The sequence below is a fragment of the Onychostruthus taczanowskii genome, unplaced genomic scaffold, assembly GCF_017590055.1.
Source record: "Onychostruthus taczanowskii isolate IOZ18803 unplaced genomic scaffold, ASM1759005v1 scaffold29, whole genome shotgun sequence".
In the NCBI taxonomy this organism is placed as follows: Eukaryota; Metazoa; Chordata; class Aves; order Passeriformes; family Passeridae; genus Onychostruthus; species Onychostruthus taczanowskii.
The window spans coordinates 1,022,756-1,094,844 of NW_024500239.1; the positions used below are offsets into that span (position 1 = coordinate 1,022,756).

At 41.2% G+C, this 72,089-nt stretch overlaps 1 protein-coding gene across 1 annotated transcript; it reads left to right on the top strand.

Moving 5' to 3' along the window:
* Window positions 1-4,068: 4,068 nt before the first annotated feature.
* Window positions 4,069-34,243, top strand: INO80C (INO80 complex subunit C). Its single transcript, XM_041408169.1, has 5 exons — window positions 4,069-4,268; window positions 24,233-24,343; window positions 27,259-27,370; window positions 29,068-29,135; window positions 33,531-34,243. Exons 1-5 carry the CDS (start codon window positions 4,134-4,136, stop codon window positions 33,660-33,662), a joined length of 558 nt encoding a protein of 185 aa, XP_041264103.1. The 5' UTR covers window positions 4,069-4,133; the 3' UTR covers window positions 33,663-34,243.
* Window positions 34,244-72,089: the final 37,846 nt, after the last annotated feature.

Sequence of the window (72,089 nt, forward strand, 5' to 3'; positions counted from 1 at the left end):
ACAGAGGGGTTATACATAGTCTCTTGCATCATTTTAGGTACCTGATAAACTTACAACCTGCAATACAGCCAATGAGTAAAGACACAATTTCGTTTTTAATCCACACATTTTTCTGTAGTACAGAAGTAAGAATAATAGCAATACTGACAGGTAAACAGCCAAGAAGGATATAAGCTGGGTACTGAGAGAGATTTAAGTTCAAAGCTTGAAATAAAATAAATACACAGGTACACATACTAGCCTTTTCCTTTTGAAGGAGCCAAAGAATTGCCATGCACTTGAACTGAAAGCATCCAGCACGTTTCCTCCCAGGCAGTCTGAATGTGTCAGTCAGAAGGCCTCCCACCACAAGCAGCCGCTCCACTGGGCCAGCTCACCGGTAGGAAGAGAGCTGGCACAGAGCTCCACTGGCTGGGAAGCTGCGCTTGGGGCTGGGGCAGGGAGCAGCTCTGACTCACATGGCTCCTGGGGACCTTGCTCTCTCCACTCTGCTTATCCTAACTCACACAAAAGAGATTTCTGCTGGCTTTCCAAACTTTTTTTTTTTTCTTTCTCCCAGCACCTTCTTCCTCCATGAAAAAAAATTGAAACTTGTGAGGCACCCACTACCCTTCACACCCCTCAAAAAGCTTCACACTGTACTAATCCCCTGTGCATGATGAGAAAATTATCATGGCCAATTTTCATCCAACCAACGGGTAAAAAAAGCTGAAAACCCAAACCAAACAAAAAAACCAAAACCCCACATCACAAATCTCGGAAGATAGGAGCCTGAGATCTTCCCTAATTCAGGAGATGCCTGCATGTTGCCCCAAATATTACTAAAAAAAGTATCAGGGGCTTTTCCAGCTCTCTAAGACTATTACAAATGGGCAGGTTGGAGACTATTCACATCAGAAGGCATGCAGAGTTGTTGCTGAGCTGTATTTAATCTTCATATTAGCAAGGTAGCATATAAAAATATACCTTGCAGCACCAGTAAGGGAAAGGTATTCAACTCAAGCCAGGTTCACAATTAACAGCAGGAAGAGCCTTGTTGTACCAAGCCAGCTTAGGAATTGCAATTTGCACTTGTTCAAATGAGGCCTCATCTGTATCACAAAGCGACTGCTTATTTAAGTGTGTAACAGGAACCCAGCAAGATACATATGACACTTACTCAGCAGAAAAACACCTCTTCATTTTCAGCAGAGCTGGTTATAGACAACCACTCAAAGGAGGGAGAATGCACCATGCAACTCCACAGCCCTTCTCTCATCCCTAATTCTATTACTCATCCCCCACAGACACCGTCACTGTTTACATTGCCATTGTTCCTATTTCTCTACGAGTTATGGGTGTTCCAGGATTGTGATGTGGATTGAGAACCGGATGAACAGCAGATCCCACAGGGTCATAATCAGTGGCACAGGGTCCTGTTGAAGGCCTGTCATTTGTGGTGTCCCCCAAGGTTCAATACGGGACCCAGGGATGTTTAACCTGTTCATCAATGACTCAGATGAAGGGGCAGATGACACAAATCTGGGAGGAGTGGGTGACACCCCAGAGGGCTCTGCAGCCCTTCAGAGGGACCTCGACAGGGTGGAGAGATGGGCAGAGAGGAACTGTCTGAAATTCAACAAAGGCTAGTCCAGGGTCCTCCACCTGGGGAAGAGTAACCCCCGGCACCAGGACAGGCTGGGGGCTGAGCTGCTGGAAAGCAGCTCTGTGGAGAAGGACATGGGGGCTCTGGCAGACAACAAGCTGTCCATGAGTGAGCTCTCCATGAGCCATGGCCAAGAAGGCAAATAAGATCCTGAGGTGCACAGGTGGAGGGAGGTGATCCTGCCTCCCTACTCAGATCTACTGAGGCTGTCTCTGGAGTGCAGTGTCCAGTTCTTGGCTCCTCAGTACAACAGAAACAGAAGCTCCTGGAGCAGGTCAACATCTCTCTTATGAGGAAAGGCTGAGGGAACTTGGCCTGTCTAGCCTTGAGAAGAGACAACTGAGAGGGGCCTCATGAATGTCTGTCAGTATCTGAAGGGAGGGTGCCAAGAAGATGGATCCAGGCTCTGCTCAGTGGTGCTGAGCAATAGGACAAGAGGTAACAGAGAGAAACTGATGCGAAGGAAATTCCACTTGAATATGAGGAAGAACTTCTTTATCGGTGACTGAGCACTGAAACAGGGTGCCCCAGAGGGTGGGGGGTCTCCCTCACCAGACATGCTCAAGAAGTGTCCAGACACAATCCTGTGTCATGTTTCTGGGATGACGTTGCTTGAGCAGAGAGGTTGGACCAGACGACACACTGTGGGTCCTTCAGCCTGGCCCATTCTGTGATTCTGCAAAGCATTTGGTACTGTGTAAAATTCTGTTTACTTAACAATGCTGCAATACACATGGGCCTTGTGATTTTTTTAGTAAACCAATTGAGAAAAATGGGTACAGGTAAGAAAATGCCTGCCTAAGCGCTATTTAAAAACTTTCACTGATGCAGCACGTTAAGTCTCTGCATGATTCACTTGCATTAAAGATGCTCCTCTCAGTAAAAACATCCCTGTGATAAGGTATGCTTCCTATTTAATTTGGCATGCCTGGGAGCTGAGCACACAGCATGTGCGTGGGAAAGGGATGGGACCCAGCCCTGGGAACAAGAAAAGGCTGACTAAGACAAGACCAACGTTTTGAGTGCACAGCAAAGCAGATCTGGCTTTACCAAGGGACACAACTCCCCTGCGAATCCCAGTGCCCCTGCTAATTCCACACACAAGTCACCCTTCTGAGCATGCTGTCAACTGAAGCAAGAAGATACATGAACTGCAAAGCACACACAAGCCTGAAATGCTCACTAAGGGCAAAGGCAATCCAGTTTACCAGTTGGCTTTGTGGTGCTGCTAGCAGCCTGTGTGCTCAGACAGAAAGACAGCAACTACAGTTAGAAAGGAGAATATGGGACTTGGATGTTTGTAAAGGCCCTCCTTATGCCCCTGAAAATCAAATCTTGTCCTGCTTTTCTGCTACATACACAGGTGCCTGGAACACAGCCTGGAAGTCCAAGCTTTTGTCTTCAACTCTCTTTCAGGCCACCTTCAAAGTTTTTGTTTTACACAGCACTGCCTGGCACCCCTACTGTGCCCAAGCTCAGTCCTCATTACAGCACCGTCTATAAACGTGACCTAATTTTTATGCCTGAATATCAACTTCTTGGACCTCTGCCCCTCCACAAAGCATGTGCTGGGACAGGATCGCATGCAGCTGCAGCTGGAAACCGAGCAGACTGGCACTGTGCAGAAGTAGCTCAAACATGGCAGTAAATTGACCAGCATGTGGAATGTAGGTGCATGCAAGCACAAAGCTCAGAAGTTTTCTCAGTCACTAAGCAGTTTCAGAACTGTGCAACATCACCTCACCACCAACCAGTCCTCTGGGGCATGGTGTGAAACAGCACAGACAGTAGGAGGACAGCGAAAACTCTTCAGAGCACAGTCCAAACTCCCTCAAATCTATTCTGCTATGCTTCTCCAGTGCAAAGCTATTCCAAATTCCAAGAAGAGGAAAAATCACTAGACCAGGCCACCAACCACACCAAAACATTGTAGAAGCAACCAAATCTTTAACAGTACCAATTACCCAGACAGGCAATCAGTATCAGCCAGCTGCAGAAATTTTTAATGTTAGCTGTAATAACTTGCATTTTCAAAGGTTACACAGTTAGAATCGTCAAGGTTGGAAGAGATCTTTAGAATCATTAAGTCCAAATGCAAAGGCCTCTGTGCTATAACTGACTCAGTCCCAGTACCTTTTCCAGTCCCGCTCACCCTCTACGGGGAGAAGCCCCTCACCTCGACCCCCTTTGCTACCTCCCACGCACAGGGGCTACCCCGGGGCAGAGGCTGCCACCGCAGCCAGGTCTCTCAGTAGGGGCCCGCGACACTGCAGGGCAGCGAGGAGGCGGCAGAGCTGTTTCCTTCCGAGCTCGAAGCCTCACAAGCATCAAACCCCACTCGTTCTCGGCCTCCCCACCAGGCCAGGCCAGGCCAGGCCCGGCCCGGAGCGGCGGAGCGCGCCGCCACCACTGCGCATGCGCTGCCGCAGCACCGCCACAGCTGCCGGGGACTGGGAGAGCTCCCGGCCCGGGCGCGGAGCGGAGCGGCATGGCGAGCCTGGTCCCCGCGGCCGCCTCGTCTCCCGCCGGCGCCGCGTCCCGCAGCAAGAAACGCCCGGTGAGCCCGGGCACCGGCGGCGGCCCCGCCAAGAAAAAGAAGGCGACGGCGCCCGGCGGCTCACAGGTAATGGTGAGAGGGGGGCGGCCGGCGCGCATGCGCGGTAGCGACCTGCCTTTCCCCGCCCTGCTGGGAGCGTGTCCCGGAGCCCCTTCCTGCCGGGGCTGTCCCCGCTCCCGGTACCCGCGGCTATCGCTGGACACGCCCGCCTTCCCCGCCTCCCCTGCCTCATTCTGTCCCGTCCTGCCTATGACCGCGCTGGAAGCTGCCGAGCCCTCTGCGGTGTCCCTCGGGCCGGCGGGGCCAGTCAGAGCTCGGGACGCCGACTGTCGGGCCGGCCTTCACGCCGCTGTGGCGCGGAGGTTGTGTCCCCTCCCCGCCATGTGCACAGCTGGACCGGTAGCGTCGTTTTCCCCCCTTCCGGCCGGGTGTGCGGCCGGATGAGGCAAAGCTTAAGCGGGATGCCGTGGAAGGAAGCTGCGCTTGTGACCACCGAGATGCCGTGTGTGGTGACACGCGTGTGGTGGCACGTCCTGGCCAAGCCGCCGTTCCCTGCGCTCGCCTCCAGCAGCAGCTCTGTGGGCGGGCTGTGCCGCGCCTGAGCTCCGTGCGTACCCCCAGAGTCACAAATCCGTGACCCTGCGGGATGCTGGGTTCAGTGTGAGGCAGCTGAGCTGTCGCGGAGCAGGGACTGGTGCTGGACAGAGCACGGTTCAGCCGCCGCTGGATCTGCTGTGTGCAGCGCACATGGCCTTCTCTCAGTTGGACTAAGTGGATAGAAGATTTACGTGTGAAATGAAGATGTAACCTCAGAGCCCGAGTTTTGGGGGACAAGGTCAGTCAGGGAGGGAGAAGGGATATTAATGTCAGTTTGTCCTAAACTCCAAACCTCAATCCCAGCGGGTGGTGCAGCATCATTTTCTGCATTGTGTCACACCAGCACTCATCCCCAGTTGATGTAATCTGCCTCTTGGGGATGAGGTGTAGATCACACCATTAGAGAAATAAGCAATCACTCAAAAAAGTTCTGTTCTTCAAGTGCCTCTTGATGATGAGGTGGCATCTCATGCTCCAAAATTAAGTCGTAGAAGGTATTTGGAGTCAGCATGTACATGACATCTGTATAGACTTGAGAAGCTGTTATATCTTGGATTACTTCTAGAAAGATTTGGGTAGCTACAGTGGTCAAAAGAGGGTTGGAAAAAATGGAGGACTCCTTTCTTCCCCCTAGGAATTATTCTTCTCAGTAATATTTCATGAGCTATAACAATAGCATAGCTACAAAGTCTGCCCTACTGCCAGTTGTGTTGCTTGTTTTCACATCAGGAAAAATGCTTATGCATTTTTCAGCAATCTTCTCTCCTGGCAAATAGAAGCCATTGTGCACGCACAAGGGCACAGACACAAACTCTTCCTCCTTTGAATAATGCTCATGTTTTCACCCTCTGGCAGTTCCATGGTTTCTTTTCTGGTGGGCTTATCCTAGGACAGGGAGTACACGCCATAGTGCTTAATGTCACTAACAAACTGCACCACAACTGTGAAAAATTACTGCCTGACATGATCATGTTTGACAACTTTTTCAAGGTGTGATAGAGATGATGATCTGAGTTTTCCAGTGTGGAGCAGTCTGTTCTGCGCATATGTGTGTGCGTGTATGCAGATATAAAGCATTACATATTGATGTGCAACTTCAATGTGTATAAAATAATTTATGCTTAAGACTTCCCCACACCCTTCAGCTTCTAAAACTGTTTTCCAAAGTTCACACCAAACTTAATCTTGTGGACAGCTTCCAGTGTTATGAGACAATCCATGATTTCTTACTCAAGCTGGGTGTCAATACTGTGTGATAAACAGTTTTTGTAATTCTTCTCACAAGTCATTTCAGTGGAGAAAGAAGTAATTTCTCAACACAACATCCAAGTCATTGTACGCATTCATTGACTTCAGCAGTGCAGATCATTCCCACAAGGAAAATAAAAAAATGCCTCAGAAAATGTGTAACTTCGGGAATGGGACAAGAAACAGCTCATTCTAGCAATCTCATTCAATGTTGCTGGCTAGCTCTGCAGCAAGCCAGTTCAAACAGAAATGAAATGGGGGCTCTGTATGTTTTGAGTTAAAAATGTTGATTATGCCATAGCTCATCAAAACATATCATGCTGTAGCTCAGCATTAAATGGTTTGTGTTTTAAGTAAACTGACATTATTTCTTTGGTTAACTAGGAAACTGCAGGTCAGATAATCCATACTGGAAGGTTTAAAACCACCTGCAGGGGTCAACTTAGATCTGGGGACTCCCTGTTGTATTAAGTAGTAACTTCTGCTGAGAACCTTGTGCTGGCCTGTGTGAAAATACCCTTCACATTGTGCCAGCTGTGAACATCCCCATGTCTCTGATTCCATCTTTGTGAAATTAAACAAAAAGGGATTTTTGTTAGTTCTGCAAATTTTATACTTAATTTTTCTCTCATGTGCTCTATGTCACAAGCAGCTGTCACAATGCCCACCCTGAAAGACACGCTGGTCTGGTAAAACTAAATTTCAATAATGTGTTCATTTTTTGATATACAAAATTTGCTTAACAATAGCACTGTAATCAACTATGTTGAGTAACTGTGTATATCCTACAAGAAGGCAAAATTATCACACAGCATACAGATTTTTATAAACCACATTTTGATTTTGGTTCTCCAACATGTGAATTGCTACTTTCTCTAAGATACACCTTAGGAGCATTACCAAAAAGCATTCTTCATCTTTTTTTTTAGAGCGTTGTGCTAATAACACCAAGGTTGTGGGTTCAATTCCCTTATGGGCCATTCATTTGAGAGCTGGAATTGATGATCCTTGTTGGTCCCTTCCAACTCAGAACATTCTGTGTGATTTGTGTGAGTTACCGACCCAAAGGTATTGAGTCATATTTGTTTTGGAAGCACATTGCTCATAGGGCTTGTCAGTCATGTCTGCAGAAGGAGACACATGCTTTTTGGACATAATGCCTGCATTTACCAAACGTAACATTAAAAGTGAGTTTACAGGAAAGCATGATTGCAAATTGATTACTTCACTTTCATCAGCATTACACAATTATTCCTCCCATGTTGTTGTGCCACTGCAAAATACCTCAGTCTCTGCTGCAGCCATGTTGAGGATTATTATGCATATTAAATGGTAACATTAATGTGTCAAAACCAGTGCTTTGTAGTGATCTATACAGCACCATTCCCTTAGATATCCCTGCCCAGTGGTTCCCAGGAGCTGCTGCTTCAGCTCCATCCCTGGCTCTTGTTCAGACGTGTTTCCAGGTCTCCTGTCTCATTAATTACTATCACTTAACCTGGGATAGAATCTTTGATACTGATCTTAAATTGCCACCAGTTTCTCTACCTTAATGTTTACACCATTATTTTTATAAATTATACTGCAACAGGAAGCTTTTAAGAGTATATTCTAGATCAAGATGTAAGTAATAAAGTAAAATGTTTTTCCGTGACATCTAACAATCTTTAAAGATAGAATTTGCAGTAAGATAGGAGAGTGATTTGGAAAAAAGTTTCTGATTTTGTCATAGGATAAATTAAAGAGAGAAATTATGCGAAATACTATGGTAAATTAAATTTGCTTACATTATTTGTGAAAAAACTTCAGACTTAAACTGGTGAAGTATTTATATTGATTTTATCTATAATTATTATTGTTGCAGCAGTACTACTGGTATGTCTGCTTAATGCTTTCTGTATTTCTCATTCTATGCTTAACAGCAAAAGCTGTACAACAATGTTAGAAAATAAAATCAAAATGGTTTTGTTACTATCCTGTTAAATAAGCTCGTCTAGTGCACCACAAAAAAAATAAATGGAGTGATTCTGATACAATTAGAACTCCATTTTTATTTTAGATGTCTCTGTATTATGATGTTTTTGTTTCATAAACTGAAGATCATCAGATTTCACAGTTCTGATAGCTGTAAGTTCCATGAGTGGACTTAAATATGTACATATTAACTTGGTTACTGTTATGTACTCAAAAGCTGCCCACTGAAGGCAGGGAGCTTATCCTAGTACATAAACAGCACAGAATTTGACCCTAAATTTCAGTAAATTTCATCAATTCTCCTGTCATGCCATTTTACCAAGCCTAGCACTCTTAGTAGGAAACCATCAAATCAATTTTAAAATAACTTTTTTTTTTTTTTTAAAGCCCATTTGGTATGGCTGTTAGTTCCTGAAAATAAAGGTTAGGGTGAATAAGTTTAACTGCAGGATTGGCAAGTACCACTGGAGCCACTGAGCTGAGCTGCTGCTGTCACCACGTTCTGGGACAACCTCTTAGAGGACCTCCTTCAGTGTGCACAGTATGACAACTTTCTGAGTGAAAATTAAAATTACCTGCTTACCACTTCAGACCTTGTTTACTGCAGTCAGTATGATACCAAACTTATTCTAATTATTTTAGTATTAGGCTTATTAGGCTTATTAGACATAGACTTTCTGCTAGACCATATTAGACTTTCTGCTGCAGAAAAGCATGATTCTCCTTTGTAGCTGGAGATGTAATAAACAAGTAGCATTTCTCAGCAATCCACCTGTCCTGAAAGACAGAAGGAACCTGACACAGCATACTAGTAGTGAGATATAAGTACATATCTATTTGCCAGTTTATTAAAAATCTATCATGTCATTATGCTCTAGACTACACTTTTTGTTTTAAAACCTCTCTCATTCTGTAAGATTGTAACAGGAACCAAAAATACATGAATTTAAGCAGTGAAGCAGTTTCAGTTTGAGGCTACTGCTTGCCTGGAATGATATCTTTAAAACGTACAGTGTGTTCCCATGGGATGTTAATTCAAACCTAATTAAATTGATTTAAATGACACTTCAGTTGGATAAAATATAGATACCATGATAGATTGCAGGTGATTGCTAGTTACTGATAAAAACTGCTAAGGTGAGCTCTTCGAGTTCAGCCACTTGCACAATTGTACCAAACCCTACCCAAGAGTTTTGGCTCTTACAAAACTAGCAGCCAGTTCAAAACAAATTGCAATGTCTTAACAAGAGTTTTAGCAGGTAGCATTTCAATTGGCAGAGTTAGCCCACACGTATTAATGTACTCTGGCCTCAAAGTGCATGTCACCAGACCACAGAGAAAATCCCCCAGACTTGCAGCTCTCGGATGGAAGCTCTCAGAGTGTCACTGCTTATATCTAATCCTTTCAGACTCTGTACCACAAAGATACTTTCTGCAACAAAGCTGATAGTGAATAGCTGCAATACTCTTCCCAAAATACATCTTATTTTCAGGCAGTCCACTAAGGAGAAATGGGATTATCCCAAAGCACCATTTTTTGTCACTTGCACATTTGAAGTTAAATCTTAAAGAACAAGAATCCCTCAAGTCCCTAATGGGGGAAAATGGTAATTAAAAGACAAAAAGCAGATTTTCTAGAGAAAACTGGCAAAATTTATGTGTGTTTTAAGCTTAGCTTTATTTTAAAAAGGAGAATTGGTTTTATGGAGCAATCTAGGTTAAAATGGAAACCGTCAAAACAGAGCTAAGAATTAACTTTTGCTTGACATTTATAACATTTTGAAGGCTTCAGATGATCTATAATCATAAAAGCATGTGAATTTCTAAACCAGACAATGCCAGTCTCAAAATTACCTACCTCCCCCAACCAAATGTGAATATATTTTAGTTTTAGAGTAAACACAGATGTGTTATGTTGTAGAAAGGCAAAAGCATATGTGTGTTGCCATTTACTATGATAATCATTATGCTGGTGTCATGGGTTTTTTATCCTTCTTCATTTGTCCTAGCAGACAATTTTAATCTTTCCTTTAGCTAACATAAAATGGAGTCTTACTATGATCACACCTAGTGATCAGGATTCATAATAAACATGCAGGAAATCTAGGAGACTTAATAAAGATGGGCCACCACTTCTATCATAGGAGATAAAATAGGATAGGTTATTTTTTTGAAGGAGAAAGAGCAATCTAAAACACCTCATACATGTACTTTAGCATGAAATTTTCTGTCGAGAGGTAGTACCCCTAAAAAGTGATCTCAGAATCCAGTTAGTGCTGTAAAATATTCAGATTAACAAAAGAAAATTTGCAGTAACTTAACTGTCTAGATATTGCAGATTTGAAGTGGTGTTAGACTGTTTTTCATATTTTTCCAAAGTGCAATAATTGTGTTTGGTAGTAACTCTAATTCTTGCTTTAGCAAGGCATTTGTAGTCATATAATTTATATATTATATCCACTTATTCAATGTGTTAATTTTGGATTAGAAAGGCTAATATTAATTCATTAGCCAGGGAGGGTTGTGAACACATTTTTCAAACATTCCAAGAAAATGGAATGGAGAGATTGGCTGTTTATTTAAACCTGCAGAAAGCCATAAAAGTTGTGACACACTGTGTTGTGAAGTATGCCTGGCCCTGACACAAGAATTCCTATCCATAAACAGCGTGTCTTGCCTCACTGCAAAGCACACCTGCAACTTTAAGAGGTTCAATTAGGCAAATGGATACATTCCTCATTATGGGAGTCCCAGTCTCCTCCTATCTTCCCTCTTACCCACCTCCACAAGTCTCAGCTGCATGCTCCAGCTGCATGCATCATGCCAGCTTTGGCTCTCCCCAGACCTGTTCCCACTGACAGAGGTCTGCTGTCAGGACTTGCCAAACATTCCCCCTCTCCTGGAAGCTGCATTGTTGGCTGCTGCACTGGTGAACTGGACTGATTCACGGGGAAGTCTAACAGCTGTAGGGTGTAGCACACGGAAGAGGCACGACCAAGTGGCAAGGAAAACCACTTGTCCACTACAAGCAACCTACTTCATGAGCTTGCATACTCTTAATTGCAGATTGCATTAGTTAGCTGTAACAGACTAAATGAAATGCTTGATCCTGTGTCCCTGCCTGCAGAAAGGCCTGGAAAGTAACAGCTTCAGCTGTCATATTGCTTGTCTGTCAGCCTCTAAGTCCCTCAGCTGATTCTGCTAACTGTGAGATGCCACCAAAATAAGTTATCAAGAAATATGGTCCTAATTATTACTTCTCCCTGAAGATTTAGGAAACTTGTTCTAGTTGGGATTCAGAACCATGAACATCTGCCTTTTTGAAAGCAGGCGTTAAATCCTTTCTTTCAAAAGTAGAAGCACACTTATGCACTTGGTTTTTATATCATCTGCCCTTACAACTCCTTAATCTGTCCTCCACGTGAAGTTACCTGTTCCTGCCACTGCCTGAAGACTTCAAACCCTCTTTTTCCCAAGCACACCCTAACCACTGGGCTAAAAGCAGGTCTGGGGTGGGAGTGTGGAAAGGTGTTCTCCTCTGCAGCCGAAGATGGAGGTTTTCTCTCTGTTCCAAAGAGAACAAATCTATAGTTTGGTAATGACCATGGTCATTACACCATATCAGAATGGTCTGCTTATGTATTTTAGGACTTTATTTCTGTTACATATTTTGTTTTATGATAATTTTAATACAAAAACCACAATTCTGCAAACAGGGATCAGAACTAATTTTCTTTCTAAACACTAGACAAAAAGTGAAATAGTCATGCCATCTAGTAAGATGTGTTTATGTTGTAGTAAAAATGCAATACTGTTAATTCAAGAAACAAATTTGAAATGGATAGAAGGAAACTATTTTGTGAGTAATACATACTTACACTGTGGTGGAGCCATCATTTTGTAAGGGGCGAATGTCTGTGGCTACATGCCTTGTAATTGTCCTGCCCCAAGATGTTAGTACTGGCTGACTCAGGAAGAAAAATTGTCCTTACTGATTAAAAGACCCTGCTGTGGATAAGAAGTGTTTTTGAGAATTAAAAGATAAAATTCCTTTTATAAAGCATTGTAGGCTATTGCTGGGATTTGCCACATGAAAATAGACTCTTAGTATCCTATTTGTCTTTTTATCACTTATTAAACAGAGAAATATAATTTGTTGTGTATCATATGTCCTTAATTTTCAATAAACACACAAAATTCCATGCTTCTGTGTACAATCTACCTAATATATGTACTACATAAAATCTGATGTAATTAATAAAGATAGCTGGTTTTGCAAACATCCACAGGCCTAGAGGTAAAACCTTCTACACAGTTTTAAGTAACTTACGTTTTCGAGTTTTTGCCCTTAGAGTGTTGACATGCTAGTAGCTTTACTTACCCTGATGTTCATAAGGATGCAGTGTGCGTGTATGACAGCCTTATTTATTGGTTCCTCAGATTTTTACTTTTCTGAGTTGTTGAGAGAATAAGAAGAAAGGCAGGAAAGGCTGAGACACCTGTGATTGTTTCTGCATAAATTAGACAAGGTTTACAGGTGTGGCTAGTGTCACTTCAGCAGTACAGCTGGAAAACTCAAATCAAATTTCAGGCATTTAAGTATTTTTTCATATTTGAAAATGAAATGACAACTTCCCAAGCTAAATACAGAACTACTGCTTAGAGTTTGGTTAGATTTGAATCAAGGAAACCATATTTGAAGCAAAGGTTATTGGCATCTCAGGAGTATAGGCGATGTTCATCCGGTGAGGGAGAAAGTATTGTGAAAACACTCATCATTTAGGATAAAGGGGGAGGGAGTTAAAACCCTCTAGGAAACTGTGTGAAAGTTAGGTGCCATAAAAAGTCTTTTCTGTTGAGTGTGTGGTGTATTGGTATGCATTCCATCCAAAAGCTTGTCCTAATTTTCCAGATAAACTGGTACCTTTAATAAAAGATGACTGCTCTGTCTAAAAACTTTGTTACATTTATGCCCTGAAACCATCAGGACTACAGCAAAATACTGCTGAATTGGAACATGCAGAAATTAGGGCAGTAATTAATGTGAATTATATGACTGCTTTTGTCCAAAAGAGCTTTTTATTCCCAAAACCAGTGTTTTCTATTTTCTAAGATACTGATTTCTAGCTGGGGAGATTGAGAGCTGCACGGAGAGTTGTGCAGTCTTTGTGCTTGGAAGTGTTTGAGGCCTGCTGGGGCAAAGCCCCAAGAATCTAGTCCAAGGTCAGTTTTTGACCCTGCTTTGAGCAGGAGGTGAGCTGGTGACCTCCTGAGACCCCTTCCAGCCTCAGTGATTCAGTGTTACTGTGTCAACTTCCAGATGTCTGATTGTGTGACTAAGATGGGTGTGTCCTCTCCCTAAACAAACAGTCCTACACCCCTGTCATAGGCAGATTCAAACGTGAAAATTACCACAAAAATCAACGACTACATTTAGACAGTATTAAGTCTCCTTATAATGTAACAATGGTTATGTTTTAGTAGAACTGCTCTTCCCTTGGAAGGACAGGACAATGTTCTGACAGCAAAATTAGCTGTTAAAGTCAACAAACTGGAATAGAAGAAGGCCATTTTTCCTTGACGTATGCAAGTGTACTCAGATTCCTCAAACCAAAGTAGTAATCTGGAAAGGTTCTTTAAGTTGATTATCTTTATTTACATAATCTAGAACTAGAAGTGCTAGTTTAAGGCTCACATCAATGACCTTGAATTTTCTCCAGTCAGAAGTTCCATTTTCATATGACTTTTTGTTAAAGCTACTTGTTGCAGCCAGAATTGCCTTTTTTACAGATACAGACTTGCCCTTTTTATGCTTGTAATTTTTTTTATCTGTCCAACAGATATTTTTTAGTTTGCTGAATAATTCATTGTGGGAAATGTCTTAAAACAGGATCCTGTTAAACCCACCACAAAATGTTAAATACTATGTTTCCCTCTCACCTACAATTGTGGATGTGATACCAAAACTTCACTGATTCTAATGTAGTGGCAAGGCAAGTCTTTTAATAGTTCTGTTCTATTTCAAGCAAAAAAGGCAGTTGGGATAGAAGTTTATTTGAAAACACTGAACTGTCTGGCACTTTTCAGATCTGCTGCAGTTCCTCAACTTCAATATATGGTATCAGGGTGAAGTGCCACAGAACTTGCATAGCTGAGTAAACAACCACCTACTTGTACAAATGTTTCTGCAGAAATATGTCAGAAATTTGCCTTCAAATTAGCTCTACCATACAACTCTGTCTTCCCTTTTTCTCCTGAGCTGCCTCAAAATAGTCTACAAGAGATACTTATATTACCTTATTTTCATCTAAATTAGAATTTGCCATATGTTTATTTTGGTTCAGTTGTCGGGGGTTTTTTTCATTATCCAGTTAAATGTAGGTATCCATCGGATCATGCACCTGCAGTTTTGCTGAGTGCAGGAAACTGGTGCACTATTCAAAGTTGGAATGGTTGGTAGTAAGTTTACTAGAGAAAGGAAAGTGGATGCAGTATTCAGGGCATGTGCAACCAGATTTTTTTGTCCCATAATATGAGACAAACAATAAAGATGACAGGTTTAGCTTGAAGAAGTTTAAAGTCTAAGGTATAGTTTATTTTCTTGTCTTCTTTGAAAGGCCTTTGGAGCATCTAATAAAATTACTGCTCTCTGATACAGTATACCTTTGATGACTTTTTGAAGGTCTGTAGAAAGAATGTTTTTATTCTCAGTTCCTGTAGCATTGCATTGTTTCATAAATCAGTGTACCTAAGCTCTGTGTTTCTGACGTGCTGTTTCATTATCGCAGTCTTAAATACCTGTGCACAAATGGAAAAACCTTCTTCTAAGTAACTTCAGACTGCAATGCACCATGGCAGTAGTGTGGTTAGCATAAATGAAATAAAACTACAATTTTACTATCCCTAAAGTGACAAGAAAAACAGAATCAAGTGCTAAAATATGTGAAAAGTAGGGAAAATGCAAAAGTGACAATTTGTTTTCTGTATTGGTTTACCCAGTAGTCCATAATATTTTGAAGGTAAAATTTAACTCTTCTAATTCAGGTGTGTTTTCTCCTTAGCAAAACAGAAAGAGTAGGAGCTCTGAAAGATGCCCCCTGTTTTCATTTGAAACTATTTAATTGCCTTTCCTTGAAGAAATACTGTTTTGTTTTTCTTTGTTACTCAAGTGTTATTTCCCATAAGGATACTATTCTACATAATAAACTACAATGTGGAAACGGAAGGGATTTTTTTGTGGTTTTTTTTTTTTTTTTTTTTTTTCCAGAATGAAAAACATTCTAAAAAACATTCTCCCGTCAGTCATAGGAGCCGATAACTTTTTGCTTTCCTTGTCCTTGATTCAGTCCCGTGTAGATGAATGGGCTTGGATCCTTCTCCTGCCTTGGCTGAAGGCTGTTACTCGACACAGGGATTCTGGTGTGCTCCCTGAGCAGCATTACAATGTTAATGGCACATGAGCATATTGTAATCCTGCACTCTTTTCTCCAGAAGTACTTTGACCTTAGCTGTTCTGTATCAAATGATGTATTTTAAACTTTAAGATGCAGTTTAGCCAAAGTCCTTGACTGATTTTTTCTGATAGAGAAAGGAACATACTGGCAGGTTTTTTTTAATAAAAATTCAATTGTGATTTACTGTACTCTTTTTTGCTAGTATGCATCCATCCATTTTTAGTCTTAAAGCCCATCAGTTTAGGAGACTTTTTCATTTAGAGGGATCAAAATATTCTGTTAGCTGAGCTCACTTTTACCCTTGATACAAGTATGATCCAGCATGTGCTTTTGGATTCTAAATATACTGAAAGTTTTAGCTCTAGGGCCACTTTGGCAATGCCATTCAGCTTATGCTTATGAATTTGTCCAAGTTGCAATTTTCTTACTAAAGAAAACTGTCAAACTTTATAAACAAGGAGTAGTCCCAATCCACCAAATGAAATCTAAAAGTGAGAGATCCCTTGCTATTATTTAAACCAAAGGGAGCTTTGTGGCAAATGCAAATTAAACCAAGTTTTTCTGGGATAGTGTGAAGCTATTCACAGTTGTGTCCCAATTACATTTTATTTGAGACTTTTCCCCACAGGAAATAGTAATTTTTTTCCTTTAAATATCTGTAAGTTATAAAAATTTGACTATCACAGTACTTAAATGTCTTTAAATGGGAAAACATATTTGGCATTTGAAATCTCTTGAGAATAAATCCAAGCTTTTTACTGAGGCTTGCTCATCTTACTCTGTGTTTGACTGTTTAATAATTTTGAAGAGAAGAAAGTAAACTTGAGGGTTTCTTTGTTTGTTCGTTGATTTTTTTTAAGTGAGCAGTACCATTATGAAAGGAGATCTTGTGTCATGAAATTGCTATGTCTTTTTTCCCCAGGTTTTTAAGAAATGCTTGAGAGGTGGGGAAAGTAATTAAAATCTTATTCTCCCTTTGGTTGCATTTTTAATTTTGAATTCTAACCCTCGCACATCATAATAGAGCTTTGCATTAGGGTGTTTTATACCTCTATCAAAGTGACTAAAGTAATTAGTATTTTATACATTTTGGTAAGTATTTTGTCACTGGAACCACCAGTGCAGGTGAATGATAATGGTTTTATGCTCAGGCACTGACAGGACCCTAAATGAGAATGTCGCCTTTTAATCATGAGCACTTGGAGTCTATGGTATTGAAATGCCCTACAGAGAGCATAGAAAAGCCATCCATCACTTTCTGACAGTCCAATCTTTTAGTGCATGAGTAAAATTTTATTCAGCCTTTCTGAGGCAGTTGGAATGTGAGATGTTTAACTCGCCTCAGAACAGCAGAAGTTCGAAAGCATAATGTCAAGATTGCTATCTGGGCAGCTTATGTGTCTTTGTCTATCATCTTTATTTATTTAAATTGCAGTTGAAGTGTTTTCCATGTCCTGCTTCAAACACTTCCCCCATACTCTTATATACCCAGCAGCAGAGATTATATCTAAATTTTAGTCATATGTTTGAGTTAATTTGCACAGTTGATTAACTCTTGATGCTCAGTGGAAATACTCAGCAAGTCAGAGGGAAACCAGTGCTTTAGGAAAGGCAGGTTTTGTAAGTCTTGTACAGGTAAGTAGTACATGGCTCAAAAATCCTCTGGGAAATGCTTAGAAGAAGTGCATTTAGTGATACATGTACTTGGAATTGTAAACTATTATTATAATAGTCCAACAATCTAATTTCAAACTTGTGTTGTTATGTTTCTTTTTAACAACCCTCTTTCAGCTTTCTTTATAAGTGAAAACAGCAATAGCATCTGAGGACAATGTGGTAATTTAAGCAACAATATTTTTGTTGTCAAGCCGTTGGGATATTTACTTGTGATGTCAGTGGAAGCAAAAACCTGTACCACGACCTTTGTCTGTTAGGATGAGTTGACAGTGATAAAACCCACTGACTTAGGTGGATTTACTCCCAATTCAAACTGTATACACAAATGACTTGCCAACCATAGTAGCTGCTTGAAATCGAGGACAATGACCTGCACTGTACTTACTAGCTGGATACTACTCAGGATTTCAGTTTTTTAAGTAAATTCAGTTTTTCAGTGCCCAGTGGAACAAAATTTGCTGTGAATATGCTGGATTAGGGGTTTTTTTGGTTTTTTTTTTTTTTTGCCTTCTTGACATTTGAACATTTTCATGCTGAACTGGGGAAGTTGTACTGGGCTTCATTTTAGTGAGTGGAAAGGAAGAGGGGGAAAAGTTTTTCTTGCTGAATCCAAGAACTTGTAAAATGAACTAGATGAGGAAAACATGTTTATATGTCTTACTGAAAAGGTCTTTCCAGCAAACCCTTCTGTCACAGACGTGGATGGAGTTAATCTTGTTCTAGACAGTGGTGTTTCGTCAGTCCTGCATTGTTACTGAGTCTTCAGTAAGTTTGCTTTCAGAAATGTAGCATGGTTATAATGTTGGCAAGGAGAAATTTTTTAACCATCATTTTTACTTGAGCTTAAACACGTCTAATTCTGACACCTTTCTCAGTGAATTATTCCCAGCAATGTAAAGAGCTGCATTTTTGTCTGCCAGAGGGTACGTGTTCAAGTTTTAATGGCCCCTGTCATGTCATCATGCAAAGTTAAATGATTTAAATATTCAGAATGTGCAAGAGCCCGGGCCAGCCTTGTTATAGTGAGAGCTAATATATTAATCAAACAGCTTAATATATGTTCCAGTATGAGCAGTATTAGCTGGCACTCCGTTAAATAGCTGACATTCAGGTTCTACTCCCAATTTTAAAAAGTCTGCTCATATCATCGCTGCTGTCATCTAGTGACATTCGTGCTCTGTTTCCACATGGCATTCTCACTCACTGTAATTGTCTGCTAGTGAAAATACAGGTATTTTCCATCGATTTTATAAATTACCATTTTCTTCCCTGGCTGCATGCCGCAGCTCTTGTCAGGATATCACAGAACTTACACACAACTAAGAGCCAAGTAAGTTGCCACAAGTTGGGTATTGCTGCTTTGGAAGTAGCCTACAATAGGAATAATTAGACATGCACCATAATTGAAGCTGAGTTAAAGAAACATTGTAGTAGTATTGTGGTTATGAAAATCAGCTGCCAAAAGAAGGTGAAAGTAATTAAACTATTTATTGAATTTCACATAGAAAGGTTGAAGACAAGTGGGTTCCTCGGTAAACTGGGTGTTTGGGGCCAGACCCCTCTAATTACTTCATTTTCAGTGGTGACATACAACACTCTCATCATCACTATAAGACAAAGTCAGCATTTCAGAAATACTGAATGCAGAAAAAAAACCAAACCAAAATCCAACATGTGCAATCACCTTCATCTACAATTCCTGTACTCAATATATTGTCAAAGCTAGCAAATTAATGATTTGCAGAAAACCAAAAGAATCAATGTTTTCAGTATTGTTTTTGCATCCTTAAATTAGAAACTCCCTTTCCAGTTCTCATAGAATTTATTTATGCATTTGTTTTGATTTACCACTACACTGTTCAGTTACCTTCTGGTTTTAAATTTTGTTTTAGCATGTAAAACTGTTACCACCTAGTGAAACTGGCCACTGATGGTCATAGTATACCTTCAGTGATGTGCAAATCTGTTTTTTTCCTTAGCGTGGTATGCAGTGACAGGATGCCAGAAATGCACGCATTTACATCTTGACTTATGTTTCATATTTTCATGGCTTTTTTAATACACAGTAAAATCCTATTAGTCTAAAATAATAAAAAAAATGTTACAGAATATAATCCGAAAGTAAATAAGTAAGAAATTTTACTTCAGTATATATCAGCTATTCTGATATATACTGATGTTGTGCAATTTTAATCATTGCTGGGGGAATTTAAAAAAAAAAGTATGTGTGAAACAAGCACTTTCATAATAAGCTAATTTCACCTGGTATTTAGTGTCATTGCAGACACCCATCCAAACCCCACAATTCTAATTCCACCTGGAAATAGCCAAAACAAAGAAATCAGCTTTCATGGTCTACAAGTTTTGCTTGTCCTCTCTAAATAAAACCAGACAGATGGCTCAGTCTTTGGAAATCATGTGAAAACATCTGCGGTAGGGAATTTGGAACAAAATACATACAAAAAATTAATAGATCTACCAAAACCTAATACTGAAAGTAGTATGTGAATAGGCAGCCTCCCAGTGTGTTTCCTCCCAGTACAGACTGTATATACAGCAGGGTCCAAACTAGGCTCATTCCTGGGGTTTGGCTTTACTCAAAAGAAACCAGTGTAAAGGTAGTAAAGCTTAGGTCAGGTCTCTTCCCCAGACTTGGATGCTCATAAAACAAACTTATTAGGACTCCCAAGTGTTTGCTGCAGGTTTTCAGTCTCTCTCAAATTTTTGCTACCAAGTCCTCTGTCATCTTCCTCCCTTGGGCGACTGTCACCCAGTCCTAGGACATAACAGGGAGGGCATTGTCCCACCCAGCAGGGATGCTCTGAATACTTGATAGATGGTCTTGTGAAAAGAACTGCAAAATAGAAGCTCCTCCCCTCACTATTTCTCTCCTCTATCCCAGGAGGGATAGAGGTTGCCAACTTGCCATACTGTGGTTGTAGTTAAAATTCAGCTGAAGCACATAATTACGACTTTACAGAGGGAATAAAATTGCACAAGTGCTCCTGTAAGAAGTATTTGACCCGCTGCCTATGACTTTTAACAGATGCCATTCCAGTCAAGGTTGTTCAATGCCTGGGGATACTGGGAGGAGGAGGAGAAGAACAGAGAGGGGTAACATGAGAAGTGGCAACATGGACTTCAGTGGGGATTAATAGTCCCAGAAAGAGGTGCTGGGAGAGGATCAGTTACCAGTAGTTACTGATGGCTTAGCTGCAGTCTTTACTGCGGTGTTTTTATCCTTATTTGAGGTAAAACTAGCATAAGCATGTTCAGCTGCACTGACGTCACATCTTCATTTTTCTGTGCAGGTGTAGCCTGTAAACGTAAAGCCTCTCCAAAGTCTTTGTTGCTATGATCTTCAACAGACTATGGAGAAAAACATACTGCTTAGTGACTAATGTAGCACAAATTCCTTGTAGCCCTAGTTACATAAACTACCATTTAAAAGACACAATTTAGTTATAAAGTGCATGTTAAAAGCTGCTCTCTCCTTGAAGTGTATGTTGAATTCCCCATAAAGATTGTTTACAAGATCAGTTAAAAAGAAACTTTAAAGAAGCTTTTGAGCATTTCAGCCCATGGTTGCACCTTCTTTTTAGCCCCACAGCAAAGCATTTGGGATTATCCCAGGAGTCTGGGGGTGAGGGAGTTAGCTAAGAGAGTGGCTCGGCAGGGAAAATGTGCTGGGGATGGGCTGTGGACTGGGCAGGAAGGGGAAGCTGCCCCACACGTGACTGGGGGTTACAGCACACATTGAGCAGAGCGCGTTCCCTGGTGACAGACACTTCCTCACTGTGCTCGCTACCCCACCGTCACTTCACGAGACTACAAAGGGCATTTGAATTCTTCCTGTTTGTTTGTCCCAGCACATGACAGTGAAGAATGAACTGTCTTCCAATCTAAACGACCAAGGGAACAAACACATTTGGGAGAGATTTGTTCAACTGATATTAAACGTTAAATATTACCTTTACTGTGCAGTAATTGTTCACTGAGGAATCTCTTTTCAGGCTGTAAATAGTGGTTTATATTATCACTGTATTATTCACTTTCAGGAAGCATGTGTTTTGCAGAACAAAGGTAGATCTATATCCCCTGCCTTTAAAAAACTTTCAGAAAACAAACCTGAAAAATTACATTAAGTTTCCTATGCTTTAAATCCTGACGTTTAAAACAGAGGCCAGAGAGATCTGTAGATTTTCGAGGCACTTGCAGTTTGTGGCTATAAAGCTGCAAAGGATATCAGCTGAGACTTCTGCAGGCTGCACGGGAAGAGCTTTTCAAAGCTCTGTACTGCCAGAGTTCACACCTCTGTGCAATAGCACATTATTCGGGAAGCACTGCTTCTGCTCAACTCTTTAATGTTTTTCCAGAAAGAGAAGCACATTAGCTCAGCATCTCTCTGACATGGTCCCATTGCTAAAAATCAGAGTTTTCGTACAAGCAATGCTGAGTGAGGGAACTGGCATTCCTCTACAGTATGTCTTTATCTCAGTTCCCAGCATTTAACTGGAATCATAATAGTCAGTCTTATTTGCTTCCCATTCTGTCATAGGGCTCTGAAATCATGGTATCAGCTGCATGCCTCAGTGATATGAAAACTGCTTTACAGCTCTGCACCCTTTGCCTTGGACAGGAAACTTCTGATCTCAAATTGTCCATGACAGATCCAGAGGCTACTGCTGGCATTATGTCTCACTGGCACTGGAGGATGATTTGGGTCATCCCATGAACCTGATGCCTTGATGGGCAACAAACCCAAAAAGCAGCAGTTGCTGCTCTAGGTCATGCTGCCTCTGCCACCATGCAAGGGATACTGGCACCAACAAAATCAACATCTGTCCCGTAATGAGAACTAGCTTGACTATTAGCAGCTCTAATACCTGAAATCCTTTAGGAGTTGGTATGGAAAAGAAATTACATGTAGTATTTACATTCAGGAATTGTCCTACCAGGAACAATTCCTGACTTTCCTTCCCACTGCAACAGCAAGATTAGCACTGAATCCACACAGAAAAAACCAAAACACTGAAGACAGTGAGGGTAGTGTGTAAGTATATCCATCTGCAGAAATTGCAGACTATATGTACAAGGAAGTTTCTTCCCCTTTACTATTTAACTATTTTTATTTGCTGAGTCTCAAAGTAGTAGTTACTGCTTTGAGATATTGTTGAAATACTGCTCAAAGCCTGTTTCATAGAAACCAGAATACTTACGAGAAGATCACTGAAGGGGCAAAAGTGATAAAGTAATTATCTGTAGAACTGGGTTTAAAACCAACCAGATGGTACCAAAGAAAAGGCAAGAATGCTTTGAAGAATAAATCTGAGTGCTGATTCTTCTACTTAAGAGAATTTACACTGATAATGAGCAGTATCAGAGATAATGAATTCATGAAAAATAATCTTGTATTTCAAGCCTTGTCTTTCTCAAAGCTGACTAATGTTTGCTGCTGAAATCTGAAGTGCTGGAAGCATGCATGTACAAGAATATACTTTGAAACCTAGGAACTCAGTGTATAAAGCCACTTTACTCAGGATTGATGAAGATATTTTCTCTGCTCATTGCCACATAATGTACATGTTTCTAAACATCCATCTGCATTTGTTCTGTTTCTCTGACAGTCACTGCCTTTTAATGTTTTTTGTCCTCAATGGAAGAATCAAGTTTAAGCTACTGGCTTCAGTGTTGCTTATGCTGATGTTATTATTGCCTTATCTCCTGTAATATGAACTTACAGAAGACTGTGTTGTTTTGAAAACAGATTATTTCTATTCATATTTTTATTTTAGTAAGGCACTAGAAACATTGCTTTTTTATTTTATACTTCCAATATTTAAGACCTCACTTGGCTATGTTGAAAGCAGGCAGTGTAGAATGACTGAAGTATTTCTCCTAAGAAGAGTTCAACTTGCCTAGTCCCTAATCCTGTAATTACTTTTGCATGCATTAAGAGTAAAAACACTTCCCTGTAGTCACATGGAGAAAGATATGCTGAATCATGGCCTTTGCTATATAGCCCAGTCTGTAGCGATACTCCAATAAGCCACAAATAATAGCAGTCCTTTTTTTCATACTTAAATGAGTATTTTATCAGCACAAAAGGTTTTTACAGGAAAACACTTTTTCCCTCTAAGTATTATCTGTCTAAACATAGCATGAAAGAACATTTTTAACTATTTACTCAGTAAATACTGACTTAGCTTTTAGTCAAGCTTTTACTCCAAGTTAAAAAAATTTTAAAAATCAAGGTATGAAGTCCTGTTGACTAAGCTACCAAACTCTGTCAAAATTTGCACTGACTTTGGAGTAGATGAGGATTTCAAATTAACATTTATGTGTGTAGCATGGGCTAATTCTGGTAATTTGGAGCCTTATAGGTCACTAACACATTTTAAAAAACCCATAAACTCAGCCATGTAGAATTATCAGAAATTGCTTAGACTGCCACACAACTTCTTAGCTTTCCAGTCACACACATCTTTTCTGACTGCTCTTCCTGCTAAATAAATAAACTATAAAGAAAACCTAGAAAATACTAACTAGTACCCATGTAGATTTTGTGAAGCTAGCATATAAAAATAATATATCATAAAATACTTTTTCTCAGTCCTCACTCAAGTACAGCTAGCACCAAGGATGAAGAATAAAATGATTCATCCATTTTTCTTTAGAAAATTGATGAAAAGCCTTTTTATAACTTTTATATATTCCTGTTAATGCTTTATACAGAACATTCTAAAACAGTTTACTTTTCTGCTGTTTTGGGTTTCACATACTGTCTTGCACTTTATAAAGTGAGATGAGGTGGCTTTTATTAATACTGCAATAAACCCCATGCAGTTTTTACTCAGTGGGCTTTGGCCACTCTATTCCCCTCCTCCTTTTTGTGTCTCAGTTGTAAATTGATTGAGAAATACTCTGTTTCATGCTTCCCCACTCTTGGCATACAACATCTTTAGATTCAAAAGAAATAGGAAAGCTAAAAAGACAACAGGTAGGTAGTACAGCAGATGCCTCCATCTCCAGTTAAACTTGCTCAGAGTAACAAGAAATAAAATTGTATTTTTTCTGCAGAGTGCAGGTGGAGAGGCTGTGAGTGAAAATAAATTTCCAAACACAGACTCCAGCACAGGATCAGTGGAAACTACTGCCAAACCATTACCATTTAAAGACCCAAACTTCATCGTAAGTATATTATTTTAACAATTTGAAATTTCAAACTTTTCCCATAAAAGACTTACTAGGATTCTATTTAACCATGTTCTTAGTGTAAATATTAAGAAAATAAGCCTAATAGCCAAATAAAAGGTTGACAGTTTTTAAGAAATTCACCTCAATCCATGTAACGCCACAGTCTAAAGTGCACACTGTATTATAGCATGAAAATGGCACTGGTCCAGAGGCAGAACTGTTCTATTAAATTCTGGAACAGAATGAGGAAACCTGTTAAGTGCAGGTAAGTATGAAAATTTTATGGTATGGTATCTCACAAACTACCACAGCTAGAGAGGAACAGTTAATACTATGAATGTATGAATCCCATCTTCCAGTTCCTAGTCAAGACAGACTGCAAAGCAGTTGAGCTAGAAATTAGCCAGCGAATCATTAGCAAATGGCATTTTGCTCCTTTTCTGGTCCCTGACACTCTTAACAGATTTGTGGTGTCTTCCAATCATGGCTAGATTAAGAAGCAAAATGCTCTGTGCTCACTAGAAGTCTGGCCTGCCAGCATTGTCATGTAAACACTGACAGCTGATGAAATGCAGGCTCCTAACACTCTGAGGGTTAAACTAGGAGAAAAGGTGAAGAAGATTAAATTAGTAACGCTGGGTTTGTTTTTGATATCTTTTTATCTTGCTGTGCCAAGGCCAACTCATTGGCACACTGTACAAATGCTTTCTAGACAAGCAAACCTCTCAGACTGCTGGTCCTAAGCCAGTACTTAGAAAGAAGGATTTTATCCCAGATTTCACTCTGCATGAACAAGATACAATATCCCACAGCACATAACGAGTAATTGAGCAATGCACAGCTCACTAAGCACAGGTTTGGCAGGGGGTATGAAATTAATCTCTGACATGTGAGTTGCTCTACATCTGCTTTGCAGACAACTTCAGTCATGAGAGGGGCGTTCAAACGACCGTATACTTTGCTCACTAATCCTCCAGCAAGCACCAGCATCTTTGAGAAATGCGGCTTATTGCAAAAGCTCCTTTTGTGCCCAGAGGCATCCCATGTAGCTTCCACGTAGGATTTAAATATCTATGAAGCCCTGTGAGCTGATCCTTCAGTTCTTGGAGGGATGTCACCATTTCCAAAGAGGCAATACTAATGTCTGCATGCTTGAAATAATAATGAAAGTACAGGGTCTTTGGCAACTGCTGCAGAAATAATAAGCAGTTATAATAAAAACCATGAAATTGTCCCCTCCAATACAGTAACTAATTTGAGAAGAAATGCATTGAGTGTTAATCAGCATTTCATTGGTATGAACTGGTAGTAACAATTTGGATGGTTTTTTGCATCTTTCCAGCCTAATTTGCCTTAAAAGGAAGAAAATAAATCAAATAATGTCTCTATCTCTTATGTATGTTCAAGTTTGAACCATTAGCTCACTGCAGAGGATAGACTTAAGAGAAGAGAAGGAGGAAGAAATTACCTTTTCCTAAACTTTCTGATTGGAATTTACATCCTTTGGCAATGGGTGAGGGGAAAAAGACTTTCTGACACTTGTGTAGAGCAGTAGCTGATGTAGAGCAGTAGCTCCACTTGTTCTAGCTCCAGCTTTCTCTGAACTTTGTTTGGTTCATATGTGCTTGGCAGTCATTGCCTTTTCATTGTAGGTGTGTGAGGTGATGCTCAGCCCCATTTTTAGGAGGCATAAGTTCATATAAAAACAGATTGGTTTTGAGAATACTGAACAAAAAATCATTATGCAGTGATTTGGGGGAAAATTCTTGCAATGAATTAGAATTAGTAGTGTGGAAGTATATGTAATTTCATCTCATGCTGTAGCAGTCTCTATTATGCAATGATCTTTAGATGACTAAGGTGTTCCCCTAAGAGCAAATATTCGCTTCTGTCTTTTAAATCAGATATCCATCACCAAAACCCTGTATATCATCAACTTGTGAGTGTATTTTCTGAATATATCTTATGTCTACAAAAAAAAGCTTTCTCATTGAATCCTTCCTCCTCTCATCCTCATCAATTTAAGTGGTTAATTTCTAAACATTCAAAGTGAAAGTGTGTTTATGGAACTTCACTGAGTTTCAATGAGACTCATGGGGCAAGTAGTAATTATTAACAGAAATAGCAACTTCTCAATTATAAGAACATTTTCTTTTTCTGAAGTTGAGCTGTAAATCTGTGTCCTTTGATCATTTAGAAGTAGTACAGTATGTTGTGCAGCTTCTGTCTCTGGAGGGACATAAATAAATTATTCTGTAGCAATCACATTTGATAACAGCGACTGCCATTATAGTACCTGTGGCAAGCCTTCCATTAGTGTTCCTTTCAAAGTGCAAAATTGTCTTGGCAGCCAACATTCTATTTATTATTCTTTTTCTATTATTCTGTCTTCTAGCCTTTGAAAGAAAAATAAAATTTCCAGAAAGTTTCTCAGTATTCATTACATTTTGCAAGATCAGTTGTGTTTTCTGCAGTCATGGATAATTTGTAAAAGAGCTGCACCTGTAATATGCCATAAAAAGGAGATAGAAAATTTAGCTGTATAATCACAATTTTAGAAACAACTTCATAGTAATAACTTCTAATATGATAGGAAGTACATACAGAATCCTGTAATCTCAGGCTAAGCCTAACCACATTGATTTTATATTTCCATGTAAAAACCAGATTTTAATTTCCTTCAGTTAATGGGAAACATAGAAGCTTTGACACAATCCAAAAAGCTTTGTTTTTGCTTTCAGCCAAGATTAAAGTGTACAGTATAGTAGCCTGCTGATGAAATAAGTGAGAATAACAAATGGTTCATGACAAGATGAGACATATCAGAAAGACTATGAAATATAAGTGTCATGCCCTGAAATAGTATTCTTTATTTATTTTTTTCTCTAACACCATATTTTTAATTCTAGCACTCCGGCATTGGTGGAGCAGCAGCTGGCAAGAAGAACAGAACATGGAAGAACCTAAAACAAATTCTTGCTTCTGAAAGGGCATTGCCATGGCAACTAAATGATCCTAGCTGTAAGCTGCTTAGACGCTTTGCATGTATTTATAAATAATAGAATCCACACAAATAACTTTCTTTAAAACTAACCTAAATTATTTCATCAGTGCATGCAGTATCCTGCTTGGACAGGGTCCAGTAGTACATTTAAGATTTCTCCAATCACACTCATCAGCCCCAAGTGGAAAGTAGGGGGAAGCAAATAATTTGGAGTATCATGGCAAAGTTCAAATTCATTTGGGAGGAGAGTATAATAAGGAAAAAAAATATTTATCCAAACCAAGTCAGAAACTCTTATTCCCATGAGATTTTTGTCACCTTTTCACTGGTTAGGCACCTCTTCCTCTGTGTACAGTCCAGAGGTCTTTTGATGGGTGGCTGCTGCTTGATTAGCTATATTTGGGTACTTTTCAAATAGTTTGTGCTAAACCACATACCTGCAGTAGCTTAGACCTCAGCCCAAGCTTCCTATCCAGCTCCTTATCCTAGATTCTTGGGAGATTTAAATCCTACATCCTCTCTTTAGTGCAGCACAGCTGAAACTACACTATTAGCAGTGCTGATTAGAAGTCCTAGCTGGTTACATCCACAGAAGGAGCTGAGTTACAGCAGTTGTCTTAATCCAGGTACTCTTCAAGTCTACTTGTAAAATAGGATACTATTGAATGTAGCTGCTGGCAGAATGCAATCCTCAAATTTTATTTAGGCAAGTGGAGGCATTTCAAAACTGAGCATGTGCATACACTTCTTGTCAGACTTGATGCTTTATCCAAAAATAGCTTGCCATTTTTTGAAGTGTTTTACAGAAAAATGTTACAGAAAAATGCAGACTACTGTGCGTTCCTGGCCATTGTAACTGACAATCTGCTGATGTTGCTATTTCTACTATGCTCTGTTTGCACCCGAAATATACAGTACTTTTTATAAGAAGGAGGGAAAAGAAATTCAGTTTCGTATTTAAAATCAGCTGTCTGTGGCATTATGGTCTTTTGAATTATGAGATGATGGGTTAGAAATTTGATATGGATGGAGTGTTTGAATTGAACATAGCATCTGAATGAATTGCAAGGGAGATCAGGAAAGAGGAAAGAAATCATTCAGGTACAAGATATTTTTGTAAACATCCAAAATTGAGGATTTAACTACTTAAGCATACCAACTGTATCTTAAAAATTGTTTATGAATGATAATTGCTATCTAAAGTGCACCAAAGAACAGCAATTTCCAATCCTCAGTTTAAACATTCAGACAATTTTCTAGGTCATTGACTGGGCTTAAAGTGGTACATGCTTAAAGATTTAACTGATTTAAAAGATTACTTTGCTTTTCTGGATTATAGTATTTCAGAGCTGCAATCTTGAGCAATGTTTCACAGTCTTAACATACAGTATGCATTTGATAATGGTTATTCTTTGCACGTGACTGACTGCAAGGGAATTCATAAAGACTTGGAAGAAATGGACACATTTCAAATGTCTCTGGCATTTTCCTTTTGGGGAGGGCAGTTCTGTTTGCTGAACTTTATTAATAGATGAGCAGGATCAGGCTGTGATTTACATACTAACAGGCTAAATGTTTTCAGAGGTGATTCTGCTTCATATTTCTTTGCCTTAGTGTTGCTAGTTAATAGAGACCTCAGAGAGAAGGTTTATATTATAGAATATATATATTTATATATATGAGACACTGAGTTTATGCCTTTGTTTCTCTCTAGATTTTAATATTGATGCTCCTCCTTCTTTTAAACCTGCTAAGAAATACTCAGACATCTCAGGACTTCCGGTAAGTATTTTTTTTTCTCCTCAAAATTGACATCTCACCTTCCACAATGAAATAGTGCTGGTGCCTTGTTTTTTATATGAAGTTCCTATTCAGACTTGGGCTTAATAATTATTCAGTGATTTAGGACCAAACCCAAATACTTCTCACTATGTCACAAAATCCGTAGGTTATTAATAGAAGTCAGGACAGACTAACTGTGACTGTCCTGCCAAGTAACTCCTATGACACCTTTTTCTCACCTGTAGAATCTACATTGGTGCCCACAATTTCTAATTCTTAAGATAGCTGCAGGGAAAGCTGGTGGTCCACAATCTCCATTACTGATGACTTTGCTAAGGTATACCCACACCGACTGAAACTTTCCATGCTGTTTGCCTGATGTGGATTTATTTCACTGTAGCTTGTAGAGGAAGTTTTTAAAAGATGGCTCAACAATTTTCAATTTTCAGTAATGAGATTAGGCAAAATTTTATTGTTTGTCCTCTTTTCCACCAGGATAAAAAAATACCTCCAACCTTGTTATCATTGCTCTCAAACTTTGCCTCAAACAAATTAGCCTGAAACAGACACTTGGCATAGACTGTTGAGAATTTCAGATACCTGTATGCTTCAGAGCTGGAAGTTAGAGTTTGGCAGATGTATAGCCTGTGTGTCACAGATGGGCTCTTTTATGTGTTTTTGTTAAAGAAAGAGGAGAAAGGGGAAAAAAACCCAACCACATTTGACTTAGATACAGTTTGCACATGCTCCAGAAAGTCTTGGTAGTTACAATTTGGTGCCTGAATTCCCCAAAGATTCTGTTGGCACAAAACAGAAGTAAAGTCATTGAATTCTGCCCAACATAAATTTTGTATCTCCTGTTGAAACTGTTCCTATGTTACATTAATAATTTTACTTACAACAAAACAGGTATTAGTAACAGCATATCTTTTCACTTTTCACCTTTGGATGCCAGTGATTTGTTTTGCAAAAGTCTGTGCGTTTCTTACAAGTGAATGGAAATGTTGTATTTTGGAAAAAAAATGCTTAAGTAATGGTTACACTAAATGGATACACTAATGAAAACTTTGTAATGTCAAAGAGCTTTGCACAGAATTTCTGTGTCTCTTCCCCTGGTTTAATCTGCTTCTCACCCATAGAGCACTAGCACACCTTCACAGGCTTGATATCACCTCCTGGAGATGTCCTTAAAGGTACATATTTGTTATGCTGATGCAGGTTAGCATACCAACTTGCATTCTGTGCACTGAATTAGACAAAAAGTCCTCATTAGGACAGAAAATGGGTGAGCGCTTAACTAAGGGCTGCTTTATAGTGGATATTTAGTGTAAGGTATCAAAGAATAGCTATAGCTCCAACTGTAATCCTGCACATCCTAGCATTTGATCTTGATTAGGTAGCATATATTTTCTTAGACTTTGCTTTTTAAGTAATGCATTTAAATGAGGCACCTAGGAGGTGGCATGTATCCAGCCTGTGCCTCTGAATGTGGTTTGGAAAGGGAATGAGTTGTTCAGATAAAGGCTGGTAACCCTTGGTGCTCAAGAGGAAGTGGAAAAGCAACATCTCCCTCTCAGATGAACTGGCAGACAGCAAATGGAAGAGAATGCTCACAACCCCAGGGAAGGTAATTCCCTCCAGCCAGGCAGCCTCCTGCCCCATCTCCAAGGAACCAGATAATGCTTTCCAGCACTAACCTTTGATGTATTTCAAAACTGATCAGTCATTGCACCTATAGTGAGCTGATGATGCAGGGTATAGATGAGAGTGGAGACCACATCCCTACAAGCTAAAGGTCAGTTAAACCTTAGGAAATTCTCTCAGTTCCTCAGCTTTTCTTTACCAGCACTTCTTTTCCATCAGTGATTTATGTACTGTAACTATTCTAGCTTAGTATAGATACTCTCTATAGAAATCCATTCAGTGCTGCTTTTGTTTTCTTCTCTTTCCACTTCTTTCCCCTTAATTTTCCATCCTCTAATTGCATTGTGAGTCAAGTTTCCTATTTTACCTGGCCTGCAAGGTTTCTCCAGACCATGATAAAATTACCACACTTAAAAAACCCCTTTTGTTATAAAAATAGGTGAGACAGTGTGTCCTTTTTGCTAGGCTAGAAATGTTTCATAAGAAGCACTAAATATGCTTTCAAGATCATGTCCCAGTAGGAGCATATGTGGGACAATAGAATATTGTAGAAATGTAGTATTAGAAAAATGCCCCTGTATTTTCTGTGTGAAATATAAAAGCATTTGTGTAAGAATATATTTTCTGTGGGAATGCTGGATTCCCCTTGAGGGGGAAAAGAATTCCTTAGCATTACCCATTTAGGGAAGAATTAAATTGTCTACTAGGTACAAAAAGAGAAGTATATTAAAACATTCTCAATCAGCATTCTTGCTCTTATATTAGATGCCACAATTAAATTCTACTGATCCCCTTCTCTTTCTGTGTGTAGCACAAATGGAATTAAATTTACCAATGGTCTCAGCAGAGCAGCCAATTTATATTTGTAAGGCAGCCTAGAATTCTAAAGCTATTATATACTGTATTGACACTGCAAAATAAACCTATTATTTCCAAACTTGCAAAATGAGTATTTAGATATTTTAAAATTCAAAACAGAGTAATTTACTATAAAGCAGATTTAAAAAAAAACAAAAACAAAAAACAAAAAACATAAAAAACCCCAAAAACAAACAAACAAAAAACCCCAAACCTTCAAATGTTTATATTTCTCTTCCTTTTCTGAAAATGGATCAGACCTGTTACTATAGAAACAGATTGAGATACCTAGTTTATTGTATTTTAAGAGCATGTCTCCATGGCCTTTGATTTAGTTTTTAAACATGACAGAGTTTTTTTTCTTTGCAAATTTGTCTTAATTTAATATTCTAATCTCTAATTATTGCTGGAGTATTGGTAAAGTTTGTTTTCAGGCTGAAGCCATGGCACGAATGGCTGGTTACAATACATTAGTGTCTGGAAACAGTACAGCCCAATACATAATACCAGAACAGTCAAGAGCTGCCATAATATTTTTAACCTAGATTGGTGCACAATACAAATTGCAGCTATTGCTTGGTTACTCTATTACAGAATTATGCACATTTGAAAAGCATTCTAATTGCTCAGCTTTTTCTTACATGAGGCCAGATGTAAAGAGTGAAATAAAAGTAAATTTTTACCTGCTGTAAAAATTTATACCTCCTAATGTTCTAAGTTTGCCATTTGTTTGAAACTTAATTGATGGCTTGAACTGTTAGCTGACTACATTTAATTAACCTGGCAGCAATTCTTTATAAAGAAAACAAAGCTACAAATAACACTAAATTTTCTAAGTCATATCAGACCAAATGATTGGCTGGATTGTTACCATGGTCAACAGGTGCTTTCCAACATAAAAATGTAGAGAGCTCTGCACTATAACTGTGTGGCATGGGGGACTGTTCCAGCTCTTCCTGGCCTTTCCTATTTTTAGTATCAATGTCTTGAGGGATCTCAACTGCCTGTGCCTTGCAGCCTGCCACCATCTCGTGCTAAAGAAAGGCACAGAAGACACTTTCAGAGCCTTGGCAGGCTCTCGGTAATGCAATGCCGAAATGGCAGGGATTGTCCTGGAGGCTGAGTGTGGAGAAGCAGTGCCCTGATGCCTGCCTTCTCCCAGTGCAGCCTCCTGGCCTACCCCTGAGCTCAGCCGAGCTCCAGGTTTCTGTAGCAACAAGGAAGGGGAGAGGATAGAAGGAAACTGGCACCGCTCCCAGGCACCCAGGGTCCAAATATAGCAGAGGATACGAGCGTAGCCCAGGGTGAGCTGGCCAGGCTGCTATCCTGAAAGCAGGCATCTGGAGCAAACCACAATGCTGGGTTCAAATCTCTTATCAGTTCAGTCACAGAACCATAAGCTGAGACTCCCTAGCTTTAACAACCACTTTAAAGTAAATTAAAAGCTAAGTTGTATGCAGCAAGAGAAAGGCAGTCCAAAGCTATCAGAGCACCCATAACTCAGCCTCTTTGTGGGTAATTTATTGGCAACAGCCTGACTCTTTGGAGAGCTGCCTTGAGAGAGAATGCACAAGGCACAGAGTTGCTAGGGTGAGTTTAGAGAGTTGAGGAATTTCTTTTGCACTGTGTTTTATAGGAAGCTTACTTCAGCCCTCTGTTATGTTTAATGCATTTCTAATCTGATTTTATAGGGGGTCTGTTAACTTCTCGTAAGTTCTCACATGGGGAGAGAGAAAAAAAGACACACTTGTGGCCGCATGGTAGAACAGCAATGCTGTTACTAGGAAGAGAAACTTACTACTTTATGGTCTTGTAATTAAGACACCTATTTTACTATTATGGTTAGAAATTTTATTTGAATCATATCTCTACCATTGTTTTTTTTTTTTCCAGGCAAATTACACAGATCCACAGAGCAAGCTAAGATTTAGTACTATCGAAGAATTTGCCTATATTCGGATGCTCCCTTCAGATGTGGTTACAGGATACCTGGCTCTAAGGAAAGCAACAAGTATTGTTTCCTGAACTGACTAAATATTCTTGTATGTCACTTGTGAACAGTGCTCATTTGGAGTATCATGATGGAAACTGACTGTGGGACTGAGATTCTTTAAAACTGTCCATGGATTTTTACATCTGGAAGTAGTTGATGATACAGGCATTTGAAGAACATATGGATTTGATTTTCACAAATGCTGATATTTGTTAGTTTGCCAATTTGTTAGCAACTTAGTTTGGTGAACAGAATAACTTGGACCGTAAGGATATGTATCTGTACTAAAATGTCTCATGTACTATAATTTATATTAATTTCTGTAAAGACAGGATTTCATCTCCACCCTGTGTATTTTATGTACTATCCTGGCACAGAAGAAACTGTCATTTGATTTAAGGAAAAGATAACAAGATATCCAAATGTCTAAACCTGCCTTACCAGATGTGCTTGACACTTGACTATGAAGTTTGTCCCATCTGTAAAATGAAGCTAAAATACCCAGCAAGTGCTGCTGTTGTGATGACTTTTTAGGGTTCTCTGGCACTGTGGAAATGAAGACACAAATGTTTGTATTTAATTAACGGCCAACATAAATAAATTTGGACTCGAACTTGCTTGTAAAATACATTACTTGTTACATGTTCATCTGTGAACATGTGTAACAGGATCCAGTCAAATCACTGTGTAATTCTTAATCATGGCACTTTGCAGTTTTTGAGTGCTTCATTTCACCCTAAATATTCTTCTACCTTTCCTAGTGATTACATATTTGTATTAATCAGTATGAAGAAAGTACTAATTTCTCAGTTTTTAAAAAAATGGTTAGAAGCAGGAGTTCCACTCTCCATTGGCATTCTGACACCCAGATGGCCTTCAGCAAGGCAAGACTTCCACATTAGAACACTGAACTTAGCACCATGAGACACCAAAAGAATACTTGAGAGCAACAGAACATTGTCATACTTTGGAAGAAGGAGACTGAAAGAAAGTTTGGACTTTTGCTGGGGGGATGGCTGACAGGTACATGCCAACACACCAGCATAAGAATGACCATGACTTCCTGAAACTAAGTCTAGGGGCAAAGGGGCAGAGGGTTTTCTGCCTGTTCTTTCTGTCCTCTTTCTTATGACATGCTACTGTCTTCCCACTTCTGACTCTTTGTCCCAGCCTTAAACTCTTGCTAGGTTGTGATCTGGACTCAGCTGTTCCCAGCCCCCAGTTACACAGCCTTCACTCCCACACTCCCTCAACAGTCCTGTATGGTGGCACTAGAATTGGCTGCTACACAAGTTACACTTGCTGTGGGAATGCTCTTTTCCCATGTGCAAAACTGCCAAGTGGAACACTTGTGCCATAGTTAGTCCTGGACTCCCCAGGTCACTGGAGGAGACAGGACTCCTAACTCAGCAAACTCCACCATGGACATCAGGATCTTGTGCAAGATCTTTCTCTTGTGGACACTCTTCTCTTTGCCTGCACAAGCAGCACACAGCAGTGACTATTCAGTGTCTAAGCTGTGTTTTGAATGCACTTTTATAAACATGATAATAATTAAGAAAATTTATTCTGGTTGAAATAATAAATATGCAGAGTGTTATTAATGCTAATTTCAACTCCAAAACAGGAAAAACAATAATGGGATACATTGTTCAATGAAAGTTGGTGGGACTAATTCCTGAGTTTTTCTGATCTAATATTGCCAAAACCAAATTCTAGAAGTCTTTGACATGCTTACAATAGATCCTTTGAAGACCTAGATATCTATAATGCTATAACTGTATCGCAGTACAAAAAAGAATAAGACAGGATATCTCTCTACGTGCCAGCAAGCATCCAAGCCACATTCTCTTTGCATTGAGTCTTATAATGGATATTTTAAACTTACATTACATACTGAACATGTGTTTATAAGATAAGCTTAACATTGATATGAAAAGGAAACACATAGAACTGCTGTAAGATCATTTTTATTTTAAATAAGCAGACATCAGCTCAGAAAATTGATTTCACAAGCTTTTTCTCTCCCGCAAATATTTTAACATTCTTTGGAAATGAGTGTGTAGGAGCCCAGGCTCCTCCACTGTCAGAAGTGTTCCATGCACTCCTGCACTCTATATTAAGATGTTGCTTCTCAGCTAATTTCTCCCATGCAGCATTTATGCATTCTGTTTTCAAAATCTAAGTGTCTCACTGAATAAATCAGCATCAGAAAATCAAATACATCTTAAATTTGGCAAAAAACTTAGTGATCCTTCTCTCAATGCTCTGTGTCCATATGATGGCTATGAGATTCCCTTTTCTTCCCTTCCATGTTTCCTCCCTTGTTGGCCTTTTGTTCTTAGTCAATAATACCTCCCTTTTACTCAGGTTGTGCAATGGTCAAGCCAAGAGTGATGAATCAGCCACCAGCACCATTCAGCATTGCATCAATAAACAACAGTTTACCATGTGGAATAATCAAACCAGGCTTCACTTAGCAGGAAGCTGAGGACACAACAGATCTAGAGGCCAGCATGTGCGATGGCGTTCAGTCCTGCTGGGTTCCTTTTGAAAAGAGCTCATGAACCTGCTTCTCTCATCAGCACCTTCTGTGAGAGAACTGAACAGTACCTCCCTCACTTTATTTAAGAGATGGATGAGTGAAAAGCTTATCTGTGCCACAGAGCACTTTTAAAATATTTTATTGACAGCTTTAGAAGAAGTAAAAATTGAGAAGCACATTTATATGTAAAAGTACTTACAGGATATTATCTAGATAATCATACATATGTTGAATTAAAATTGAAAAGAGGACAAAAGAAAAGCTTTTGAAAAGAGAAACAGCAGTGAATACCATTTCAGACTTGGGGAGAATGTGTTTTGGCTAATAGCACTGCCATATCACTAAAGCAAAAGCCAGCAATCAGGGTGAGGACTAATCTGTTAGAGTACAACCATTACTGTGTGGGAAGTATCATTTAAGTGCATTACTTCACACAGACCATGGATGGCTTCAGCCTCACGCGCATTTGCTTGTGATGTTCCCCATCATCCCCCTGTAAGGGCCTATGGCACACCAGTTGCTAAGTGCCCACAGAAATCCCACTGACATTAATGAGAAGTGAGCTTGTCCGGCAGCTCTCAAGGTGCAATCCAACTGGCAGAGCTTTAGCCTCAGTCTTTTTGGGAGGTGGAAAGTACATTTTCCATGCCTCATTTGCCCTATCCCAGAGGCCAAGCTCCTGTTTTCCTGTGCAGCTTCCTGCCCAGCATACACCACTGGCCCAGTAAACACTGGAGATGGGAGTTGTGTCCAGCCTACTGTGGGGTTTTCTGTTTTTGTTTAAGACTGCAGTAGCTTTGGGTGGATCTGCTTGCCCTCGAAGGCCAAGACAAGCTGTTGCCCCAGGGCAGCAGAACCACTGTAGCTGAACTGCCTGGTGTAGCCCCGGTGCTGAGCTGGGGAGGGGCTGGGCTAGTGGGGTCAGGGACTGCTGAGCCAGCTGCTCCCAAGGGAAGGGATCTGCTGAGAGCTGTGACAGGAACGAAGTTATCAACAGCCGCAGCTGCTGCCTCCGTGCTCTTTAGAGGAAGGGCAAACAGGGTGCTGGAGCTCCATGGCTCTTCCCTTGATTATCCACTGCTGTTTCAATCAGCAGGTGTGTGTCCATGGAAATTTCCTGCCCCAGCCCTTCCCTCTGCTGCATCTGAAGTAGGAATGACCTTGGCCCCACATCCTAGAAAGCTGCAAAATTCAATTGAGAGAGGCCTTGGGCCAGCTCATTTTGGAGCCCCTCCATTTCACTGTCCTGTGTTTCTTGGCTTTCTCCCATCATAGTGTTCTAGATCCCTATGGAATTGCTATATATGGGCTTCCGTGGAGGACAGGAGTAGCAGTCATACTCAAGATGTGCCTTAATCTCCTTTGACAGAGGAAAATGAAAGTGAGCAAAGGGGAGGGCTTTATACTAGTACAAAATATCAAGCTGAAAATTAACCAGTATAACCTTAAAAAGGTTTTTCCAAGTCCACCCTCTTAAGAAAAAAAGCTTGAAAATCATGATTACAATAATTTTCCTGAAGGGCTAAGTAATTTTTAATAAACTAATGCAACAATAATTTATTACTAGAAAACTAACCAATGGATTTTAAGGTCTCTTATAATCTCTAACAATGTATGTGGCTTACATTCTCAAACAGCACATAGTTTTCCTTCCTGAATCACTTCAAGAACGGAGAGTTTCACAGACTTGATGTCAGGTTTCAGGAGAAAACCCTGATTTAGTGCTCATTTAAACAAGAGTCAAGTGGTATCTGTATTGTTACTGAACATTCAGTCACACTATAATGGTCATACCACTAATATTACAAGTCAAGAAATTCCTTCATAATTCTCTTTTTTTAGTAAGTGTTCCCCAATGAAAGAACACTTTGTCTCTTGGCTAGTGGATGGGCGGAACATAATAAAATAATACATTTTCAGGTAAGAAAAACATTTTAAATCTATTTGGTATCTGTAAGTATTGCTTGACTGGTTTTTGTATTACCTGAGAAGCTTAACAAACCCAATATTTTGAGGTGATTACACTACTGTAAATCACAGCCTACAGACAGCAATAGCACTAAGCTCTTGGGAGAGGTAATAACAACAACTAACAAACACTGTTTAAACTACTGTAGTAGTTTAGTACTGCCTGTGTAATTGCACATGGTTTATGACTTATGAGGTCACTTGTACAGACCATTGCTGTCTCTTGACACTGCAGTCTAAAATGAATAATCTCTCCACAAAAAGCAAAGAACTAGTGCACTAGACAGTAAGCTGGGGCTGGCTGTGGTTTCTGTTTACCAGCACGTTCTCCTCTGGGCAAGAGCTCCCCTCAGGTGTTGCATGCTGACTGCTGTGGCTCTGCTACTTGACTCCAGCATTGCACCCAGCATTGCACCCCAGGAAAATGCATCTGGCTCATGGACTGCCTGAAGCCTTCTCCAATGTCCCCAGTGTGGGATGTAAACGCTACTCATCTCTCAAGTGCAGAAATCATTTACAAGTCTGAGCCCATGTGACTAGTGCCCCTTTTCTCAGCAAGTCTTGGATCCAAAGCACAATTTATGGTAAAGGAGAAGACAGCTGCCTACGCACGCATGGGAAGAAAGTGTTTCCTGCCTCGTCATATTGAAATAAATGGAGTGTGTGTGCATTCAGTGCTGCTGTATGGAGCTGATAAATCTGCAGCAATAAACACTTGTGAACAGAGAGGCAGGCCTGGTCTGCTTTGCTGATGCCTGGTGTGAGTTGGGCACTGAGCAAGCAAGGGTAATAGGGAGTTTTTGATTTTCTGCTGTGATCCCACTTATATCCTGGGGAACAGCAGCTTCTCTCGATTCTCTTCTCCCAGGAGGAAGAAATGCCTTTATAAGGATACCATAAATACACGTACATTGGTTACGTACTATGTGTCTGGTCATTAGTTCCATGACTAATGGATAAAGATGATGCAAAGGGGACAGAATTAAGGATCTTTTAATAAATTGTCTGTTTTAATACCTTGTTCTTGAGCAGAGGCAGTGTGGGATCTGATAATAATCTTAATAAAGAAGAATCTCAGCAATTTCAGCAAGAGTTGGACATAGACTAAGGTGGAAGGACTGGAACTAGGACTGTAGAAGCAATTGTCCTGACAATATAAGGCTATGTTGAAGAGAAATAATTTATAAAACACTCTGTGGTGTGATCTGTAATCCTCTGAAGTAATACATATGGCATTATGGTGGCCTTAATATTTGAAATAAAGAATATAAATAGAGCTTAAATGACCACTTCAAACTGTGCCTTTCAAGAAGGTGTATATATGTCATAGCTGGTGATGTGAAGGTGATGGCCAACATCAGTCTCATGTGGACAAGTGGCAGCAGCTAATAGGCATAAACCTTATTCTACTCCAAATAAAGTGACTTGTGTTACTGAAACTGGTGGTAAAGCACAATCAACCAAATATTTCTGGCCTCTAACAACCAAGAATTAATTTGTTATGCTTCATCTCTTCTACCAGGCTGTACAGAATCAGAGAGCTAAGAAATAAGTACCAGCAGCTCCTTTCCAGTGTTATGTGAGCCCTTCCCATGAGCTATGTAAACTGAGAATTACTATCACCATTTTAGTGAGGTACAAGGTGTTCCGTGTCCATGGGTTTGGCCCATGCCTCCTGAACACTTAGGAACAGCACATTGACTCCCACTGTGAAACACAGCCCTGAAACACAAGAAACAGCTTTCTCCACATAGGTATAATTTACCTAACAATGAATTTGAAGCCAAATTCTCTGTGGACCTTGAAATGTCCTTCTGAAGCATCACACTGGGGCAGGGAGTGCAAATGCCATTCTTCCTGTACATTTCCTTTACACAATGCCACTGGGACACACAAACTTCTCCAGAGCCTTTAGGCAGTAATGTCACCCCAAGGTCTGTTTATATCTTTCATGAAAAGTAGGCATAAGCCACAGGGATGATTTCTGGCAGAAGCAGTGGAATCCTGCTCTTCCACCTCTCACACACATGCCTTGCTCACTGCACTTCACAGATTCTTGATTAATCACTCCAACTTTACAAATCCAGACTGCACCCGCTGCAAAACAGTTATATCCAACCCTGGAAGTTCAGACATACCCCAGAGAATGGGAGAGCTTCTTTGAATCTGTTAGCTGAAAGAAGAGCCCATATGAGAGGACCAGGCTGGGTGCAGGGAAGCATCCTTACCCTGGGTGGTGGGGTAAGGAGAACAGGAGCTGCAGTACTTCAAACAAAGGCAGTAGCCTACAACAGCCTTTTTACAGATGCAGTGTGGAGGAGCTGCTTCTGCTGCTGGGGACAGACCTGGCACCGAGCTGCTCAGTTCTGCTGAGGCTGACATGCCTCTGGGCATGCTCAAAGGCAGGAGCTTCAGCTAGCTTGGTAACACCAAGTCATCCAGTCAGCAGCTCTGTGAGGATAGAGGAATGCAGATTGGGTATAGGCTGTCTGAACTCCAGCCCAGATTCTACTGGCGATCTGCAGCTCTCTGAACATCTGGGAATGAGTCTTACCAATTCAGTGGAGTTTGACTCAACACTTTTATCATCTGACCAGTTCACAGAACACACACTTCTTGTCACCAGAAGGCGCCTGGTATTGCTACCTGCGCTGGATCTGAAGCGGTGAAATATGAGCATTAGAGGAAGAAAGAAAATAATTGAGGTCAGACAGGGGTCCTCTTATCATTCTTCCAGAACTTCTCTGCCTCTGAGGTCACAGTCCCATTACCTTCATGATCTGTGCTGCACTACCCTCTACATCCAGCTTTTGCCAACTTGACATGGATAAGACATGGACAAGGTTAAAAATCCTGTCCTACAACATACATTTCTAAGGAGTTCTCAAAAGACAGCCAGAATCCAGCACTAAGATGTGTCCTGAAAGAACTCCTTTGCATCTCTATATTGCTATAGGTGGTAAAGTTTTGGCACGAGGAGGGCTGCAGTCATGGCAGCTGTTGGAAGGGGTTCAGGGGCTGTTAGGACTCAAGAATTACAGAATTGCTGTTCCCTGAACCCCTACAAATGAATGTTTGAAGTAACAGCTGGCTTTTTGGGTCATACAGAAAGAGAGGATTTCTTTTGTCCTAAATAGCACATAGGAGTTTGATCAAGTACTAATTATATCTGAACCATGAAGTAATAATCTCCAAGGTATAATTAGTAACAGCACCTTCCCTGAGAGATGTGATTCTCTCCATCTCTGACTTCCTCTCCCTGCTCCAACAAACCCAAAAAGCAATCAACCAAAACCCTTCACAAACCACAACTCTGTGATGTTCATCTTAAGAATGAGGACTGAAAAATACAGGATTGATTTAATAAAAGGAAAAAGTTTATACAGAATGACTAGAATTCACCTGCAGATCTGCAGAAACTGCTTGCTGAAAAGAGAAAAGAACCACTAGAAGAAGAAAAATCCCAAGTGAAAAGCAAGAAGAAAAGCTGAAACCACAAGAGGAAAACTAATGGCCTATGTTGCCAAAAAAGACAGACTTTTACAGAGGATAAACAAAATGCCAGGGTGGCCCAAAGCCAGAAGCTTCACCTGAAAATAAAATAATGGCTTGCCATGGGGCCAGCCACCTGTCCTAATGCAGGACAAACACACTTCAGCAAGTGTATTTCTGCTGCCCAAGGCTTGCAGTTACCACTTGGGAAACTTAAAACATCTTAAGTAAATAAAGAAAAATACACATGCACACACTGAAACTCTCCAGACTTCACTCAAGAAGGCACATGGACACTTATTCTGTTCTTTTATGATTCTTGTACTTATTCTGTTATTTTCCTGCCAGCTTGTCTAGATAGGGGTATTTGTCTCACTGTAACTATATCTGCAAACCCTGAGTGCAAATGTATGTACAAATCCTGAGTGTGAATATATACCTTTTAAAGACTTTGCCAGGAACTTAATAGTGCATGACCACTTCAGGCTTATCTCTAGGTAAGGACTTCCATTTGATTCTGCTAAAACTAATTATCATCTAGACCAGCCCACATCCAGAGCCGTGCAGCCGGCATGTACCAACCTCCTGCCTTGGCCTCAGGCTCCTGTAGGAAGCGGTGCTGGGGATGGCACAGTGATCATAGTCACAAGAGTGACAGGGTTTACTGGGAGATTTATTTTTCTTTGTTCCTACTTCATACACATGTCCATACAGAACCTCCCCACATGACATTTTTTATAACACAACATGACTGGAAAAACCATCTACATGACATAGGGCTGCACCTTATAAATAATTTATTGTAGTTAAGCAAAAGCTAGGGGATAAACTTTGATTTTTTTTTGCTAAAATATAATTCCTGAAGTTGCTAATAAGCCACTAAGAGCTATTCAAGAGACTTGCAAGAAATCTTGCTAGGACCAGGACACTCAAGCAGTTTATGGCCATCTTAGTTATGTGGGGAAAGGTGAAACGGGTCTAATATTCTTAAAGTTTTGTGGGCTTTTGAGAAATCCAGACATGTATTTTAATATTTGGAAAATCCTGAGATCAGCAAGACTATCGTCTGCAGGATTTAACCACAACTTGGACCTACCTCCTAGCAAGCCTAGAAGTCTTAAAATTGCTGTAAAAAAACCCCACCAACAACAAAATATCCCACCAAATAACCCAAACCAAGCAAACTAAAAGACCCAAAACAAAACACAATCTTTCTTTTAAAAATGTACACATAATAATGGGATTTGTGCTGCAAAACATTTATCTTTAAATGACAGAGTAGAATATCATAATTCATGCTCTCTTCATAACCAAGCTAACTGGATGTGTCACAGTGACTGATTTAAGTAACTTGCAGCTTTTCGCCCACTTGCCTGCAATGTGTGAGAGAGGTGAGAACATCTGAAAGGCTTTGCAAGACTCATAGACTCACAAAGCTCTCCTCCTGCCTTCTAGATGGTCCTGTCACCCAGCTACCATCACATCTACCTCTCATGGTGGGATAATTTTTAAACATGAGTTATGCGGTTCAACAAAGAGGTGCTGCATGTACACACCAGTGTTTTTTGCTGTTGGGCACAGTCTTCAAAGTTTAGCATTTCCTCTCTTGCTACTTGTCCTTCCACATTTGAAATACAGGAAAAATGGGAACACAGGCCCAACTCTTCACAGTATTTGAGATTTTTAATTGAGTGGGACATTGAAACAGCTCCAACGCTGTCAGCAGGGCCTTCCAACTAAAAAAACCCAAAAAACACAATGGCTTCCCTTTCGACGTAAGAATCAATCATGTCAAGCACTCAGATTTACACATCCCTTCATATGTACTAATCTACACCACCACAACCGCTTTACACATTTCTAGTATTTACTTTGGCTTCCTACATCCTCTGTTAATCAAGTCTTATTTTTCCATGACACAAGCAGCTGTCTTGAACTTTTCTAGAGGCTTATTACGACACACTCTCCTTTGGAAATCAAATAATGGAAGCACAGCTAATGCAATAGCTACAGTAGAGTCACTGCCCGTTAAAAAGTGTTAATAGGTGGATTGTGCTGTGTGGTGCAGCAGTGCTGTGGCAGCAATACAGCACTGCTCCAAAATGAGAGAAAAACCTGAAAATGTTAAAGCCATTTATGGCACTTATCTCCAACAAAGACACTAATTTCAGGTAATTGGAACAAAGAACACAGTGTACTTTACTCTTTTTTAATCTTTCTGCTCCTAGACTGGGCAAATTAACATTGTTTTCTTACCACAAACCTCTGGAGACATCATGGTTTAAGAATGTTTTTCTGAACTCTCACGCTAAAAAGCAATCAAGAAGCTACTGAGCTTTGCAAGAAGGGGGTGGCATCTTGGTTCATAAATCCACCTTAAAATAAGTTTTCCTGCAGGGAGCCAGGCTGGGTGAACTGAGGAAAAAAACAGAAGTACTGCAAAATCTTCTCCCCTCCATCCAGAGCCAGTGTAGCTCACTAAAGCAAGTATTTCACACACACCATACTGATGAGCTTAGATTAAAAGGCGTACACTCCTCCTCAGCGTGCCTTATCATTATCCAAACTACCATATGCTGACAAGAAAAGTAGAGAGGCATGTTGTCCCTCTCTTCTCCTTCTCCATATAGGGGGAATGCTTCTATCCCAGAATGGTGGTCTGCTGCCTGCTGTCCTAGCCCAGCCCCAGTACAGCAATGCATGATGGAAGTTGCCCAGAGCTTCAGGGATGGGAACCCTACCACAGAAAAAATGTATGTGCATGGCTAAGAGGGAGAGAAACAGAAAAAGGAAAGAAACATGACTGTCATCCAATCTGCAACATATTTCTCTAGAGAAAAGCCATTTTTGAAATATATTAACCATTATATTTGACTTTTTTTTCTTTTTCCTTCATGTTGGCTAAGTTTTAGTGGTGCAGAGCTTTAGTTTGTTTCTGAGAAAGGAAGCAGAGGTTTGCTGCCTTGGCAGGAGTAGTGGAAGGGGGAAGAACCGAGAAAACACCCTTTGAACTTTTCCAGTCGGCTCACGCAGGACTGCCCGTCAAACCCACCCCGAGCCAAGCAGCTGCGGAGCCCGGGGATGATTCAGTGGCGCAACACGTCTATCGGGACTTCCCAGAACACGCGGATGCTGGGCTTGGTATCTGCCTGACAGATAAGTTTCCGGGGAAAACCCGTCCCTTCCCCCGCTTCCGTGGAGCGCAGGACGGAGCCCTCCGCAGCGCCGAGCCCCGGAGCAGCGCCCGCATCCCAGCCGGGCACAGCGAGCTCTCCCCGCATCCCGGCCGGGCACAGCGAGCGCTCCCCGCATCCCGGCCGGGCACAGCGAGCGCTCCCCGCATCCCGGCCGGGCACAGCGAGCGCTCCCCGCATCCCGGCCGGGCACAGCGAGCGCTCCCCGCATCCCGGCCGGGCACAGCGAGCGCTCCCCGCAGCCAACCCGCTCCGGGGCTGGCGCACCGCGGCTTTCCCCGCCGGCCGGCTCCAGGAAGCGAGCTGTTTGCCTTGGACACGGGCACAGTGACACACACACACACTCAGGTGGCTCCACCTCTTGCGACGCAGGGTCAGGCTTGCTGCAAAGGCTCCTGCTTTCCGCAGTTGTTTCTCTACGGATCAGGAAACGGGGTGAAAAGCACACCCCTTGTTGGAATGACATTCTCGTGAAGTTCACTCTGCGAGTCCAGCTCCCTGGCATTTCTTGATAAATCAGCCCAGGCCCCCAACAACATTTTCTGGTAGCAAAATTTCATTTCTGTACTACATTTGGGGAACATTACAATCCAGACTTGGAAGCCGCTTTGTGGCTGACATGCATTTCCACTGCAGGGCCGGCCAAAATCCCACTCCCTGCTGACTTCTGTTGCAGGACATTTGGGTCTGGCACAGCGTACCTGTGTCCTGAAGTAGGAACTCCCTGACTGGAAGATATACTTGCTAAGATGTGGGGTACCTCTGGATGTGTGCAGTTTTGACTTTGAACTGTTTCTCACCTGTTTTTCACCTCTTGATTTTTGCTGTAGCACCAATTTTAATGTGCTTGCTGCCATCTTTTACCTGGTTTTATTTTCCTCCCATGGGAGAAAGTATCAATGTTTTAAACATACTTAAAGAAAAAACAGAAACGGAGCTCTCTCTCAGCAACAGGGGCTGTTTCCTTTTCTGGATGGTCTACACATGCTTCATTGCTGTTAGTGACTTTATTCTGAATAAAATTAAATTGAGACCCTTACCTGCCAGGCCTGAGGCAAGCAATTCATGGCTTGAATTGGCCAGCACATGTACGACATTGCTCATAATAATGATTCTTCTTTGCCAGCACTGTTTGATTAGGATGCAGGAGGGAGATGCTCCAATTAATGATGGCAAATGCTGTATGAAAAGGCAAATTTCAGATAGGGAAACAAAGCACAGTTCTTCCAAGTGGGGACTGGGTGAAGTAAGGTTGCAGAGCTCAGCCTCAGTGGTCGCTTCCCTCCTATTTCCGTCTGCAGGCTCTTTGGCCAACACGAGGGGTGATTCACAACTTGGAGCTTGTGTCCCACTCACCCCCTGTCTCTTTTTCATCACTGGTCTGGCAGGGGAAAGGCTTCCCACATGATCCTTGAGCCAAATCCTGCTGGAACTGCAGTTGTCTCATGGTGGTTTAATCCCAAATATCTTAGCTGCTATGCTGCCTTCCGTAGTTAGGAACTGCTCACATTTTCTGTTTTCTTAATAGAATGCATCTCTTGATAGGCACAGTGAATCTGAGACTGGGAGCGGGACTACGGCCTGAGGAACAAAAAGTCCAGTATTGCACAATTTGTTCACATATCTTCTAAAGATTTCATTTGTAATGCTCTCCTGGAATTAAAGCAAATCCACTGCCAAGTACAGTAACTGAAGTATTTAGTAAGTGTAATTTGTTGTACTTGATACTTCTGACCACAAAAGGATAACATTTCTTACAGTCGTTTCTGATAACCATGTGGTGGAGAAGTTCAATAAAATAATTTTTTTGCATGTGGGTTGCTTAATGGTACCAACATCTCCAAGCATTTTTGTTCAGGATTCAAATATGCTGTGTGACTGGTCACTGGTATTAAACAATATGGTTTCTATTCCCTACCCAGATTCTTATAAAGGCCAGGACTATCTGGAAAATATAAAAAGGCTCTGAAAGGAGGGAGAGAGTCAATTTTAGAAAATACAGCAGTCTTCCCTCCTCTTGCAAATGAAAGTACCTCATATAAAGTTGGACATGTGCAGTTCAGACTTGAAAATACCCACCTTCTTTCTGTCCTTGCAGATACACCTTCCAAGATGATGTTTTACTCAAGACGTCTACTCCAAGTCCTTCCTTGTACACATATACTTCAAATTTTTTATTCCAAAAGGTGCAAACAGGTGAATTTACTGCTTTGAAATATAAATTCCAACTTGAAGGTTCACAGAGATGCTTACTTTCATATGGCACATACTGCAAACTTTACGTATTTACTGGTTCTCTGAATGGGGCTGTCTGATCTATACCATGGTGTGGCTGGCTAAGTACAGCGCTTCAGGTGTGTAAGGGGCATGAGAGGGTCCAGGAGCCCAAGGGCCTTCTTGGTTGCTGGGAACTTCAGACCTCACCTAGCTCAAAGTTCTCTTCTCTCATTGACTTTTTTCCACCTCAAAGAGCAACGATGAGCTGGAAGCAATTGAGGCCCTTTGAAGTGGTGTCCAGACAGAAGTCTCCAAACTGGTGAAAAAAATCAAATAGGAGCAGACCATTGTCTCCCAAAATTTCTGTCTTCTGTATTTTTCTGCTAAAGAATGTGTGTTTAATGTTTGTAGATAGACGACCTCTCTTTCTCATTCTCTTGAGAGGAGGAAGGACCTCCCCTTCTTCTCTTCTCTCCACCCAGCTCTTCATCCTGCTTTTGTGCACTCTGGTATTCAGGCTAACAAGTTTTAAAACACATCCTAAGATGTATCCATTAGATAACAAGATTAACACCCAAATTCAAGCAATAGCAAAGTCAATGAACAAAACTGTCAGCCTGTCCCAAAAACCTTATCAAAACAAACTGTTTGCTGTCTGTGGCTGGAGGCAACTTTATATTTCATCTTGTAATGCAAGCTCTGTGACTTCTTCTAGAGACTGCCTAGGATACTAAAACTTATAGCTTCCATTAGGGTGTTATTTCTAAATCTACCAGTCAATTAACAAAGGCAAAACAAAACAAACCAAACAAAAACCCCAAAACAAAAAGACACCTATATTTGGTTATTAAGGCCTGTATTCTGCACCTATGACTGGTAAATATGCTGCTTATTAACCTCGAAGCAGTAACTACTTTGCTTTCAAGCAATTTCATAGAATCATTAAGGTTGGAAAAGATCTCCAAGATCATAAAGTCCAACCTTTGACTGAACACCACATGCCCGCTAAACTATATCACAAAGTGCCCACATCTCCTTGTTTACTGAATACCTCCAGGGACTCCACCATTTCCCTGGGGAGCCTGTTCCAATACTTAGCCACTCTTCCAGTGAGGAGATTTTTTCCAACTGGACCACTGCATGGTATAAAAAGATTTGCAAATTTCTGCAGTGTGTGTGCAAGCAGTCGGCATTGTTGTATAGGATAGTTTTCTGTAGCTTCACAGAACAGATAAGGAGCAGTTCATTTTGATAAAACCTCTAGAAACACAGTATTGTTGTTATTGGTCTTTAAATGGTAGCTGGCTCTGAGTGCTGACTATCTATAGTAATACTGCATCAAGCTCAGTGAATATGGATAAAGTTTAAAAGTCCATGTTTCTTTTATTTAAACTTGCATAAGCATACTTAAAATATAAGCCACCCCTAGCTTAGTATTTTCTATAATGAAAACATATTTAGGCTTCAAATAAATATTTTCCTCAAAATACACAGGCTGCTGCAGAACCTCAGCTGTAAGGATTATACATACAAACCCTCAAAAAGTGAGGAAAATAACAAATGAGAAATATGCAGTGCTGAGAGTCAAGTACTGAAAAATAACCTCAATAAACCTTGCTTTACATAACCAGCTGTTGGGAAAGCATATCATATGTTGAAAAGAGATTGAATAACAAAAGCTGAATCCTGTCTGCCTTTGCTACTTATACAGGTAATCTTCTGGGGGGCTCAGACGACTTAAATACTGTGTTATATAAATGAAACTGGAAGTTTAAACACTCTACATGGGTTTCACAACCTCTACAATCTTTTAAATGCTTTCTCAGATAAATAATTTGGTCAACCTAGAATATTATATCATCAAAAATTATATGTTTCAAATGAAGATATGGTTAAAAACCCAAATAAAATCTCTTCTGCATATCAGGTAACAGAATACATAAATTAAACTCTTTGAAAATTGTGAAAGAAGGGGAAACTAGTAAGCATGCATGTTATCTGTGCCATAAATTCAGTGACAATGACAATGTGTGGCATGAATGGAATCTATTATCAAAATGCATTTCCTGGGCACCAAAGCAGAAAATATGTTATCATTTGCTGGAACCAGCATAAATAAATATCTTTCAAAGATTAAAACAATCTACAAGGGGACCTTCCTGTGTCTAAAAGGACTATGTGTTTAACAATTTTTCTTTCTTCATATTGGTGTTTGAACTGGGTCACATATATTCCTCTCAAAGTGACGGTTTAGAACCTGTTTATAGACACTCATCCTGTCTACAACATCTTGCTCCAGTTAAAATTTGATCTTGAAACAGACAGAAGGATGGAAGTAGGGGGACTGTTGTACCAGCTACTGATGATCTATTAAAAGTTTTTTTTCTGCCCTTTGAATGGAAGGCTTACAGAAAAGCACCAGCACAAAGACACTGCCCTGAAAACCTGCAAAGCTTCCCTCTCTGGCAGGAGGACAGTCCCAGATGCCTCCACCCCTTCCAGTGGTACTACATGCTACCCTGAGCCTTTTTTGAAGTAAGTTTTTGCTCTGCAGGCCCTGTTGTTCACATGCCTTTTGTCTTTTTATGCAATGCTTTTTGCTCCACTTCTCTGGGTTTTTCAGAGTGTGAGACCATTGTCTAGTTTAGAACAAGCTTTTGCATTTCAGGCTTTTATTTATCAAAGGTCTTTGTAGATTTCTGTTTCAAATGCGCTTCTGGGACACAGGTAGGCTCTCCTGAGTGTCATTGATCTCAGGAATCCTACCTAGTCTGGGATATTTCATCTACTCCCGCAACTCCAGTTCATGTCTCCCAGTCATGGTGAACTCAAATAGCCTTCCCAATAATACTGCCACTTCTCCTTTCCATGGGTCTCCTCCCCGATATGTTACCTCTGGCTGACTCCCAGGTCCCCTGGGTCCCTCTTGAGAAGGACTGAGGTCTCCACATTTCAGTCTGGCTGAGACTGACACATGTGGACGTGAGCAGGGTCAGGGATGAGATAACATAGGAGGAGGAAAAAATTGATAGAAATATCAAAAGGCCTAAAAAGAGAATCTGTACATTTACAGCTATGGCACCCCCTTTGTAAGAGAAAACACCTTACTTCAGGTTGCATATGGTACAGTTCACACTTTAAAATAGTTGTGCTCTTTTGAAAAAGGCAGGGAGATCTGCCTTGGGGCATCTGGAAACTCCCTCTGATCGAACTCCATTTCCACACAAGCAGACAGTACTTTAATATCTAGTGACCCTCTGCCCTCTCAAGTGAGGCTGAAATCAGCCAGCTGGTTCAAAACCTGCTGGAGAAATACTGGAGAAAACTTGCACAGTACAAATGTAAAATAAAACCCCCAACATTGCTGCTGTCAGTGCCTTCACCAAGCATTGGCAATGGGGAGCAAGGGGATTTGGGAGCACTGTCCTGAGCTGCTGAGCACAAGCCCAGCCTCAAAACCACAGCTTGCACCTCATGACAACAAGCACTCAGAGCTGTCAAAACACATAATACAGATTTCATACCAGGCCTGAAGAATGGAGAGACATTTGAGCATCTCTACTGTCACTCCTGGGACTCCTGCTGCCCCAGGCCCCACACCTCTCCTTGCCTTGCACTGCCCTCCAAGGTCACAGCAGCCCCCAGCTGACCTCACAGCTTCTGCATCCCACAGGTATGGGGTCTCACCATCCCAAGCCTCCTTGGCAATTTCACCCATCCCATGCTGACCCAAGTGCTCTTGTCTCTTCCTTCTGTCTCTTACATTACCCCATACTGTGGTATTCCCTCCTGCATGCATGCATGCACACACACACACACACACTCTCTCTCACATTTCCTTCCTCCATTTTTCTGTCTCTGAAGTTAGACAATTTTAATGTTTTTATGTTAATTGCTTTTGAATAACAGCCTTTCTGGAAAACAAAAGGTTTCCCAGAGTACTGGTTTTTTTGGAAATGTTCCCATGGCCAGCTACAAGCTGAAATAATAACACTAACAGGAAAATTTCCACATAAGTGTATAAGATTTTTTTTTCAACAACTGGTGAAAAAAGTTGTGGAGTTCTTTTTGGTTGTTTGGGGTTTTGGATTGGTTTGTTTTTTGACATTTTCAAGCACATTTTCCCCTCCAGCCTCCCAATTCCCTTCCACTGCCAGGACAAGGGCACAAAGCAGAGTCTTGTTGCAATTTACTTCAGGAGAGGGAGAGGCAGCGACCTTGTTTACAGAGAGCAACCTCAGTGTGTATGAGCAACGAGCTGTGTGGAGAGGCTGCCTGCCTTGGCTGCCATTCCTCTCTTGTTAAAGACCACAGGAAATGATGGACATTTCTAAACCGGAAAAATTTGCATGCAAGCTTGGGCTAACCACAAGAAAATAAAGCACACGGCAAGAATCACAAGGCTCATGGCAGAACAGGAAAAGCTGACAACTTTTGATTCATGTGCTGTTAAAGGTTATGATGCTGCCATCTAACATTATGGAAATAAAGGCACTGTTTTGAACACTAAGCAGGTAGCTGCTTCAGAAAAAAAAAAAAAAAAAAAGCAGGGTTTGCTCTTTTCCATGTATTTGTATGTGAGTTGGTGGTGAAGTTGGGCTGGTCTCAAAGAGACAGTGACACAGGGTTGGAGAGGGCCAACTCCTATGCAGAGCACTACAAGCCCTCACTTGCTTTCCTGGAGCCAAACCATCTGGAGCACAAGCCTGCTAAACTCTGCCTTGGTCTGGCTTCCATCTCCCTGAACTTCTGGAGTCTTAATGTCTCCTTCCACCTTTATAAAGTGAGGGTCCAACAGGCAGGGGCACAGAGCCAGCAGTCTCATTACAGTCAATGTGAGTGGGTGAAAGATGAACAACCACATGGATGCAATCCTACCTTTTTGCCTTTTACTCTGATAGCCACAAACTTGAAGATTTTCCTTTCAGTTGGTTCTTCTCAGCTTGTCCTGTATTTCTCTGTTATGCTCCAGTTCCACAGGTTTCTTAAAAATAAAAAAAAGAAAAATAATTTAAAAGGTGTTGTAAGGAAGGCACATATTACACACCGTCTCATTTCCATGTAGGATTTTTCTTACAGCATGCACATGTTTGTTAACTACTAAAATATCACAAAGAGTACAACCATCTCATATGTTGTGTTGGCAGAAAGAGAGGAAAAGCATTTCAAATCTTAGCTTCCACCAGTGACTGGCACACTTAGGGGCTTGGCAAGGAAAGGAACTACTGAACAACCTTCTGCCAGTGCAGAGAATTCCCCTGAGCTGGCACTGGCATGGCTGTTCTGGGGGTTGTCTACACATGGGGCTGCCAGGAAAGAGGGGAGAAATCATAGAAGGGAAGGACACTTAAGATGATCTAGTTCCATCCCGCTGCCATTGCCAGACACCTTCCACTGGACCAGGCTGTTCAGAGGGAAGAAGGTTTTGCTCATCACCTTTGTACCAGTGATCCCATGCACACACAGGGTGGAGGAAGACAAAGTAGAGAAGCACAGTGGTACTTGGTGCTTTACAAATCTCTACCTTCTGACAGGGCTGAAGGCTTTCAGGAGGGTTTCCCAGCACACTGCCACATATGGGTACTGGAAAGAAAGTTTCTGTGTCCTCCACCAAATTCTTCTCATGACCAATTCTCTTAAATCACAGAGGTCATTAAAATGAAAGACAGAAGGAGCCCAAAGGGGAAAAAAGGACAAGAGTACTTGCAAGATGAACGAGAGAGTGGCAAGCAACAGCTGTTACCAAATAAGCCCAAAAGGCTGCAGCTGCTCATTTTTCTCTAGGTTTAAAGGAACAGCTTGCAGGAAGGCTGCTAGAGCTTTGCAGGGGGCCACAGAGTCAGGCAGGGATCATCAGCTATTTTCAGTGTGGAATATCAGCACAAGCACAAAAAACAGAAGATATCATAGAATGGTTTGGGTTGGAAATGACCTTAAATATCATCTAGTTCCAACTCCCTGGGCAGAAATACCTTCCAGTAGATCAGGTTGTTCAGGGCTTTATCAGCTTGGCCTTGAACACTTCCCAACATAGGGAATCTATATCTTCTCTGGGCAACCTGTTCCAGTGCCTGGCCTCACTCCTTTCCAAAAGTATCTTTTGTGTTCAGTAATAGCCTTGCTCTGCCTGCTAAGCAAAACTTCCATGAGGTTTGTGAAGCTGCCTATCTTGATTCCATCTACAGAGAAAATGCAGCAGACTTCCCATGAGTCAGGTGAAAATATGGTTTCTAAAATGGGGATCCATATGTACAGAGTTTTGAGACTAAGCCCGTTGTTAGAGAGGAGTTTCCTTTCCTTAGACATCCAGTGTTTGCACCTCGCTAAAAAGAGACAAACAGCTTGCTGTGGGGCCGCAGTGCTTTCTTGACACCCACTGCCTGTGTGTGCATCCAGACTGGAGTGCTGGCAGAATGTAAGGCACAGGAGGATCACCTGTGTCTTACCAGCACCTGCTGCTGGGAATTGTGTTAGAACAGCGTCCAAAAACCCCTCAGTAAAAAGCTCCTCTCCCATAACTACTGACCTGTGTGTCTCTGCTTATTCCAGTACAAACTGGGTGTGGATAGACAGACAGAGATGCTTCAGACCCTGGTACTGATTTTACAGCAAATTATTTACACAGACATCAGGGTCTGTATTCCCAAAGGTACTCGGGCATCTTGTACACACCACAGCCACAGGGGTCAGCTTCCCATCTGCTACATGTCCCTATTCCTGTAGTGGCTTTCTCCTTTCACATCCCAAAACCCAGGGAGTGGATATCAATGTATATCTTGCATTTTATGTCTGTGAGTATCATTTACAGTATAGGTAGATCCTCAATGTATGAAACAGGTAGGTGAAAGTTGGAGGGAGGGGTCAACTGAAATTACAAATATTTGGGAGCGTGAGATTATGAGCATACAGCTGCTGAGTTAAAAAGCTTTATTCATTCAGAGATGGAAAAAATAAACAGAAAAATCAATACACTGTCCCTCTGTGCTACACATACCCAGATTAAAATAATTAAAATGCATCTCTCTGCCTCCTGTGCAAATTAAACAAAGCATAAATGGACTGTCCTCTTCTACTGCTCTGGAGGCATGGAGGAGGGATGAAGTAGTGTCAGACACCAAAATAGGTGAAGTAGCCACTTCAGCTCTGCAAGCTAGCACAAAGCAGTGTGAGACAACCACCAGTCATGTGTAAGCACCCGGCTGCCTCCTGGCTGAGTTAAATTCCAGCATGCAGAGAGCACAGAGGGACAGGTTGCTGCTGCTGCTGCAGATGGATCTGCACAACAGGGATGTAGACTCACTGCAAGGCAGGGAAATGCTGGTTGGGCCTGGAGACGTGGAGAGATCAAGAGCAGAGAGGGACTTCAGCATAATGATCTTCATCATTGTAGGATTTTGCCCTTAATCTCCCCCACTTGCCAAGAGAAGCTACAACCAACTCAAGTTATTTAACTAGGGGCTGTCTACGTGCTGTCAGCACTGTTTGAAGTTCTTGCTATTGAGGGGTAAGCAGCTTTTATGCAGAAAAACCTGGCACTTCAAAACTTTTAAAAATTCAGACATCACACAAGGAAGTCTTTAAAAGCTGCCACTGATAGAGATTTTGTGTAAAGAACAACTGCTTTTCCCTCAAACAGCAGGGAGGTAAAGAAATGGCACTCTCCTCTCCTAGTGTGCTGAAAGCAGCTATGGGCTAAACCTGTCAATTTAAAGCAGAAACTGAATGTAAATGCAAAAAAAAAAATGTTTTGCCTGGCATGCATATAAAATAAAAAAGGTTGTCAATAATTTCTACTAATTATTATTGTATATGGAAAGTAATGAGTGCTCAGCCCTCTGAGACTGAGTTACCAAATTGTCTCAACTTTGGACATCCACACAACAGTGTGTTATTAACTATTGGTTACAGGCAGCTTTGTACAGGCAGCTGTGTACAGCACAGTACAGATAACCCTGACCAGTCCTCCTGCACACTCTCAAGCATGTGGAGAGTAAGCAGTGTCTGCTGTCTGCCCTTACCTTACTAGAAATCAGTCCTTTATTAGTCTGGGGAAAGCCCAAATCTTTTCATGGACACACATGAATCATGTTCCACCTGTGTGCTATATATCTATTTTGCTGTTTAATTTACTGCACTTTCACTTACTATCAACACTATTCACATATTGCAAACAGGAAAACTGAGTCAGGAAGTTTGGGAACTTCTTTTATGCCACGGATTAAAAAAATACTTAAAACAGCACATCGGTTCCTGTATTGAACAATAGACTAATAAATTCTAGTATTGCATATGCTATATAGTAAAATTTAACAATGCCTTGTTCTTTAGATTAAGTGTCTCCTCACACAAAGTACGCCCTGAAGCGCTCAGCAACAATATTGTTATCATCTATCCAGGTTCTTATATGGCTCCCATCACTGCAGCACCTGCTTTTATAGTAGCTGTGAAATACAGAGCCATAGAATCTATTATGGAATCAGAACCAGGAAACATTGTTTGTCCAACTACTATATAAGCCAACAAAGGAAACTAAACTAGAATTCCAATGAGCTCTGAGCTCTTTTTATGATGCTGGATCAGTTGACTTTTACTTCATTGATCACAAATTGCTATTGTTAAGATTAGGTATAAGAATCATCTGGAAGAAAGTTACCATTTCATGAGACTTCATTTTGCAGAGAAGGAGGGAAGAGTGTGATTCCCATTTCTTCTCTTACAAAACCCTCAAAACAGAGAATATTTGTCTTGCTGTCAACCTTCAATTGGTATGAGTCACTCCTAACTTTTCTTCTGAAAAAAAAAACCAGGGAAGGAGGAATGAGAAGTGCACACAAGAAAGTAAGTGCACGTACAGCTCATCTATTATGACCTGCCTCTCAGAACAAAATGGTATTATCTCCTCAGGGAAGGACCACTTCATTTTGCTCCCACAGTCATTAACATCTTCAGAAAGTAAATACAAGAGACAGCATTGGACATTGTTTTGTACTCTGCAGGGATATGATTGATGGTACAAGACTGTGGAAGAATCAAGACTGTGAGAAGATAAGGCTTTCATATGCCCCTTTCTCTTGTGAATGTGGTGCACTTTAGTAATGAACATGCTCAGGTATTCTAATCTCAGATAAAAGCTTCTGGGGAATCATTCACATGAACAGGATGAAGCAGCCATTGTGTGGGGCTGAGATGCAGTTCTGCCTGCAGCAGACCTGCTGCAGAGACTGGAACTGCACAGGGATTGTGTGGAAAGTATCCTCAGAGCTGAGAACAAAGTGGGTGAGAGGTAAAGTGGGGTGGTGGTGTCCCTTTGGCAATAGGAAGGTGTAGGGAGCAGTATGTGCCAGAGGGAAGGGAGGTTGGGAATAAAATGGACGTGATATACAACCAGCCTGGGAACGCTGATTGCCTAGAGAAGAACAGCTGCCATGCATATGGAGATGCATTACGACTTCCCCTAGGAAAGGTTCCCCAGGAGCCCCAACAACACACAGGCTGCAGCAGTTTGACCAGCAGGTCGATGGAATCACACGAAGTTCTGTTCCCAGATTCACCTCACTCAGCCATGAGCAACATTACTTTTTCAAGGATCAGTCTCAGCTTTCATGAGTGTCTCAGACAAACTCTTATTCTGCAAAACACAGAAGTCTAGGCAGCAAGACAGAGCCAGGGAAAGAGCCACCCACCAGAGCAAATGTGAGGTCTGGGCCAGGAGGTGCTTAGCAGGGAACTTCATGACAGGTCAGAAAACATGCAGAAGCAAACATGGGGCTTGAGATAGAAACAATGTTTGTGCTGTAAGTGCTGGATTTAGGTCTGTGTTTCAGACAAGACACCTCTCATATGCTGTAGCGAGCTCTAGGACGACCAGCCTGTACATGAAATCTGTCTTACTTGATTCAAATAGAGGCCAGAATCTTCTTAGTTCAGCCACTGAAATGTCAAGGAGCAAGTGGAAAAGAAGATGCTCCTTCATATGAAAGATATCTCTCTGAGAGTGTCACTTCACAAAGATGTCAAAATGAGACAGGGAAAACACCTGCAGTGGTGTCTGTTCTCTGTTTCTGAGGCAGGGGAGAGAGGAGAGAGAGCTGACAGATGCCATTTTGAAAGCAGCTTTTCTGTGTCTGCGTTACCAGGCCACCCATGGGTGTAGGTGATGCCCATGCTGACAGACATTGCTGAAGGGTGAAGCCAGGGAAGGAAGCACAGGTTCTGCAGCACCCAGGATCACCCTGAATCGAGCACTCAGGGTGGGAGAACATAACAAGTCCAGACCCACTGTGGCTGTCAGAGCTCCCCTGTCTAGGGAATTAGGTCCCACTGTGCTCCAGGGCTATGGAGGGTTACACTTACAAACAGCCCTGCACAGGCAGGGGGGCAAGCCACAATTTACATAAGCCCCAAGAATTAACGTTTGCTATTCCTTAGCTTGTTTTTGAGGCCTCAGTGTGGCACCCTAAGTGGCTGGAGGGGTGACTTCCTCTAAGGCCCTGGTGCTCACACTGTTCTAACATGGCATCTTCTGGTGGCTGCTTTGGGGAGGGAGAAGCTGGGGAATTCCATCTCCACTGCAAGGTGACAGCATGGTGGAGAGGAAGAAGCACATGGGGGTGAGGGTCATGGGACTTCAGGGTCTCTGATACTTGTATGGTTTGGGTCACTGCTTCCAGAGAAGAGCCTGCTTCAGAAGCAGTGACATGACCTCCCTCCTGCCCTTCACTGGCTCTGGCCACTCTCTCAGCCACACCAGCTGAGAACAGTCTTTTTCTGACCTCAGGTCTCAACCTACGTGACAGAGAGGACAACAAGTGATAGAAGTTTCTACTTCTTCCAGAGCTTGGCTCAGAAAGAAAAAAAAAAAAATTAGAATCCCTGCGTCCCTCTTCTGTCCTCCGATGCTGGCACCTCTCCTCCCTGCAGAATTCAGGGAGGGAAAAAAAAGATCAAAATAGTCTGGCTATGCCTGTGTGTCTTTTTACCGCAAACACCTTCTGTTCTGGCCTATGCAGTTGCTTTCACAGCTGGAAAGGGAATATTTTTTTACCTTAAATAAAAAGAAAAAAAATGGCTGGACTGTTTTCAGTGTGCTCTAGGGAGTTTCAGGAAGCCACACAAACCTAAAATGCTCTCCATCACACCTCTGGCAGGTCTCCACAGCTCCCTGGGTGTCACTGTGAATTAAGTTATGTTGGCTACACTTACAATTTTTTGCAGGACATAACTCATCGAAGGTAAACACATGGAAAACCTCTGGCTTTGGTAGTAATTACCAGAGACATCTTGATGGTGAAACCACATGTTCTTCCCTCAGGCCTGGCCCGAGGCATTCTGCCTTACTGTGCCTGTACCATCCTCCAAATTTTGAGGTCACCCTCGAAAGACATTTTCTACTGCCTGCCTCAAAGGCTGGATGAGAAGGTCTAAGGGGAAGCTGAAACTTGTTACAGCTGAGATTCTGCTTTCAGCACAGCTGTCAGGTTCAGAGCCCTACAAGGGCACAGGCAGGAGGGAACAGAAAGCATGTGCCCTATAAAACACTCCTCAGCTATCAAGAATTTCCTGTGATGTTCTCCCACCAGAACAGCCAATCCCTCCAGTAAGCTGGGTGACCAGTGTGGTCCTTCCAGTCAGTTTCTCCTCACTGGCTCTTTCCATGAAGAGGCCAGCTCCTTCATCTGCCTTCCTTCAGAGAAGTTCTTTGGGTGTGTTTTCTTCCCTTGCTGGCACCCCACATGGCAGTGACTCAGGATGTAAGCCAACCCAGCCCCAGGAGCAGCCCACATGGGAGCATAGGCAAGACTCTTTTGCAAGGACTAAACACTGCAGCCAAGGGCTCTGTAGAATTCATGTGGTTTATTCCTGAGGAAAGGTGAGGCAGGGAGAGATGTGGCCATGGCTGCTCTCTTTTCATGTGGATATTCAAGTAAAGAAAGTTTCCTTCCCCATGCAGATGTGAGGACAGGGTGGTTAACATGGCCTTCATTTAGACAGGGCTGTTGGACTGAGAAGTTTATATTTTCTCCCTCTTTTCATTACATTATTTTGAAGAGACAAGTGTTTAATATACTGGGACTGACCCCGAACTTATACCAGTATAACTTGGACTTCACTGATGTGTTTTTCTATTTATACTGGAAGAAGAAAAAACGGAGTCACTTTCTACTCGTAGCAGCACTACAAAGATTAGAAGAAAAAGGACTGTGAGTTCTTTAAGACTAAGTTGTCATAGCAGCATAATTACATTTGAGTCTACTTTGTACAAAAGCAGACTGCCAGAACCTCATTTTGGAGGAGAATTGCTGTCAGGAGAAAAGGGGAGGGCTGTGCTGTTCTGACTAAATTGTGTTAGACAGCAAACAGCAAACTGGATCTGCATCTCCCTACAAATGAAGCTCCTTGTATGAAACCTAGCAGGCCATTTTCATCTGTTGTGAATTCAGAAAGAGATCACATGAAACATTTCTTCATGGAGTTTGAGGGAAGTATATCAAATTTTAAACTACAGAGCATAACAATCTATTAATTATAGATGCAAGCAGTGTTTTCCAGAGGTTACATTGTCACTGAATTAAAATTTAAACAATGATGAATTGGTGAGATAAGTAACTGTTGAATAAATAATCTCAGTAATCATGTAAATGATGGCTTCCCTAACCATCACCTTACAATCCCTTTTTTAGATGCTCTGATTGTGTAAAAAAAATCCCAAACAGAATATTCAGAAAAATACAAATCAAACCAAAATGCACCCTAATTGCTTATTCTCTGGTATGCATATAGGCTGGCTGCTCAGTACAGGTTTTCATGGCATAACTCAAAGCAAGACTTCTCATGGATGCCAGCTCTGGCCATTTTGTACACCTCTTTGCATCTTGGCAAACTATCCTAAGGAGAGACATTTTCCCACTGTAACATGGCCATGTTCACACCACATGCGCAGTGTTTCTTGGAGATCAGGAGACCGGCTTTACTGCGCAAACCTCCAGTGAGCACTCAAAACCCTCTGGCAGTGGCTGCTGGGGTGGAGGTTGCAGGCAGCATGTCCCCTTTTCTTCTGAGAGCCTCCTGCACTGGTAACCCTGAGTCAGCAGAGCAGGACAATGGATACTTGCTGCTGTCAGGGCAATTTCTTTCAATAACTTGAAAATCACAAAGTCACAGAATGAGAATCATAGAATGGTAGGAAGGGATCTTAAAGATCAACTAGTTCCAACCCCTCTGCCAAGGGTAGGGATGCCGCCCACTAGACCGGGTTGCTCCAAGTCCCATCCAACTTGGCCTTGACCACTTTCAGGGATGGTGCATTGACAGCTTCTCTTCAACCTGTTCCAGTGTCTAACCATGCTCACAGTAAAGAATTTCTCCCTAATATCCAATCTAAACGAAATCTCTTTCAGTTTGAAGCCATTCCCCTTTCTCCTAGCACTTCATGACCTGGCTAAAAATTCCTCTCCATCTCTCTTTATACTCCCTCTAGGTACTGGAAGATGCTATAGGGTCTTGACAGAACCTTCTTTTCTCCAGCATGAGCACCAGCTCTCTTGGCCTGTCTGCTTAGGAATTCCCTCCCTATAATCATCATCTTGGCCCTCCTCTGGACTCATTCAGAGTTAATGTTTTGTATGAATAATTTGAAAATTGTCTTTTTTATAAAGAAACAGATAATAAGCAACATAAAACAAAAAATGAAACATGCTCCAGATGGCACAAGATTACTAACCAGAAATAATCAGACACAAAATTTCTGCAACAACCTATAGAAGAAAGCAAAACTGTACAAAGTCTGAAGTTGAAGGTCAGAGAAGTAAAAGAAGGGAGGTTATGTCAGCAGTAAAGCAGAAAGAATATATTTGCAGAGAAATTATTATAGCTAACCAAAACTTTCATCCAGAGTAAAATAAAATTCCTCAGTAACCTTTTTTTTTCCTTCCATTTGACACCATTATTTCTTTTTCAGAACATAAAGACTTTTTTTTTGGTTGATGGTTTGTATAACCTTTCTGCTTTGCTTGTGAGGAAAATCTTTATCGTGAAAAAAGGTATAATTGATGTGGTGTCTGAAAACAGCACCTATCATACGCTGAAGTATTTCTGAATCATAAGCAGCTTCATTCATCTCCAGAAGACATTTGTGCTGAAGCTTCACTGTGACCATCCAAGTGTCAACATCATTAAAAATTTTTGCAGCCACTTAAAGTTTATTTTCAAGAGAGGGCAAATGTCCTACCAATCTTTCTTCCTATATTGATGACTGCATCTATATTTCTGAACAGTCAATATTGTCTGTGCTAGATTTTATTTTTGTGGTGAACACTAGATAAAATGAAAATGCTATTACTTTTCTCTTGAATTTACCAGTCTGGCAAAATACCCTGACTCACTTTCCAGGTAAACATTCACATTAAAATACATCTTATGAGCTCCTACATTTTTATTCTTGTCATTTTACAGTTGTTAACGTTATCTACCTCTGAGTTAAACTTCTTCGTTTTCTTAGGAGTGACATTAAAAAACTTTTGAAGTTTAAAAGAAAAACAAACTTCAAAAGTTTTGTTTGGTTGGTTGGTTTGGCTTTTTACAACACATGGAGCTGGAGCTTCCTGATTGTTAGGTTGGATGTTGTGCTGGGGTGGAGTAGGTAGAGGACCATACCAGCACCCAGCACAGCTGTCAAAAGACAAGACCTAATTTTCAGCCATTTGTTTCCTTTTTCAAAAATGCTGTGAGCCCAAGGTCCTTGCAAGGGCTGATGGAAACCTTGGAATGTCCTTGGGGAATCAAGACTGTGAGCAGATCCACACTGCTGCCCAGTGCTGCCCTACAGAGCCTGGGGGCAGAGGGGAGGTTGTGGGACCACATCAAACCTTAATGCCAGATATAAACTCCTCTTTCACTGACAGCGTTTGCTCCTGTCTCTACTAAACATTGTTCCTATACCCTCCGTATGTTTTCTAAACCTTTATCTGATCACCTTCTCCCTCTTTCCCATCTGTTTTGCAGTATAAGAAAACACACTGAAACCAACAGCTGTGCACCCAAGCAAGAAACAGCAGCTGCCCATCACATCCTGGGGACAGCAGAATAGCCACTGTCTGCGCACAGCTGGCAGCCACGGCATGGCCTCCCCCCTTGCAGGAGTCCTAATACAGCCAATTCCCCAATCCCACCGCTGCGATTCCCAGGCTGTGACAGGGAGAAAAGAGATGTTATTTAGAGCTCTTAATTGACATCACCACCTCCCTGTTTGTATCCAGAGCTGCTCTGAAGACCTGGTCTGAGCATGTAACTATTCATTATTGGGTCTCTCAAAGAGATCTGTGTCTGCTCACAGAGCTGCTGCGTGAGGGTTCCCTCTCGTCCCAGGATGAGCCAGAGCTGTCGCGATGCCCTACTTTCCCCTGCAGCCTCGATCTGCCTGTAGCTCCAAGGACACAGCTCAACCCACATGTCTTCAGGTTCACCTTCTCCTCTTCTCTAATGATCTCATTCTTGCCCCTGTTCTGTGTTCTGCTTCTAACTGTACTTTCTCAGCAGCTCAGCATATCAAATTAGGAATCTGGTTCATCTGGGAGAAAAGAACATTATTTTCCCCTGTTTATTCTTCAGCTGGATCAGTTTCCCAATGTGATCCACTGGATGGACACAGAAATACTTCTGCTAGCTTGAGCATAGGGCTACTCTGGGGTCAGGAACAAGCAGCTGAGGGCCAGGGATATGTTTTGAGATAGATCAGCTCCTTTAACCAGATCTCAAGATGTATCTCTGCATCAGTGCCTGCCCAGTGGAAGAAGCAGGAATAAGGGGCAGAGGAAGAATGGTCTGGCAGGAGTTTGGTCTTGGATTGACATAATTAAACAAACTTAAATTACTAAGGGGGAAGAAAAAGAAGAGACTTACCAGTTGCTTACATTTATTCTATTTTCCAGGAAAATCACTTAAAAAGATTGGGTAGCTGGACACCCTCCAGTGATCAGGACCTTGTAAATCTCTGGGTTTTTTTTTACTGTTGCTTTGTCAGACTTGATAAACATCCCAAGGCTTGTCTATCTTTCCCTTTTATATTGCAGGATGTAACAAGAAGCTGTACCTTTATGCAAAGCTGGTCTCTGTGTTACTATTCACACTGATCAAGAGCACTGTGAGCCCACTTATTTCTGTGGGCAGAGGGGCAGTTCCTGGCTTAAGGAATTGAGGACCTAAATAAACTCTGAGGGAAGAGGTAATGAAAATTATTTTGAATATCAAATTCCAACAGCAACAGCAATTGAAGTAATAGCTCAAAAATGGCCAGAATACCATCCAAAACTGTAATTGATCATCTTTTGACCAATTTAATAACAGGGGTTTGGCAGAAGATCACTATGTCAGGGCTACTTAAGGTGTACTAATGCTGCAGTGACCCATGGCATGGGACTGGCAGAGAAAAACACCCTAAACCTAACACTAATCCAAAGACAGCAGCCTCCACAACATTGATTATTAATGGGTCTCTAACAGGGAGAAACTGATGGAGTAATGGCCAGAGCTTTCTTAGACACTCAGAGAAAACTGATCCTTGTTTGTTGCGACCTTGAATTGGATCTTGAAGCAACTAAAATACACCCAGTTTACCAAATGACCTCAATTAGTGTAGCTAATTCTGAACCTCATGGGTTTTTCCAAGTCAAGCACACTCCAACATCTGCTTGCAATAAAATCAGACGACAGTGCTTCTACACATACAGCGGAAGATGCCTGCCCCTTAAAATAGGAGCCCTTCCACCCATTAAACAGAATGTAACTTCTCACTTACTTCCTCCAGATATCAGTGGATGTAACTTAGAGGGTTTGAGATCTGAAACAAAAGAGGCTAAAGATGATCTTTTAATATCCCATTATATTGAAAGTGGGGATCTTGGCTACAATGTCTGATTATTCAGGTGGGTAAAACGTGGATAAAAGTGCATGGAAATTACGTGCCCTGCTCCACAGCAGACAAACCCACCCACACAGCGGTGAGACAGGATTTGAGTGCCGTGTGTGGAGCATGGTTATTACCAGCCAGCTTCAGCCTGCCTGATGCTGAGTTAACATGCCATTTTCCCTGTGCTGTCAAAGCCTTTGTCACGGTAATAGCCTGTTTCCTCTTTTTGTTAATATCTCTGTCAAGTGAATGAAGCAGCAGAATTGAAAGTGCCATGGTGTGCGATAGCACCGTTCTGCTCAGGCTGCGCTGGCAGCCTGCTGTGTTTTGATTAACTGGATGTTCCTCTAAAATTTGTATGAAATTATTTTTCCATGGAAGCGCAGAGTGATAAAAGGAAGAAGTGGAGGGAGCTGGAGGCTGGTTGTTGGGTCACTCAGGAGCAGGCAGGGCTGATCAGGCTGTGCCTGCCTGCATCTGCTCCTGTGCCTTGCCCATGACCTGAGGTCTGGTGAGGAGAAACTGTTGTCCTCACAAGACACCTCCAGTTTCTACTATGCTCTCCCAAGAAGAGTCTGCCAATAAATGCAAATTGTGACCTGAGATACATGGATGGTAATGTGGAATGAAACCCTTAAAGCCTTGAAGTACAAAATCTTTAGCATACTCAGCATACTCAGTATATCAGCCTGTGTGTACAGACACTGTCATCCCCACCACACATAAACACCACAGTCCAGGGGGGAGGATGTGCTGACTTTCAATTCTGCAAATTTCTCAGTGACCCCAGATCTTGCTGAGGCCCTACAGCACAATGCTGCTGGCATGGCATGCCTCTCCTCTGCCTCTCCTGCCAGCAAAACCAGCAAGGATTTTGCTAGTGAGGGGCTTGAATTTCCTTGCCTGTCTGGTTGGACTTTGCAGCACCCACCAAAAGAAGCCCACTTCACTATGCTCTTGGCCTCTGTAAATGAATGGGACAAAACTGATGAGCAGGGAGTTCTAATTTTTTATTTCCTAGGGCACCTCACCACTCTGGAAACAGGGATCCAGAATCCAGGATCCCATTTCTAAGATTAAGCACAATCCACAGGCAAGATGCAATGAATCTGAGAGTCTGGGGTAGAAACTGCTGGTGCATAAGACCTTGTGTTACTTGCTGCAGCTTGGAGAAATGGACAGAATAATCCAAACTGACACATTTTCATTCTGATTTAGCACCGGTGCAAATGACACAGGATGTAAGATAGCCAGGATTCAGGCATTCCTGTTGTTGATCTCTGGTTTTACTGCCTCACTGAAGCTGTGGAGAGCTTTTATGTTACAATATGATCAGTTTTCTGCTCAAAATTCATGAGTAAAACAGTTCTGATCTGTGCAACATCCTTATAATTTTTTTTTTTTTTAACTTGCATCTACAGACTTTGCAACACCATTGCTCTGCAATCAATTCAGATTCTTGGTATGAAATTGGTATGAAATTAACTTTCCCACCACTTACAAAGTCAGTCTCATGTTTCACAAAATATTTCAGTTTTTTTAATGAGTTGGTTTCACTTTTCAATCTGCATGCTTATTATAATTTTCCAGAATATTTTATGTATTTTAGGTATTAATAAAAATATTATTCCAAATGCAAATTCAGAATGTATTTGTGATTATGCCTCTCTTACTCTTCTTCCCCCTTTGCCCTTACTTATTACACATGCTTGATATACTCTCTCTACTCCAGCGGCTTTGTAACACATAAGACGTTTGAGACATGGGTTTTGTTTTGGCAACTTAAAGAGCTCTATTAAAAAAAAAAAAATAAAATTTAGGGGATTGGGGAAACACCAGTGAAACCTGATGTCTGACTACCTCAAGAAAGTGTGCCACTCCACACAGGCAACTTCCAGCTCTCCTGTCTAGGGCCAGTCCTCCCACACCTCTCCCCATGCAGAGGACTGAACATATCTTAAACCTCTGCAACTCACCATAACAGGAAAAATTATTTTATTTTGTCACCAATTCCCATTCAATTGCCTAACTCAATTCAAAGGGGAGCATGCCTGCAAAAAACTTCATATCCTACCTATAGCACAAATTGCAAGTTGCTGCTCTGTATGAGGTTTGACTACTGCTAACTTGCATTAAGCAAGCACTGACAGCTGGTTTTGATTTTCTTTGTTTTTTCTGATTTTTTTTTTTTTTTTAATGGACAACAAATATTGGCATGGGATGGAAAAGCAGAATGCCATTTATATGATACGTTCTACTCTAAGGACTTTTACCAGAATATTGAGACATACATCCTGACAAAAGAACATACCTGGAAATCCAACCATTTCCAAGTCAGATAAAACTGTGCATGTAAGCACAATCATTACTGTAATGCTTGCAAACCACTGTTTCTTACTAAAGATCAATTGGGCAAAGACAGAAATGAAAAGAGTATTGAACAAGGCTACAATGCAATAATAGCACAAATAGCTCATGGCTCTGGAAGACACAAGAACTACAGGTGTGTCAGAAATTAAGTATGACAAATGAAATGTGTGAAAGGATGACTTGCAGATATCAAATCCAACAGAGGTGCACCAGAAGAGAAAAAGAAAGAAATGTTTACAAGGAATGGGCTGGTTCTGCATTTCAAAACACCAGATAATTGTGCTGGATAAGAGGAAACAAACAAACAAAAAAAAAGTATTGGAAAGAAGTGGGAAAATGACAAAGGAAGTTTTGCAAGAGGAAACTGCCTTGGCAGGGAATTTGGATAGGATAATGCGTGTCTATGGAATATAATAGTTAACTGCCATAAAGCATTCACTGCTCATAGCCAAAAGCAGTAAACCTGCACGGCTGGGCTACAGCACGAGTGGGTATTTTGGGTCACAGCAGGAAACTGCACACACGGTATTTTGTTAGGCTGCTGCAGTGTTTTGCAAACATGGAGAGGAGGGGGGATTGCAGATATGAAAAGGCAAGGCAGGTTGTTTCATTTGTTTATATTAAAAATAAATAGCTTTTGAAAATATGACCGAGTCAGTGAAGAGTATGAAACACAATCCTCTATTTGTTATGATTTAGCAAGTAGGAAGCAGAGAGAGGTAAAGTCCATGCAACAAATGCGTGCAAGAGCTTTCAAAATTCCCCTCAATCCACAGAAATTCTTTCAAGAGATCATGCCAGTATTGTTCTAAAACCAGCTTGCTTCAAAGTCCAGCAAAAATAGGCAGGTTTTTATAAAAGAAATAACAGCTGCTGCCCAAGACCAGGCACAGCACACACCTTAGGAAGAAACACTGCCTAGCATGATGCCAAAGGAGCTCAGTGGTGGAAAGCCCCTGGCAGTGTATTGTGTCACTAAATGAAACCAGAGCACCCTGAGGGATTGCAAAGCCCTGTCAGCTGCCCACTCCCTCGCCTTCAGCATTGTGTTGGTTTAAGAACATAATTCTCAGGTTATTTCTTCTGGTATCTCTGTAGCTTTACCTAATCTCAAAAAGATACTCTGTCTGACCTCCAAGTGGCAGAGCTGTGATAATCTCAGGATATAAGTGAGGTAAAACTCATAGAGAGAGATAATATCTTTTATTAGTCTAAGCAGCAGAGCTGAAGAAATCTGCCAAGTGTGGACAGAGCCTACATTCATTAGAAGCAGATACAGTGATTTCCAGCTTTGTGTGCTTCAGGAATGCTGAGACTGCAGTTTATATGGGTCACAGGCAAGCAGGCCAGCTCAAGCATCACACCCAACCTAGCTAATTCCTTGTGGAGCCTCTGCAGCCAAAGTTTGAATGGCTAGATTGCTGCAGCTCCCAGGCTGGGTAGGTTAAGCCTAAACTGTGTGCTCTGCCTTCTGGGAATGGATACTTGGGCACTTTTGTCACAGAAGAGCAGCAACAGCCTCGTGCAGAGATGGGGTCCTGCCTGGCCCAGACTCCCCCACTCCTGACACAACAATCAGCAGGACTGAATCAAGACTGGGCAGGGGCTCATTTTAGCAGGGCTGTTTCACTGAACTCATTCAGCTACTTTATTTATTTCTTCATTTCATTTGCACACCCTTCAAAAGCACTGTAAATTACTTGTCACATTTCACAACACTCAGCATATGGGAACAGGATGAGGCTGGAAGCTCACATTGCAGTGATGTCTTTCCCAGATGATGAGCATGGTGGAGGCTCTCAAAAAGTTACCTTTTAAGATAAACCATGAAGAAATTAGAACTTACTAGATAAATAAAAAACTACAACCAGTTTTTATTAATAGAAGCCTTTGAAAAATTCCAGAGATAGGTTTTAAGTCAAGACCAAGAGATATTAGCAATATTTTGCTTTGTTTTCTTTTAGATATTTTTGACTTGAGGTGATGATAATGTGACTGTTGGGTGATATGTTCTCTTTATAGTTTCGTTATCTGAAATCCATAGACTTTCATCCTTCTCAACATCTTTTGTTGCAAATATATGTATACAAACTTGCATATATTTATACATATAAAGTAAAGCATATTTCAAGAATAAACACATAATATTAGACAAAAGGATGAGACCTGAGAGACTTTTGACACTCAAGGTTTCACCCTGTCCTTTCAAATGCCAGCTTTAAGGGGTGAATTGCCATCAAATGCCTTCTTTCTTTATCTTTAAATTAGAAAGTGCAGGTAAGCTTTAAGGTCTGGCTGCCTAGAACTACCTCTGGTGCTCCTAGGAAAATTATTTCCTTCAAGCACACAAATTATATAGCTGAAATCATATCTCTCATATATTAACTTAATGATAGGCCAGGATCTTTGTACTATGATCACATAAAAAAGGGTGAAGAATTTCGCACAAAAAAAGCACTTGATCAGTAATCATACATTTGAAAGCAGAAAATGAAAGTGCTCAGTGTTACAAGCCCTAAGAAAAGACTGAATCCTCTGTTTAAGATCCATTACACCAATAAATGATGAAATTGTCCTCAGACTATGGGAAGCATAGTAGCTGCAGTTTACAGTAGAGAAGTCTCACCCACATAATTGCAATGGAGTAGAAGCAAAAGAGGGGGTGCACTATATTCAGAATGATGTAATCATTTTAATTTTCCTTTATAAAAACTTAGTTTTATAGGGGCCAGCCTAAGGAGCAGATGTGCTGGTTATGGCTCTCACTCTGACTGTGAAATTGAGAGCACCCTCCAGATTGAGAGCAAAAAAAGACCCTGCAGGGCCTTCTCCCAGCTCATGGAGCTTTTTGTGTAGCAGGTACATGGAGCTTGGAGGTGTCTTGGTATTGATTACTTTTGCTCCTCAATGCAGGCAGAGTCAGCTGCAGTCAGTCAGAACTTGTAGCTTTAACTATTTGGAAATCCTGGCCTTTGGGGGATATCAGGATGAGCAAATTTTAAAATCAAAAATAGAATTAAGGTCAACCCACTAAAAGCATGCATACATACATGTATATACATATATATATATATATATGTATATACACACACATATATATACACACACACACATACACACACGTACATGTATAGCCCCAGGACAGACAAGGCATAATTCTTTTTTAATTGCTTCCCTATTTTATTTATACTAATACTGTCACTCTACCTGTGTTACTTTAATGAAAGCTAACACTAAAATGAAAATAATTATGAGCCTTCCTCCTCCCTTTTAATATTCTTCTTTTAATACCTGGGGTTTAGAATAAATAATACAAACTGTTTATTGGAACATGGGCATAAATTATAAATTGCAGGCCATGCTTACTTTTAAGACCAAAGAACTGTGGAAGGTGAAATGTGTAGTTTTAGATGCACACAGGAATGAGTCCTTGTTTTAAACACAAGAATATTATATCAATTCGCTCACCAGTCCATTAACCAGTGATGTAGGTAAGTGTTTCTATCAACACTTCATCCTTCAGGGAGCATCACCATTTTTATTGTTTTGTAAAAAACGAAACCAAACAGTTTTGTGTCATACAACAGCCCTGTGATTATCACTGAGGGTCACAAAGTTCACAGATGAGGTCAATTCTTCCCTTGAAATTTTTCAGAACAACACACTGAATCGATTGCAACCCAAGGTCTAACCAAAACAATTGTGGACCTGCTTTTTCCTGTTTTATCATCCCTCCACTTCCTTTCTTGACATTTTAATGAACTATCAGATGTTTCCTGATTCCCAGTCTGTAGACTTAGTGGCAGCATTCAGAAGCACCTAGTGTAGTTTTAAAAGCATGCCTATTTTATTAATTTCAACAAGTTAATTCCTTGTTCATTTGAATGAATTCCAGTGTCCTTACAGTAGAGATTTGGTGCCATACCTATCAGAACAGAAAGTGACCTGTAGTCAGGAGGAGGCTGATGACAATAAACTCCAGTCCCTATCGTTCAATAGGTTTAATTATTACTCAGATCCAGCTGAGAAATGGCTTATCTAGTGTCCAGGTAAAAACATGCGCACATGTGCTTCTTCTAGCCATGTGTTTCTCAGCCTAAAAAATTCTAGAAAGTCAATTGCATTGCATTCTTCCCTTCAGTTACATAGGCACATAAGAAATATGTTGAAATAAAAAAAAAATTAAATCAAGTTTCTTATAACAGCTGTTAACTGATAATGCCTGGCTTTGAATGAAGCAAAAAAGCCCCAAACCACCAAACCCTTCCTTAATGTCTGTTTCTGGTACAACATGCTTAGAAAGAAGTCCTACTGTTTCTGGTCACTCTCCTGGAGCAGATACATGGCTCTATGATCAGATTAATCTGCTTTAATTCATCACAGGAGCACCATACATATCACTTAAAGTGTTTGCTGCAGTTTGGAATTGTCACTAATATGGTGTCTGGAAGGAGTTAAAACTCCATCCAGGATTTCGCACCCTTGTTGCCCTTATCTGCTACTGTCTTTGCAATGAGATTCTGCAGCTGACAGAAAATTCTGCAGCTGCTGTTCTCTCCATGCTCCCAACTCTTTTAAATGAATTTGTGCTAGAAGAACCCTTAACAAACAGTAGAGTTTTTAAGTTGCCAAGATGTTGTCGTCCTGATAGCCGCCCTAATAAAAGCATAGTTTTTACCTTCAGGAAGCATTGTTAATGGCAACACTAATCTGTTAGGAATATAACATTTAAAGAAATTTTCAAGAAGGTTCCAAAACCAAAGAGGTCCCAGAACAGTGTTATTTATAACACCCAGACAGAAGTGGCACAAACAGCGCTGAGGTTTTAGAGAATCCTGAAGCAGAAGCTGTGAGAATGCAAATGGGCACCACAAGATCCAGTTAAGCTGTGTTTGAGCGCTGTGCCGTAAGATGAGGGCAAACTTCACTTTAATCCATCTGTATCAGATATCATTTATGATGCTAATAACTCCAGCTGTGCTCAGACCCAACACACCCTGCCTTTCTTCTAGCCATGGTCTGCTAGTAGGAAACAGGAGCTGAAACTCAGCTCCCCCAAGTTGCTGCATCTGTTGGAGGGACTTCACCTGCGTGGAAGCCATCAGCACAGACTGATGCGAGAGGGACTACTCGTGGTAAAGGGACTGAGCCAAGACACTGAGAGACCAACACCCACTTTTCAGTTTTATAATTATGGGCAACACCACAGTGTATTGCAGAAAAACATTATGGATGCAGGGGATCAATAATTCAATTGACCAATGATTATCAGATTCAGGATTGTTTGTCTGGCACATTTAAAAGGATCAAGTCTTTCTGAAGTAAGGACCATGGCATAAGCTGCCCAGCACACTGAGAGAAAGGGCACAAGGTAGGAGCTCTGGCAAGTGAGTGTCACCTCACAGAGACACCAAAGCTTCCTGAATAGTATCTTCCTTAGGGAATTCTGATGGAAAAACTTTGAAATTTTGAGGATAAAATCCACTAAGAAGGTAGATCTAAAAGACAAAGAATTTCAATGACAGTCACCTGTTCTTAATCAAGCAATCCCACCTCACATCTCTTACCCTTGCTTGCTCAAAGGTCCCACCTTGCCACCACCTCTAAGCTCACCTGCATCCTCCCTCTCCCACCATAACAAAACACACTGCTTTTCCCTTTCAGTCCATTCACTACTGTCCCTCATCAAAAGCCAACATTCATGGCACTGACCACTGCTCTCTCTGGTCTTCTTGCTGTCTGTAGCCTGTTCTTGTAGCACATGGACTGC

Coding starts and splice junctions, on each gene's coding strand:
- INO80C (XM_041408169.1), top strand. CDS start 4,134: ATGGCGAGCCTGGTCCCCGCGGCCGCCTCGTCTCCCGCCGGCGCCGCG. Junction 4,269..24,232: donor CGGCGCCCGGCGGCTCACAG/GTAATGGTGAGA, acceptor TTTTTTCTGCAG/AGTGCAGGTGGAGAGGCTGT. Junction 27,371..29,067: donor GCAACTAAATGATCCTAGCT/GTAAGCTGCTTA, acceptor GTTTCTCTCTAG/ATTTTAATATTGATGCTCCT.